Source organism: Rhipicephalus microplus, unplaced genomic scaffold, assembly GCF_043290135.1.
Source record: "Rhipicephalus microplus isolate Deutch F79 unplaced genomic scaffold, USDA_Rmic scaffold_12, whole genome shotgun sequence".
Lineage (NCBI taxonomy): Eukaryota > Metazoa > Arthropoda > Arachnida > Ixodida > Ixodidae > Rhipicephalus > Rhipicephalus microplus.
Genome location: NW_027464585.1, coordinates 48,888,447 through 48,960,535, shown reverse-complemented (window position 1 = coordinate 48,960,535; position 72,089 = coordinate 48,888,447). Strand labels below are relative to the sequence as shown.

At 47.6% G+C, this 72,089-nt stretch overlaps 1 protein-coding gene and 1 long non-coding RNA gene across 4 annotated transcripts; one reads left to right on the top strand and one right to left on the bottom strand.

The window, feature by feature from the left end:
- Positions 1–21,130: 21,130 nt before the first annotated feature.
- On the bottom strand, positions 21,131–21,709 carry LOC119167852 (histone H4). The gene has a single exon (XM_037419350.2). The coding sequence runs from the start codon at positions 21,577–21,579 to the stop codon at positions 21,268–21,270; it is 312 nt and encodes a 103-aa protein (XP_037275247.1). The 5' UTR covers positions 21,580–21,709; the 3' UTR covers positions 21,131–21,267.
- Positions 21,710–25,562: 3,853 nt separating this feature from the next.
- On the top strand, positions 25,563–71,212 carry LOC142783758 (uncharacterized). 3 transcript variants are annotated; one of them, XR_012888446.1, is made up of 3 exons: positions 25,563–25,759; positions 25,881–25,965; positions 71,082–71,212. It is a non-coding gene; the product is annotated as an uncharacterized LOC142783758 (long non-coding RNA). The 3 variants fall into 3 exon arrangements; XR_012888445.1 differs by lacking the exon at positions 71,082–71,212 and adding an exon at positions 40,562–41,431; XR_012888444.1 differs by lacking the exon at positions 71,082–71,212 and adding an exon at positions 27,098–27,298.
- The last annotated feature ends 877 nt before the right edge of the window (positions 71,213–72,089 follow it).

The window sequence follows — 72,089 nt, the reverse complement described above, 5'->3', positions numbered from 1 at the left end:
GGCAACTTTCCAGCGAATGATGGACACTGTCCTCACAGGGCTCAAGTGGCAGACTTGTATTGTCTACCTTGATGATGTGGTGGTCTTCTCTGCCACGTTCGAGCAGCACCTACAGCGCCTGCGCAGCGTGCTGGAGGCTATCCGATTGGCGGACCTCACTCTAAAGCCACAGAAGTGCCACTTCGGCTATGAAGAACTGAAATTTATTGGACATGTAGTTAGTGCTGAAGGAGTTCGGCCCGATCCAGACAAGCTTGCCGCTGTTGCCGAATTACCAGCTCCTGTCGATAAGAAAGCCGTCCAGCGCTTCCTTGGTTTGTGCGCCTACTATCGCCGGTTCATTCATGGCTTTTCACAGATAGCAGAACCTCTGACTCGTCTCACAAGGGACGACACGCCGTTTGTCTGGGAAAACGAGCAACAAGCAGCTTTTGATGAACTGCGACAGCGCATGCAATCAGCACCCGTTCTCGCTCATTTCGATGATGATGCTGACACGGAGGTCCATACTGACGCTAGTAACGTTGGGCTTGGTGCAGTGCTCGTTCAGCGTCAAGACGACATCGAAAGGGTGATAGCCTACGCCAGCCGCTCTCTATCCCGTGCCGAGGCGAATTATTCCACTACGGAGAAAGAGTGCCTCGCAGTCGTGTGGGCAATCACCAAGTTTCGCCCATACCTTTATGGCCGTCCCTTCAAGGTAGTGACGGACCACCATGCCCTCTGCTGGGTGGCAAGCCTGCGCGACCCTTCAGGACGGCTAGCACGGTGGAGCTTGCGGCTGCAGGAATTTGACGTCACCATCGTCCATAAGTCCGGCCGTAAGCATGAAGACGCTGAAACACTGTCACGCGCACCCCTTCATTTCGTCAGTCAGGAAGCAGAGGAAGACGAAGGCTTCCTGGGCGCCATTAGCTCATCAGACTTGAGTAAACTGCAGCGGGATGACGCAGAGATTCGTCCGATCATCGATCATTTAGAGGGCCAGGGCACAATCATACCACGTCATTTATCCCGCTCGTTGCCGTCGTTCTGCCTCCGAGAGGGTGTGCTGTACAAGAAGAACGCTCGTTCGAACAACCGTACCTACCTCCTGGTGGTTCCTCGAGACATGCGAGACGACGTCCTCTTCGCTTGCCATGACGAACCCACATCCAGTCATCTGGGCTACTCACGGACACTTGCCAAAGTGAACGAGAGGTACTATTGGCCAGGACTTTCGGCAAGCGTCAAGAAGTACGTCAAGAGCTGTCGGGAATGTCAGCGTCGAAAGCAACCATCTGTTAAGCCAGCTGGTTTGCTTCAGCCCATTGAAGCACCCTGCACGCCGTTCGACCAAGTCGGCATGGACATTCTCGGGCCATTCCCCCTATCTGCGGACAGCAACAAATGGGTGATCGTCGCGACCGACTATTTGACACGCTACGCTGAGATGCAGGCGATCCCACGAGACACGGCTTATGAGGTAGCACAATTTTTCATGCGCCACATCGTGTTACGACACGGTGCTCCTTCCAGTGTAATAACGGACAGAGGGACGGCATTCACGGCGCAGCTTATGGACGAGGTTTTCAAACTGAGCAACACCAGACACCGAAAGACAACTGCGTACCACCCACAAACCAACGGACTTACCGAGTGACTGAATAAGACCATCGCAGACATAATCTCAATGTACATCGACGTACAGCACAAAACATGGGACCGGATCTTACCTTACGTGACCTTCGCGTATAATACCGCCGTGCAAGAGACCACGCGATTCACGCCATTTCGGCTTCTCTACGGCCGCTAAGTGCAGACCATGCTGGACTCTATGCCACCGTGTCAAGACGAAGACGAGTTGGCAACTGACGCCGATGAATTCGCAGAGCGTGCTGAGGAAGCCCGGCAGCTCGCGCGACTACACATCGGCCAGCAACAGCAGGCAGACGCACGGCGCTATAACATCCACCACAGTGAAGTATTTTACAACCCCGGAGACAAAGTTTGTGTGTGGACGCCCGTCCGCCACCGTGGCCTTAGTGAAAAGTTACTGAGCCGGTACTTTGGCCCTTATAAAGTGTTACGTCGCGTCAGTGACGTGAACTACGAAGTGGTTCCGGACTCAACATCGCAGGCACGGAGTAGGACACGACCGAGGTCGGATGTCGTTCATGTGTTGCGCATAAAACCATTTATTGCGCGTTGTTCATAACTTTTTTCTTGCCGTACAGCGTTCTTTGTGTTATTTATTTATTTTTGTGAACTTGCTTCTTCGTTCACTGATTTTTACTATATTGGCACGCTCGTTCATTTCTATTTTTACTTTATCCGAATTTTCAAATTCTTTTTTTCCACGTGCCTATGTCGTAACATCGTGGTGGTGCTATGTACTTTTTCCCCCTTTTGGGACTTTTTTTTTCTTTTCGAAAGGGGGGATAATGCCACCCGCACGTAGTGGGTCGACTGCAAGAGCGGCTCTACCATCTGGAGAAAAGAAAGAAGATTTGCGTGTCTCTTCTCGGCTCGAGAGCCAGCCACGACTGACGCATCGTCCTAGAGCTAGCTACCCGGTCGTTCAATATATCCCCCAGTACTTGTGACTCATCGTGACAATATGGGCCGATCATCATGAGTGCGCCATTCAGCTGGGTTTCGTCGTGGCGCGAACGTGCGGTTCGGAGTGGCAACCGCAACGACTGGAGCCGAGCTGGAAGTAGAAGGGGCATTTTGATGAGGTGGCGAAATGCCCATATTCGCGATTTCTTGGCGAACCATGGCCTGTATCATTGAAACAGCATCGAGGTTGTGTCCTGGCGCGCTGACGCTAGACATAGCAGGAGCCATAGCCTCGAGTTCCCGACGGACTATTCTGGTGACGTTTTCTGGCGCTGGTGGTTGGTGTAGTGTGGGTAAATCTTCGCAAGAGGACGTAGCCGTCGTGTTGGGAAGGTGGTCAAATCGGTGAACTATGCGCCTACTTTTTGCCTGTTCGAAGCGACGACATGCTTCGATGACTGACTCCACCGTCGAGCAGTCCTTGCACAGGAGAAAATTGAAGGCGTCATCCGCAATTCCTTTCAGGATGTGTCCGACTTTGTCCTCGTCGAGCATGTCCTTGTCGATCTTGTGGCACAAAGCCAACACGTCATAGATGTACGCGATGTACGGCTCTGTGGATGTCTGGGCACGAGTCGCAAGCTCTTTCTTTGCGACCACTTGTCGTCCGATGGGTTTCCCAAATAGATAGCGCAATTTCTGCTTACAGACGTCCCAGCTAGTCAACTCATCTTGATGTGTCTCGTACCAGAGTTTTGCCGTGCCATGCAAGCAGAAGATGATGTTCGCCAACATAATCGTCGGACCCCAATGGTTGCTGCTGCTGACGCGCTCATATTGAACCAGCCAGTCATCGACGTCTATGCCACTTGTGCCGTTGAAAGGACCTGGGTCACGAGGTTGCACCACAACGATCGGCTGCGGGGCTGATGGATCTTGTTGACATTGACTAGCCTGGTCAGTCATCGTGGTAGCTGCGATGCGCCGTCCGCTGCGAAGATCCAGCTCATTGGGCTGTATAGCGAGTGGTACCCCGCACCTTCCACCAATGATGTTACGGGGAATAAAGTATACACTGGTGAGCAAATGCGTACTGGCGAATATACTGGCGAGCTAATACGTACAACGCTGCTGCAGTCCGAGCACGTTCCCGTTCAGCACTTCGTCGTCGTCATCCTCAGGCATCTACTTAGCGCGTGACAATATCAAAAGCCTTTTCTTGATCAAAAGAACAAAGGATTCCACTTAAGTTGCGTGAATTCTACAATTCTATAAGGTCCCTGATAGCAAAACCATGAAGTTGGCACGATCTACCTTGGACACAACACGCCTTGTACGGACCCAAAACAGTACTGAGCACTCGAGTGAGTCGAACGCACAGGCGCTTTGCTATGAGCTTGTGGTCACAGTTTAGAAGGGTGATGGGCCGCCAGGATTTCAGATCGGTGCGTCTCTTCTCATCCTTGCGCAGGAGATTGATCCGCCCCTCCCTTTGAGTTGCTGACAGTGTACCCTCACGGAGAAGCCTGTTTGCCAATGTGGTAAAAGGCCCCCCAAAACCTTCCGAAATTTGACAAAAAAACTCGACTGTCAAACCATCTGAACCTGGGCTACGATTACGGTTCATGGATTTAAGGGCTGCAAACACCTCCTCTTCGACGAGAGAAGTGCCACAACTATCAAAGTCCTCGTAAGCTTTGGTGAAAGGAAATGAGTACGGAGTGGGAGGTGGTTCGGCGTAAAGGTTCTTGTAGAACCGCCTTGCCACCTCTACTATTTCGTCCTGATTTTCCACTAAACTGCCTGTGTTTGGATTGACCAAAGAGGTTATCGCTGAGCTCTTCGTAGCTAAGTGTTTGCGAAGGACATTTCTGCTGCACCAAGCCTCCATATCTCACTGCTCTGCGCGTGCTGTGGCCCGCAAATGGTCCCAGTTATGCTGGAGCAGGACTCTATATTGCCACGTTCCATTTCCCAGGTTTTGTTATCGTTCCGAAACACCACACGATTCTCGGCGCAAACCGCGCCTGCAGGTTTCGAGAAGGTTCCGGACTGTAGTAGATCATTTTGATAAGATCACGCCCATTGTGCGAACGGTACAGATTGTTCTGGAACCTACGCCACCGCCAGCGATAACGCTAGAACAGTAGACGGCAAGGGTATAAATGCCGACGCGCTTCGCCGCTTGTTAGTTTTTGATCGAAGGCCGACGCTGTGTTCGCCGCTATCAGTTCGAGACTGCTATCTGTGCAAGACTGCTGCTGTAATTAGACTTCCCCTTTACAGGGCACAGGTTCGCCCAAATAAACAGTTAAATCCCAACACGAAGTTTCCTGTCTTCGGCCACGTCACGACTCTGTGACATCTGGTGGAAGTGCTGCTTCGTTCATGTACCGGACGCCCCCGTCAAGCCGTGACCCGACGCCACGCCCCAACTGTAATGCGAGACGGCGAACTAGCGAACTCGACGTTCTTATCGATGGCCACAATGTGACTGCTCTCGTCGATACTTGAGCCGACTATTCTGTCATCAGTGGGTCATTCGCCGCAAAGTTAAAGAAAGTTAGGACAGCTTGCAAAGGCCCTGAAATCCGCACAGCCGGAGGTCATCTCGTAACGCCTGCAGGAATCTGAAAAGCGAGATTCACCATTAACGGCCGTATTTATCCTACAGACTTCGTAGTCCTACAGCGTTGCCCGAGAGATGTAATCCTTGACATGGACTTCTTATGCCTCCATGGTGCTGTCATCAACCTAAAAACAAGGTCGATAACGTTATCCACAGAAGAAGGACTTCCGCCGCGCACGCCGTCAGGACACCATGCCTTGAATGTGCTGGAAGAACAAGTCACAATTCCGCCTCGCTCAAGCGTCATTATTTCAGTCGGCGCTCCTAAATCACCTGACTTGGAAGGCGTCGTTGAAGGCAGTCATCATCTGTTCGTCACCCGAAATATTTGCGTCGCAAGAGGAATTGCAGAGCTGTGGGGAGGCAAGCAACAGTTATGCTCACGCATTTCAGCAATGAGTACAAACATGTGAACAAAGTAACAACGGTCGCATACATCGAAGAAATTGTCGAAGGCACCAGTGCTTTCGCCCTCGCCGATTCTGCGGAACCTGCTCAGAGGAACCAAGCCCCTCCCATAGCTTTCGACGTCAATCCCAGACTTCCGAACGATAAGCAAGAACAGCTAAAGGCCCTGCTCCTGCAATACAAAGATTGTTTTTCGTCGTCATCAAAAATTCGGCAGACCCCAATTACGAAACATCGAATCATAACCGAAGAAAATGCCAGACCACTCCGTTAGAGTCCGTACAGGGTTTCGACGCGAGAACGTGAGGCCATGAAGAGACAAGTTGATGAAATGCTGCGAGATGATGCGAGATGACATTATTCAGCCGTCCTAGAGTCCGTGGGCATCCCCCGTGGTGTTAGTGAAGAAAAAGGATGGTACCCTACGTTTCTGCGTCGATTATCGCCGCCTGAACAAAATCACAAGAAAGGACGTGTATCCTCTCCCACGAATAGACGATGCACTTGATCGGCTCCATAACGCCAAGTACTTCTCGTCAATGGACCTTAAGACTGGCTATTGGCAAATCGAAGTCGACGAAAGAGACCGAGAGAAGACGGCGTTTATAACACCGGACAGCCTCTTCGAGTTTAAGGTGATGCCCTCGGTCTTTGCTCAGCGCCTGCAACATTTCAACGCGTTATGGATACAGTACTGGCAGGATTGAAGTGGCAGACTTGCCTTGTGTACATGGACGACGTCGTCGTGTCTTCCTCGAGTTTCGACGAGCATCTTCGGCGCCTTGAAGCTGTACTTCAAGCCATCAAGACGTCTGAACTCACACTGAAGCCAGAAAAGTGCAGATTTGCGTGTGAGGAGCTCTTGTTTCTGGGGCACGTTATCAGCAAATCTGGACTTCATCCCGATCCACGGAAAACAGCCGCCATCGCCGACTTCCCGCCGCCCACTGACAAGAAGGCCGTGCACCGATTTCTGGGCCTGTGCGCCTATTATAGGCGGTTCGTGAAAAACTTCGCCCGCATCGCCGATCCTCTCACTAACCTTACCAAGGCCGACGCGGAGTTCAAGTGGGAAACGCCACAGGAACACGCTTTCCAGGAGCTTAAACATCGCCTCCAGACGCCTCCGTTACTTGCCCATTTCGACGAATTCGCCGAAACAGGAATACATACTGACGCAAGCAGCGTAGGTCTTGGTGCCGTTCTTGTGCAGAGGGCTGACGGACTTGAAAGGGTTATTAGTTACGCCAGCCCGTCGCTATCCAAAGCAGAAGCAAATTATTCCACAACAGAAAAGGAGTGCCTCGCCATCATCTGGGCTTCGTCGAAATTTCGCCCCTATCTCTACGGCAGGCCCTTCAAAGTAGTGAGCGACCACCACGCCTTGTGTTGGCTAGCCACCTTGAAGGACCCTTCAGGTCGCCTCGCACGGTGGAGCCTGAGACTTCAAGAATATGACATTACTGTCATTTACAAGTCCGGCAAAAAACACTCCGACGCTGACTGTCTCTCTCGTGCGCCTGTCGACCAACGGCTACCCGACGACCCGGATGACGACTACTTCTTGGGAACGATAACTACCGACGACTTCGCTGAACGACAGCGGGCCGACCCGGAACTTAAGGCCCTAATAGAATACCTCGAAGGTAGGACCGCCGAAGTCCCGAAGGTATTCAAGCGCGCACTTGCGTCGTTCTTTCTACGAAACGGTCTTCTACAAAAGAAAAACTTTTCACCGCTTCGAGCTAAGTACTTCCTTATGGTGCCTTCAGCTCTGCGACCAGAACTCCTGCAGGCCCTGCACGATGATCCGACGGCAGGGCACCTCGGTGTTTCCCGCACGCTCACGAGGACACAAGAAAGGTACTACTGGCCACGTCTTACCACCGACGTCACTCGTTATGTGAGGACATGCCGGGACTGTCAGCGACGCAAGACACCGCCGACAAGGCCAGCGGGACTTCTGCAGCCAATTGATCCACCTTGCCGACCTTTCCAGCAGATTGGTATGGACCTACTGGGGCCGTTCCCGACATCGGCTTTCGGAAACAAGTGTATCGTGGTAGCTACCGACTACCTCACCCGCTACGCCGAGACAAAAGCCCAGCCAAAAGGCAGTGCATCCGAGGTAGCTAAGTTCTTCGTCGAAAATATCGTCCTACGTTACGGCGCCCCGGAGGTCCTTATCACCGACAGAGGAACGGCATTCACTGCCGACTTAACTCAAGTGATCTTGGCATACAGCCAAACAAACCACCGCCGGATGACAGCGTACCACCCACAGACCAACGGCCTCACCGAGTGGCTTAACAAGACGATCGCCGACATGCTGTCAATGTACGTCGATGTCGAACACAAGACGTGGGACGCCATTCTTCCGTATGTGACCTTCGCATACAACACGGCGGTGCAGGAGACGACGCAGATATCTCCATACAAATTGGTCTACGGAAGGAGCCCGGCAACGACGCTCGATGCCATGTTACCCAACGTCACCGACGAAGAAAACCTCGATGTGAGCGAGTACCTTCAACGCGCCGAAGAAGCCCGACAACTTGCGCGTCTCCGTATCAAGAATCAACAGACGACCGACAGCCACCGTTACAACCTTCAACGACGCTTCGTGGAATACCAGCCCGGTGAACGTGTTTGGGTGTGGACGCCGATACGCCGACGTGGACTAAGTGAAAAGCTTCTGTGACGGTACTTCGGACCGTACAAGGTGGTTCGACGTCTCGGCCCACTTGATTACGAGGTTGTCCCCGACGGCATCACGAACTCTCAACGACGCCGATCGCGACCTGAAGTCGTCCATGTCGCGCGCCTCAAGCCGTTTCATGCACGTTTACAAACTGAAACAGTGTGTTTTGTAATATATTTGTATTGTAATTTATTCATTGTACTTTCTTGCATTATTATTGTACCTTCATCTTTAGTTAAAGCAACGGGACGATGCCTTTTTTTCAGAGGGGGGCAATGCCACGTTTCATTTCCCAAGTTTTGTTATCGTTCCAAAACACCACACGATTCTCGGCGCAAACCGCGCCTGCAGGTTTTGAGAAGGTTCCGGACTGTAGTAGATCATTTTGATAAGATCACGCCCATTGTGTGAACGGTACAGATTGTTCTGGAACCTACGCCACCGCCAGCGGTACCGCTAGAACAGTAGACGGCAAGGGTATAAATGCCGACGCGCTTCGCCGCTTGTCAGTTGTTGATGGAAGGCCGACGCTGCGTTCGCCGCTATCAGTCCGAGACTGCTATCTGTGCAAGACTGCTGCTGTAATTAGACTTCCCCTTTACCGGGCACAGGTTCGCCCAAATAAACAGTTAAATCCCAACACGAAGTTTCCTGTCTTCGGCCACGTCACGACCCTGTGACAATATTCTTTGCACAGTGAAGTAAGAGCCGTGGTTACCCCCGGGCCATCAGGCAATGGCTCTGAGAGCAGGAGAATTGCGTCAGAGACCACTTTGATCTCGGCGCGCCCCTCCCGCGCCCGCCTCTCTCCTTAATCCCGAAAGCGCTTCACGACTCCGGCCTTCAATGTGCCCCATTCGCTACCGCCCAAGTTCTGGTCGCCAAGGAGTTACGATGAGAAAGCTTGTCACATGTTTTGTGGCGTTCTTATCTTTAAGGAGCCGCGGACTTAAACGCCACGGTCACTTGCCCCGTGGCACTTAACTAAAGTCGGCAAATCTCAATGCAAGGAGGCTAAGGTCACTCAATGCGGAAGAACACAGACAGATAGAGTGCATGCTAGGAGCAAGCGAGGGTGAGACATAAAAACGATCGATCCTCGACCAGCTCCCCCTTCCCGTCCAAGTCATTCCTGGCTGGAGGGGGCGGAGGGACCGCCAAGCATCGACAAGTCCCAGCTCTTTAACAAGCTCCCGCAACTCTAGGTCGCCGTTTCGGTCTCTAAACTTTGGAGTTTCTTTGAGGGCAACGCGATCCGCTTGTTCTAAAACACAGTTGAAATCGCCTACTAAAATGACACGGGAAGGGCCAACTAGATAAGAATCTAAGGAGTTAAAGAAATCTTTCTGCTGTCTGTATTGTGCTGGAGCATAAACATTCACAATTCTAACGCCAGAATCAAGACCCACCGACAGAACACGGCCATCCGAATCCCTGGCGTAGCGTAGCACAGAACCGGTGAATCGTGGCATTAAAATGACAGCGACTCCTCGGCAACGTGCGCCGCCATAATTTCAGTAGGATTTGGTGCCAAACGTTCTGTCGAAGTTCCTAATCTGTCGCAATCTAGACACCAATGTTTCCTGCATAACGAGAATGTCTATTTTGCGAGACTGAGCTAAATGAATAACCTCGGCTTGTTTCACTGCTTTTGTGATACCTCGACAATTAAAGGTAGCAATAGTGAGAGAAGAAGCCATGATGAAAAATAGGAGAAAAAACAGACACTAGGATAGACAAGAAGCGAAAAGAAAAGCACAGAAGAGGGTGTAAACAGCAAATACTCGAAGGTATCAGCTGCTAAAAAGCTACCTGAATAAACCTACGAATGAGAGTCCCCCTCGGAGAGGGAGTCCTCGTTCGTGGACGAGTACCTTGTGTCAGTCATTAACGAACACTCGCAATTGCCTGGTCGAAAGTTAGGGCATGAAGAACTGTTGCTCAACTCACCCGCGGTACTGCCCGTGATAGTCTACGAGGTAGATTCCTCGTAGGACTCTGTCGCTTCCGAACAGTTGCATTAGGCAGCGGTGACAGCATCGACTGCACATCTGAAAAACGGTTCCTGCTTCATCTTACAGATCTACAGACGACCAGGGTACGAAAACCGCATCAGCATCGCTGCGTTAACTAGTCTACGATAAAGGTGACGAGCTACAAGACCAGGATCACTGCGCAAGTCTGATCGCTCCCGCTCAGGCGTCGCTGGAATCGGCATCTCGTGACTAACGAAGCAGCCTATAAAGACAGCAATGCTCCCGGGAAACGACATTAGGCAGCGGTGACAGCATTGACTGCACATCCGATAAACGGTTCCTGCTTCATCTTACAGGTTGGCCTACTATTCTTTTACGCTCATAATCTTCTTAGAAGTTTTCGCTGTCACTGCTGCCACGGTGTACCATAGTGTGTTCTGTAGCATATGCTCATTTCTGTTGTAAAATTTTTGCAAGTGTGTCTAGAAACCACTGAAATGGCTTCTGGCAAACCTCACGCTCTGTTAGATATTTCTTAAGCCATGGCTGAAAAGGCACCAGCTAGCTTTAAAAAGATATCAAAGGTACTTATTAAGATGACCTCTAAATTTGTTGAAGCTATCAATGAACTAAAAACGGAGATGAACAAAATGGAAGCGACGAATAACTCAATGAAAGCTGAGCTCACTTCCATCAGGCAATCTGTCGGGTTCATGAACGAAAGCTTTGAAGAATACCAAACTGAAATGAAGAGCCTTCGACTTGAGCTCAGTGAAGTAAAAAACCAGAGCCTTGAATGCAAGAAAGATAATCTAAGACTAAACAAAGAGCTGCAGGAAACAAAAAAAGCAGCTTATTGAACTGAATCAGTACAGTAGGCGTAAAAACCTTGAATTAAGAAGTATACCTAAGACCGAAAATGTGGATGTCCTTAAAACAGTTGAAAAAGTCGCATCTTGCCTGTGCGTCCCACTTTCTGACAGTGACATTTACGTGGTTCACCGCGTCCCGTCAAAGGGCAATACGCCCTCAAACGTAGTCGTGAAGTTCACATCCAGCTCAGTTCGAGACAAAATACTGAAGGAAGCTAAAAAAACGACTCAACACTGTCATGCTAGGTTTCCAGCATAGTGACCCAGTCTATACATAAATGAGCACTTGTGCCTGAAAGAAAGATTCTCCTTGGAAACTCAATCCAACAGAAGCAGGGAAAAAAGATGGAAATTTGCATGGGTCTCTGACGGAAAAATACTTCTATGGAAATCCGAGAATTCGAGAGTAGTGCATCTAACAGGTTAAGAAGATTTATCGCTATAATAGTATGAGTATTTTTTACCATAACCTATACCTCATTCCTTCATAATGGCTTATTCAATAAAAGAGGTTGATAATTACTGTAGAGCAAAGACTACAACAGTTTTTCATTGCAACATCTGGAGTATTAATGAAAAGGGGATTTGCTTTCTGCATTCCTGTCACAGCATGAGCATTCGTTCAATGTCATTGCAACAACTGAGACGTGGTTGCGAAAAGGTGAAACGTTCTGTTTTCCAGGTTACAGAACAAAATCAAATGCGTGGGCTTCACGTTCGCGTGGGGGAGGCGTTGCTTTGTTCGTTAAAGATAACACAGCCTATCGCACAATTGAAACGTCCACATATAGTTGCACTGACATTGAATCCCTTTTTATTCGCCTTGAGTATGACGTCATTATTGGTGTAATTTATCGCCCTCCGAGCAGTAGTATCACAGGCTTTCTTGATAAATTGGAAGCGATTTTCTACGTTTTGTCGGGGCACCAAAATACAGCAGTGGTTATAGTAGGTGACATGAACATAAACACATACAACGTGACAGACAGTGATTATGGCTATATGTTGCAGTCCTACAACTACCATAACTTAATTACGACACCAACGCGTATAACTGAGGTATCGACGTCTTTAATCGACCACGTACTGGCAAATCTGGACACAGGGGTCACCGGAGGAGTTTACTTAGAGCCAATCTCTGATCACCTACCTATATTTGCAGTTTTAGATTCCCTTACGGGCACCATGACAACAAAAAGTAACATCGTAACCAAAGTATATTACAAAATATTACACCAAGAAATTCATAGCATTAAATACAACGAAATACAAAATGAGGACATAGACATCGAAACTGACAACCTAATCAAATGCCTACAAAACGGTATATAAAGGAGTAAACGCAAGGTAAAGAAAAGCCGCCATCAAAAACCTATGTGCCCTTGGATGACTGAAAAGATACTTCAAACACTCAAAGCCAAAAAATACTAGCACGACAAATGGCGCTAAAACAAAAACAATCCCTACTACTTACAGCAATTTAAAGCTCAGCGGAATAAGTCTGGCGCTATGATTCGATCGTGCGAAAGGCAGTATTATACTCCACTGATTAGACAGACTGCTGGCAACACGAAAAAACTGTGGGAAATTACAAACGAAATCATAGGTAAACAACGTAAGCAAACTGTGCTTCCCGAAACCATTCATGAAGACGTTGCAGAAAATTTCAACGCATATTTCGCAGGTATTGGTCCATCACTGGCCAAAAAATTTAATGACTCGGACAACATTTCTATATTGCAGAGCCCTCTGTTCAACACCTTCGTTATGTATAACATTGAGCCTGAAGACGTGATATCAGCAAGTAATAAAATGTCTACCTTTAAAGCTTCTGGACTAGGCGGCATTCCTATTCGTATGATCAAAGAAAATATAGATGTATTAGGAGCAGTATTATGCCACTTATTCAATCACTCCGTCAGCTGCTCCAGATATCCATCTCAGCTGAAGATTGCTAAGGTTGTCCCTATCTACAAAGACGTAGACCACAATGACCCTTCTAATTACAGGCCAATATCCTTGCTCAGTAGCATTATTAAAATAGATATTTGAAAAAATCTGATCAGCCGGTTCCACAAACTCATTGAAATATATCAGGTTATGTGCCCGCAACAATGTGGTTTCCGCCCGAATCACTCTACTTCATCAGCTGTGTTAACACTAACTCAAAAAATATTGTATCTTTGCAAAGTAATATACTTGCGTGTGTCGTATTTTTGGACTTGAAAAAAGCCTTGGATACGGTTGATCATAACATACTTTTACATAAGCTAAAGCATTATGGTTATCGCGGTAGCCCATTAGATCTTCTCACTAGCTACCTTCATGAGCAAGTGCCGGTAGCTCGAATGAACGATATTATGTCATTACCAAAGTATATGTGCATTGGAGTCCCTTCAAGGATTCGTCCTAGGGCCACTTTTATTTTCATTATATATTAATGACCTCCCACAAATTTTAGACACTAGTGAAGTTATTATGTACGCCGATGACACTTGTATAGTTATAACACCGGACAACATTCAAGATCTGCAAACTAAAGCAAACAAAGAGTTAAATAAAACAAGTGAATTGTTCGTGAAGAACTAACTTACTATAAACGTCAAAAAAACTAAATATGTAGTGTTTCGATCACGCAACAATATCATGCCTCCTATATCACTAGATTTGCGAATAAACGAATTTCAACTTGACGAAGCCAGCTCATTTAAATATCTTGGCGTGATACTTGATAAAAATCTGCACTGGCAAGAGCAAATAAACGCAGTTTGTACAAAGCTATCCTCGGGATGCTACGCACTTTCACAAGCACGTCATCATCTTGATACCAATTCTCTGCGTACTTTATATTTTTCACTCATTCACAGCCACATCTCATACTGCAATCAATCATGGGGTACGACATATAAAACGTTTCTGGAACCTATTCGCAGACTTCAAAAACGAGCCCTGAGAATAATCACCTGATCTTCGTACAATGAGCCGATTATGCCTTTGTTTATGAAAATGAATATTTTGCCTTATGATACGGTACACGAATTTAAAATTGCCACGTGTGTTTTCAATGTTGTCAAAAACAACCTGCCTTTTCATGTTTCTTTATTTTTCCCATCCTCTCGTGTAACCAGAAATCAAACATATGAAAATTTCAATCTTCCTGCAACGAAGAATACTTACAAACAACGTTTGCTGCAGTTTTCAGGGCCAAAAGTTTGGAATAAACTACCAGCAGAAATAAAACAGTCGAATAATTTTTCATCAGTTCTCAAGAAATACTTACTTATACAGAACAATGTTTATCAATGAAAACAATTATGATGTCAATTGTGTGTAAGTATGTGCGCATGTGTGTCTGCCAGAAACTTGTGAAATCGTTTAAAAATACCATTGTCACCCAATGATTAGGTTTTTGTTTTCGGTATTAGCCATGCATATTTTAACCTTCATAATAATGTAACAATCTGTTTTGTTTATCTGTATTTTCGTAAGTTAGAACTGTTAAAAACAATCGTGCATTTACCGACACTTTGGCTCTCCCTTTGTTTCACTCGTGGAAATTAACGATGCACGATAACTATCTGTATGCGTGTGATATATCTTTTTTGTACATGGAACCCTTAGTTATTTTTTGGACCCCCAACTAGCCTTCGGCTATGGGTCCAACCAGTCGTGATGTTTCTGTATGTTTCACAGTTTGCAAATAAAGAATTGAATTGAATTGAACCGGGAGGTCGTCTTCAGGGCTGCCAGGGCCGCCGAATGAAGCCGCCGCCAGCCTCTCTTTAGAGTGCCTTGGTGATCGGCGGGCGCGCCGCTTCTTGCCCCGAACAGCGTCGGTTCAGCTCATGGGTTTTTCCTTGTCCTCGGCAGCAGGCGCGTCAGCAGGGCTGGTCCCGGGTGCCCCGGCAGGCGAGGCTGGCGATGGTTCGGCGGCAGCAGGAAGGGTGGGGGCCTCAGCTAATTCCAACCCCGCCTCCTGCTCTTCCCCTCCTAGAGCCCGTTCCCTAATGGGCTCCGGCTGTGGCTGGGTCGAGCCCTCGGCGTCCCCTGGAGCAGCCTCCAAGTTCTCCGCCTTGGGAAGAATAGGCTACAGGCGGGGCGGCTGACGAACTCGTCCCCGCCATGCACTCTGAGGGGCCATGATCACCGCCGCAGTGCTTGCATTTGAGCGCGCACTAGTCGTGACCAAAAACCCCACAGCACAAACACTGTGGTACAGTACGCTTTGCCGCATGGTTTCCGGTTCTGCAGCATCGCCGGCAAACCCGCGCGACACCCTCGTACTCAAACTGGACGATGACGCCCCTCACCTGGTGGAGGTTGGGGACACTTGTGCATCTCCTTTCCGACCACGAGAATGCTGCTCAAGACTCCCGGCAGAAACACCGATTCCTCTCGCGACACATCCAAAACAACGCCATACATTCTTAACGATTGCGCTATGATGCGCACATCCGCGTCCGCCGGGAAGTCAATAACGTGCACTACCTTGACCCGAACACCCCGGTATTGGAACCTGATCCTCGCATCACTAATGGCGAGGACTGGATTGTCGGAAAACCGCCGACTCGCCTCATTGTTCGCAAATGTCACTTCAAACTTCCGCATTCCATAGTCCTGCACACATTTCAGCTCACTGAGCTTAAAACGCTTTACAAGCTCCCTGCAAATGTCGGCACTGCCGACGCCCTTAGGCACGCGCGCGTAGTGCACCCGTGGCCTAATCTGTGAGAGTAGGTTGATAGTCATCGCGGTAAAACTACCACTAGGCTACCAAGTCAGTTAGAAGCTAGCCTAACCTGACGAAAAAAAAGAAAAAGGGGACAAAACACCTGACCAAAAACCTGCGAAAAACCGACTAAAAACCAGTGTGGGAGTCCACCAGGTCACCGCATGCGAACAGCGAGTCTCGTCCGACTCGAACCAGCCAAAACATCCTTCAAACGACGACGAAAGGGCGGCGCTAGTCCCACAAGGAGCGGGCCATGGTGCGTCCGATCACGTCGACTGACGGAGCGAGAATACTGTTGCAGAGTGATTCTTAAGAAAGAGAAAGGAAGAGAAAAGTGAGCCCCGTTATTGTCTGCTTCGATGAGCGACACCGCCACAGTAGTTCACGAGGGATGGGGGTGAGGAGGGATAATAAGGATAGGAGTAAAGGAGTAGAAAAGAGGAAGAAGAAGCAACAACAAACTGAGGGGATAGGAGAGACAGAAAAGATGAAAGCACGGTCACTGGAGTCCGAGGACGGGGTACACTTGCGAGAGATGTTGTCGGCGTCTGTAGATGGCGTAGAGCAGGTCCAGTAAGTCAGAGCTACACTGTCATCGAAGGTCGATGGCGGCAGGAGGTGACGTAGGGCGAGTCCAGTCGGCCAGAGCTACGCTGACGCCGAAGATCGCAAGCGCGCGGAGCGCGCGGGCGCACAACCGGTCGGCACGGAATCCAGCAAGGGACTCCGAGAATGCTGTTGCTCTCCAGCCGGAGCACAGCACCGTGCTTCGCCGCACGACCCATCTCTCTTCCTAACATTGGCCGACGCGTGAGAGCCCGTCCCCGCGCAAGCGCAGCAGCGTTCGCAAGGATGCCAGCTGGCGCTCATTTTCGCGCAACCGCGCAGTTCGCGGCTGCAAAGAGGTACACCGAAACGAAACCAGAGAAGTGATTCTTAAAAGAGAAAGGAAGAGAAAAGTGAGCCCCGTTACTGTCTGCTTCAGTGAGCGACACCTCCACAGTAGCTCACAAGGGATGGGGGTGAGGAGGAATAAAAAGGGGTAGGAGTAAATGTGTAGGAAAGCGGAAGAAGAAGAAGAAGAGAGGAAGAGACGTGAGATGGTAAGCGAGAGCGAGCGACAACAAACTGAGGGGATAGAAGAGATAGGAAAGATGCCAGCACGGTCACTGGAGTCCGAGGACGGGGCACACCTGCGAGAGCTCCTTTCGGCGTCGGTAGATGGCGTAGAGCAAGTCCACTCGGTCAGAGCTACACTGTCGTCGAAGGTTGTCGGCGGCAGGAGGTGACGTAGGGCGAGCCCTGTCGGCCAGAGCTAGGCTGACACCGGAGATCGCAAGCGCGCGGAGCGCGCGAGCGCACAACCGGTCGGCCGGAATCCAGCAAACGAGTCCCCCGAAACGAAACCCCTACCGCTGTACAATACGGTCTGCTGCGCATTTCTTTCGCCTTTCAGGCAACACATCAATCGACGCTGTAGCTCGTCCCTTCCCGAAGCGGCGCAACGGACTGCGAGACACCACCATTCACGCCAACAGCGCGCATCGCACTAGAGCGTCTTGCATCACCTTACTGCGTTAAGGCAAATGCGCAGTGACACGTCAACAAACTTGCTCCTTGCGTTGTCGCTCATTTCCGACCATTACGTAGAGGGGCGAAGACGCAGAGAAACCACCGGCAGTGTTGGTATATGCATACCCGTCCGCGCAATGACAAGGAGTAAAATGAAACAAAACATTCGAACACAAACACCCCTAACATCCAACTGCCATTGAGCGCTCCTACTTGGTAAACAACTAGGGGCGCTCAATGGCAGTTGGATGTACGGGGTGTTTGCGTTCGAATGTTTTGTTTCATTTTACTCCTATCCCATCGATATGTCGTCTCTCTCTGGCTTCCCTCATCTCTCTTTCTCTACACCTTTATTCCTATCCTTTTAATCCCTCCTCACCCCCATCCCTTCTGAGCTACTGCTGAGGCGTCGTACACTGATGCAGACAGTTTCGGGGCTCACTTTTTTCTTCTTTCCCATCTTACACATGAACACCCCCCCCCCGCCTCTGGTTGCTAAATATGTGGCACAAAAAGCAGGAAATAGACTCAATGAAAGGGTGCAAAATAATAATCATCATGGAAACGAAGATCAACACGCGCCTCAAAAAGCCCCATTCACTCCATTTTCACAATTTCACGAGAAAATGAAGGTACACACTTGTAGAACAATTTTCATTATAGGTAGGCAAATAGGTACGCTTGCCTGAGCAGAACCACTGTCGTGCACCTTGGTCAAACATTCGACACGCCTCTTGTGCGGAAGGGGGTTGGGGAGGAGGGTGTACTTGCTAATGCATTGCGCATGGGTTGGTGCCGCCATCTGACGGCTGGGTAACGTGAGCGCGTCTTGCTTTCGAATTTGCCGCGCTGGAACCTTTCTCGTTTACATGGGCTAGTCTCTCCCCTCTCACGTGGTCGGCGAAGCCAGCCTCCCTAGAGGGACCACCTCTGCCAGCGAAATGGAACCACTTGTTGAGTAGCTGTGTGTCCAAGTAAAGCTTTTAAAACTGCAGTGTTCGCAGCACAAGTACAGGACATGAGTGCCACTTCTATCAAGTGCAGCTTCCCTCAGCACGCTGCATGGGCAGCGCTTATAGTGTACCTGCTTCTGACTTGCGCAGCAATTCCGTTTAAACATCCCCTTCCACTTTTTTCAGAACTCGGCAGCGCGAGGTGTGAAAAAAAAAATGATTAGGCGTGACAACGTACACAATGTGTTCTTGAATGGGGCACTTCTGACTGCAGAGCGGGCGCTGTGAACACGACCCACCTGCCACAATCAATTTTCATTTGTAAGTACACAGCCGTTCTTCGTCAGGGTGCTCCACGGTAGAACATAGTGCGTTTTATTTATTTTGACACAACGTGAGGCGATCGTGTAGTGGGCATTTCAAAGAGAAAAGCGAGTTCGTGCTTCCTGAGCATAGTCGTGTCTCCAAGAATGCACTGTTGTTGTTGTTGTTGTTGTTGCCCCTTCGCACTGGCACATACCCACTATGGGGGATTGGCCATGAAATCTAGAAGTATCCTAAATGATATATATTAAAAGGTTTATCCTTAATAAATAAAAAATGATGTAATAGAAAATAATAATTAACTAAAAAGGAATATTAAACTAAACAAATAATTAAAGATTGAATCAAGAAGAGAAAAGGTGAGGTAATACTACAGTGGAAGACAGAAATTTTGAGTAGACCAGACAATCGAGCTTATCTCACCCGGTCACAATCAAATGAATATGCAAATTTCATTCAAAATTAGACAAGTGTCGTCAGAAATATATTTAAGCAGGCATTATTATGACATGCGCTTTGATTCTCGAATGAAATTGCATACAGCATCGAATACGCTCCTGTGGCAATGTCCCAAGCTAAAGGCACCGAAACTTAGAACATTATCTGCAGTTAAATTTAAACCTACTGCTTGAAAAGGAACAATTAAAAGTCTTTTCCTAATTAATGAATAGTTTTTACATGTTATAAAGTAATGCTCTATTGTTTCCGTTTCTTCACAGAATGGACACAGGGGGGATATCGCCAGACCAGCTCTGTGCAAGTAAAAGTTTAATTGAGGGACACGGCATCGAAATTTGGTTAAAATAACTTCTAACTTTTTAGATTGGCTCCACTGAGGTTTCCAGGGGTATGTTAGGTGCTGATAGTCCGTATGTTTAGTAATATTTTCCATAATATCCGTATAAATAGCCCATTTTCTATATCTGATCGACACTATGTGTTCCGATTCTGGTAGTACCGAGATCACAGGGCCATCAAGTGTGGCTCGAGATAGTGAATCGGCTATTTCATTCAACCGTATGCCACAGTGTCCCGGGACCCAGACTAACTTCAGGAACTTCACATGAGGTGGAACTAATGTTTGTAATGTCGCTAGAGCTCTTGATTGTTCTGAAGCTGTGAGAGTAGTACACAGCGAAAGAGAATCAGTAATTATCATTGCACTCTCTTCGTTTGAAGGAAGTTTTCGTAGCGCTAAAATAATAGCCAGGAGCTCAGCTTCGAAAACCGGAGTGAAGTCTGGTAGTCTTACCGAGAATGACCAACCGAGGTAATCTGAGACGATTCCTACTGCTGCCTTTTCTTTATTCACAGAAGCGTCTGTGGCTATTATGTTCTTTATTTCCGCATGAGCTATGTAGTCTTCTAACCTGTCATTTAAGTATCTCGAAGATTGAAACTTAGATAGTGGGGGAAAAATTTCATCACATTCTATCGTAATATTGTGAATGCACTGACCAGGGTAGAACGCTGCGCTCGGCTTCTTCCTTCGCGCGATCAGGTAACTACGCGACATTCGCTTGACGGGCCCGTTTTAGCAGCTTGGCTTGCAGGAAGGAGAGGAAGCTCTCGCAGATGCGGTGATTGATTCGTGCATGCAGACACAGGAGAAAGACGACGACGCGAACGAAATGCGGTGAATGTACCAGATGTTGAATATATCACGGCAATAAGATATCGAAAATCAGCAATCTCCACTGATACGATAGAAAAAGTAACTACATGGACAGACTATAACCACCTCATGTTTCCATGGCAACCCCACTGGAGTCAGTCCAGAAAGCTCGAAGTCTTAATTACTAAATTTCGATGTCGTGTCCCCCCCCCCCTAAACCTATATCTACACAGAGCTGGTCAGACAACATCACCCCTCTGCGCATTCTGCGGAGAAATGGAATCACTAAATCATTATTTTTTGTATCGTCGCCGCTACGATATACTTAGAAAAAGGTTACTAGTTATGCCATTTAGGAAAATAGGCCTTAGATTGACGACAGAAACGGTGCTAAGCTTTGGTGCCTCAGTTTTGGGACCGTGCCACAGGGATGCTTTCAATGCCGTTTGCGATTATATTCAGGCAACCAAGCGTATACCTTTGTGATCTTCAATAAAAAAAATATTATTACTCCCCAGGGCAGAGTGAAGTAAACGCAGCTGAGTAGTAATCATAACACCTCAAATCTCAAAATTGCTCAACTTAATTTTTTTTTCGTTTGCTCTTTTTATGTTGTTTTTATTTTTACATTAGTCTTACTATAATACCAATTCATTACACATAGTTAAAATGATCACATAAAAACTGCACTACACTTTCTTGGCCAATCCCCCTGAGTGGGTATGAGCCAACATCCCAGGGAAACAAAACAAAACAAAGTACCCAGCGCGATCAGGCTACTACACGAGCTGCTGCTCGCCTGAGCGATGACGCAATGATATTGCAAAGAAGGACGGGCGGGTATGGCGAACCGCTGGGATCACACTGCCGAAATATCAAGTGGGTAGCCCTGAAGAGGGCTGTTGTGTTATCGTTGGCTGGCTGCAGGCGACGCTGCTGGCTTCTTAGCCTCCGAATCCGTACAGGGTGCAGCCCAGACGCTTGAGGGCGTACACGACGTCCATGGCTGTCACGGTGTTCCTTTTGGCGTGCTCGGTGTAAGTTACGGCATCGTGAATCACGTTTTCGAGGAACACCTTGAGAACGCCGTGAGGTTTCTCGTAGATGAAGCCAGAAATACGCTTGACATCGCCACGGCGCGCCAGGCGACGGATGGCCGGCTTGGTTATGCCCTGGATGTTGTTACGCAACACCTTGCGATGACGCTTGGTGCCACCCTTCCCGAGCCCCTTCCCTCCTTTGCCGCGGCCAGACATGACGGCTTCAGAAGTTCTGCTTCTGCTTTGAAACGCGCCGAGAAAGCGAATGCTCCATATGATCGGTGGTAGTGGTTGTAAGGAACAGAAAAAGGCACCTAATTTCGAAGAGAACACATGTTCAGCTACACCATGCAATACGTAAACGTCAAGCCGAGCAGTGTTGTTTGCCGGCCGGCCTTGCTATATGTTTCTTTCGTCGTTGCGTAAACGGAGCACTCGGTGCGAAAACAGGAAAATGACCATTCCTCCTGTCGAGCGCCTTTCTTTACTGACTTTCGTACTTCTTTGTACACTATATATATCACCTGCGTGGTACCACTGTTATGCGTAGGCACAGCCTTTTTTTTTTTCAATCGGGCTGTTGATACTTTGCGTTCCAACAATAATTAGCATGCAGTCCGCCGCCACGTTTTCCCGCTTCGACAGCTATTGTCACATGCGTCTATACATTCTCCCCTATCTTTTCTTGCATCAATGCTTCCACACATTTTTCACCGCGTCACGCACTTTATCTACATTCACTCCTCCTACAGTCTCGAAACGGGCCTGCCCTGCGCTCTCAAGAAATAAATGGCCCAATTTCGTAAACAAATGAATGGCGCGGCAGAGAAGGAACTCGGTGGTGTCCAGTGAATGTGGCTGTACACTTTACATCGGGCGACGGCTATCACCACCTAGCCATAATGCTTAGTTAACCAACAACTAGATTTATCTTTTTTTTTCTTTAATTGGTGAAGTATAGGACTGGTACTTTGCATTGAATGGTATAACTTTCACTCGTGCCTTGACTTTACCAACCAATCAGATAACCACCTTCTAGTTAATTCTACCCACTTAAAGTCTATTTTGCCCTCCCTGTCTCTAAGCCCCGGTGCTTTGAAAAACTCTGCACCATCATCCTGAACTATTGGGTGAAGCCCTTTACAGAACATTATCAAGTGTTCGGCAGTTTCTTCCTCTCCGCATACACTGCATACCGTGTCTACCCCTTTGTATTTGGCCCGACATGTCGTTGTTGCTCATCACATCACATCACATCACATCACTTTAATACCTTAAACACCCCCATGTAGGGGGTATTACATAAGGGGTGGGTTACAGGTAAATGTACACAGGTTTTCAAATGGAAATGTGCGGGGTGACCTTCCCTTTAAATGTTGATGGACACGTGATGGCTGGAACGTCACAGAGAAGGACATTCCAGTCCACTGCTACACGGGGGAATAAAGAGGCAGAAAAAGTAGTAGTGCGAGCATGTGGACGGGTAATTTGAAACGCGTGGGCAGTGCGGTGAGATATGCGCATCGGTGGGACGATGTAGGGTGCTTGATTAAGAGGGCTGTCAAAGAACTTGTGTAGCAAACAAAGGCTGGTAATGCGGCGGCGCACTGAAAGATTCGAAAGACCAGTTTCACGTTTAAGGGATGATATGCTTATGTTATATGAATATGAAGAATGTATGAACCTAGTGGCGCGGTTTTGCACAGACTCTAATTCATTTATCAAGTATACCTGGTGCGGGCTCCATATGGGAGCTGCATATTCTAGTTTAGTTCGGATTAAAGATTTATAGGCGAGAAGTTTGATGTCAGGTGGGGCATGACGCAAATGACGCTTCAAAAAATCCAGAGTTCGGTTCGCTGATGATATGACGTTCGTGATATGCGTGCGCCATGAAAGATCACTGGATAAGGTGACGCCTAGGTATTTATAGGATTTAATTTGTTCAAGAGTAGAGTTATCTATTACCGTAAGAAGAATGCAAGGGATTATGCTGGCGTTGAAAAGAAACGAGTTTGCATTTAAAGGGGTTAAGCTCCATCAACCACAGGTCGCACCATTGCTGTACACGATGAAGGTCATTTTGAAGTGCAGTTTGATCAGAGGAGTTAGTAATTTTGTGGTATAGAACACAATCGTCGGCAAACATGCGAATATGAGAAGATACATGCATGGGTAAATCGTTAATATATATCAGAAACAGAAGGGGTCCGAGGACGGAACCTTGGGGGACTCCCGATGTTACCGAGAGGGAGTTAGAATGTTTATTTCTAATATCGACAAACTGGGAACGGTTAGCAAGAAATTCTGAAATCCATGCAAGAATTTTGGGGTGCAGATTCAACTGGGCAAGTTTTAGTAATAGGCGTATGTGTGGTACCTTATCGAAAGCTTTAGCGAAGTCTAGAAAGATTGCATCAGTCTGGAAGTTACGGTCAAGATTAGCGTGCAAATCATGAGTAAATATAGCTAGTTGGGTTTCACAAGATAAAGATTTACGAAATCCATGCTGGGAAAAATGAAAGAAATTGTTAGCGTCCAGAAAGTTCATTATGTGAGTGTATATGACGTGTTCCATGATTTTGCATGAGACGCTGGTTAGTGAAATGGGGCGGTAATTTAGGGGTGATTGTTTGTTACCTGATTTGTGGACCGGAATGACCTTTCCCACTTTCCAGTCTTCTGGCAGCATTCCTGTTTTAAGCGACAATAAAAACAGCATCGACAAATACACTGCAATAATTTGTTTAGGGTTTTTTAACAGTTTAGAGTTAATGTTGTCAACGCCAGCCGATGATGAAAGTTTAAGTCTGTCGATAAGGGACGAAATTCCAGCAACAGAAAATTTCACTGGAGTCATTATCGGTAACGTCGTAGTAGGTGGCGAGGGAAGTGGCGAATCGGCGTCTTTTGTGAGTTTCCTTTTCAAGCAAGCGCTGACGTGAGTTTCCTTTTCTTTCACTCCCCTAGAACTGAACACACTCGAGTTCATGTTACCTTTCAGAAGCGGCCATCTTCCCCCTGTTTTTTTTTAATTACCACGCTCCTGGTTCTGTTTTACCTGCATTACCGTACTTGTGCAACTTTTCTCTGTGCACTCGGTCTTCCCTAATTTACCTGTTCAACCTCCCCGAGCACACACGTCAAGCGCGGCGCACCAACGCTCCTGCTAGCGGTGTTCAACAGAGAGAAGAGGATGTATTTAGAGCCGAATATCTCAGCACAACCCATATGCCGACGCAAACAATTTGGGTGGCTCTGAGAAGAGCCGTTGATTTGTCGTCGCTCATTGTGGCCCACGATGCACGCCTACTTGGAGTTGGTGTACTTGGTGACGGCTTTTGTGCCCTCGGACACCGCGGTCTGGATCTCCCGGCTCCTGATGGTCGAGCGCTTGTTGTAGTGAGCAAGGCGTGACGACTCGGCGGCGATACGCTCGAAGATGTCGTTCACGAAGCTGCTCATGATGGACATGGCCTTGCTAAAGACACCAGTGTCGGGGTGCACCTGCTTCAGCACCTTATACATGTAGATGGAGAAGCCCTCCTTCCTGCGGCACTTCTTCTTCTTCTTGTCCGTGGCGCGCACGTTCTTCTGCGCCTTGCCGTCCTTCTTGACGGCTTTCCCAGACGGTTGCGGAGGCATGATTTCGCGCAACACGAACGCAAGACGAGTGTCGAATGCGCATGTCACCCCAACCAAGTGGCTTTGAAAAGAGGAAAAAGGAAGAAAAAGTGCAGTCCCGTTACTGCCTCTCTTAATCGAGGGCACCGTCACAGTTATTCGCAGGGAAGCGGGGAATGGGAATTAAAGAGACAAAAGAGAAGAGGTGGGAGAAGGGTAGTGACAAACATTCGATCACTCGCATCACGCATGCGTGCGCAAGAAAACAAACGTGGCATACGTAACCGACCGAAAGACCGCCGTGAAGGCGGAGGCGAAGAATGCGCCCGAGTAGCGAGGAAACACACACACGCGCGCGCGCGCACACGCACACACACACACACACACACACACACACACACCACTTGAACATCGAATCTGAGGTCTCCGCAGTGTGTGCGCATGCACGAGGTGCAAGAGAGAAAAAAGAAAAATGGCGAGAAAAATTGTTTTTACAGGATGTGACGTTGCATTGCTTTTTATCTTTTTTTGGAAAGCAACTACTCTCGAGCTCGGTGTGCCCTCCCAGCATTTTTAAAGCGGACGCGGCCACGGAGGACACAACGCTAGAAATGAAAATATGGCCGTCACGAATGAGTGGTTTCCTTCCTCCATGCGAGCGCAGATATCTCGCGTTGTTGTGGCGATGTCGTACGTGTTTCTGTCGGCCAAAATATAAAGCAACCGCGAACGACGACCGCTGGTGTCAGACCTTCAAGTCTCATCGCCCACGGTAAGCCTAGTGCGTCGTTTTCACGCAGCTTGGTAATAGTGGTTATTCATTTCTGCTGCTCTTCACCGAATGTTGCTAGTTAACGTTGTGCCTACCTTGAAGGTTCCTTTTTTGTCGTCAGATGCCTGGACGATCAATTTCTACTGCACTTCCTGAGCGCGGCACGCTGAATTCATGGGCAGGTCGGCGCGAATGGTCTTCGTTACGTAAGCAAGCTATTTCATTGGTTTGTTTTGCTAAATATGCATTGGTAAGACAGCAGCATGTGTGCCGGCCCACGTGCTTCCTCACGTTGTAATTTCTTACCAGTATCGCATCATTCGGTTTCGCTGTCATCGTAGACGAATGCGTAATGTTTCGAAGCTGAACCACTTATGGCAAGCGTAAACTTGCCGATGCCCCGAACATTGTTCTCACTACAGGCAGCACTCTTTGTTCAGCTGCGTAGTTTTGGTGCCACTGAGTTGTAAACGTTTCTAGAAATGCGTCGTTTGATTTAAGTGGGGAAGCATGAGGAGCTGATGCACGTAATTGTATACAGTATAATCAGGAAAACCCGTATTTGGAAACTTTGTAGCATTAAGTCTAGAAATAATGGGAAACGCTTCATTAATTGCGTTTAGGGTTTCAGCCAATAGATAGCTCGACCGCGACATCATGAATGTAGCTTCGGAATGTACTGGCACTCCACGATTGAGCCTGACAGCGAACGAGCGGAGTCACTGCGAAAAAGATCTGGCCGGAACGTCTGCATGTCCAACGAAGGATGTATGAGATGTTTTGATGGTATTGAAAGGGTCGGGAAGCGAAAATGAAGCTGCCCGGCAGTAAATGACCCTGCTTCAATAGAGATGAGACATACAGATCCCAAAGCATTATCTTTAATTAATCATGCCATTTTGAATCTCTCGAGCTCCTAAACGTCCACGGGGCCTTGTCTACCACCATAGGATATGAAAATGAGACGTCAGTCTAACGTCATGGCAAGAAAAGTTATTAACACAGTGGTAGCCTTCGTTTGCTCAAAATGACAGATTTTTTTAGGAAGCTAGGACATAGCCAAAAATTAACAGCAATTCTCATGCTCTCAGCTGTGTATACCATAGAAGTACAGCGAAGGATCTGCCTATTTCTGTTTTCAAGTAAATCTGCGCTCTGTCACCTTTTGCCTTCACTCGCTTGGTGCCGCAGATAAGTTTTTTTTCTTGCTGGTTTCATTGGATTGCATTCTGCAGCGTGTTTTGGGTGGCTTCGTCCTCACTGTGCATACCGCATGCGTCATCATACGGTGCCGCACAACTTATCAAAGTGGAAACAACGTTTGTGACTACTTTTCAGTGCTGCCATCGAGACGATGTGATGCCACGAAGCTCGGTCAGTAAACGTAACTGGGTCACCATGTTTTGTCGACGATAGGATTGGCCGCCCTAAAGCAACGTCGGCTCTGCACTGGAGGAGAACGCGAGCTGGGAATCGAATGTAACGACTAAATGAACTTAGCGAGGTATAGTTGTGAATAAACCGACATGAATCTGAATACACATGTAGTTAAGGCTTTTCAAAAAACGTTTTATAATCCCTTTTATATGAAATGGCAGATGATGTGTCTTCACATACTTGTGTCTCAACACGGCGGTTTCAGTGACATCAAAGCATGTTATCTATAAGGGGAGCCTGTGAACTGCTCAATAATTGACTTTGCCGATGCCATGGGCAAACTAATACATCGGGCCTGGCTTACGGCTGCGCTGACAGTAGTTTGAATTCTGCGTTTATTAAGACGAAAGCCTTAAGCCCCTTGTGACGCGTGAGGTTCACCTTGAAAAATGCTGTGCGCAGTACGGAAATTTCCATCACCTTGGTGAGGTTAATAAAAGGAATAATAATAAATTAAAAAGGTGGAGATCAATCCAAAATCGAACCCGGGCACTCGAGCATTCTGCAACAGAGCCACGCCGGTGCTTAAAAAGCGCTGCTAGATCCTGTAGAGTATTAACTGAGCTTAGCTACAAGATGGGGCCAGTGAGTGCCCACATTTGGCCAAAATAGCCGTTGGTCAGTGATCTGACATATGCCACTTTGATGTCTTGTTAAATGATGAGGAAACAAAAATCCACAACAATATACTCAGACCAAGCACCTTGGTCGTGGTAATAAGATGACGACTGCACGTGACCACAATTACGGCGGCTGTGGCACTAGTGCTCCTTGTGGATGACTTCATGTGAATACCTTCTGTACAGTTGTCACACACAAGTAGTTTTGTTAACAAATGTAATCTCACGTGGCACAATTGCACGTGGCATCAGGCTACATGAATTTAGTTGGATCTTGACAACACGTAGCCGGGATTCTATCCTGCGACCCAGCCGCCGAATGCCTTAGCCACTATACCACTGTCATGGGTCCAACACGATACTGTGCCGTGGACTTGTTTACACTCTGATCGTGTTCGTATTGTCGCAAGGGGCTCCACACCTGCAGCCATGCGGCACGCACTTTAAAAGTGATTTTGAACATATTCTAGGCTATATTTGTCTTTGGTATTGCGTAGATGTGTGTGTCTCGAGATAAATAGATCTCGCTCATTATCTCGCCTTCAAAATTTTCTGGCGGCGCTCCTCTAAGTGCATTGTAGTAATAGTTATATATATATATATATATATATATATATATATATATATATATATATATATATATATATATATATATATATATATATATATATATTATGGAGTCTTGGTTTGGAAGACCTTTATTAGGCCCGAAGAACCGGCAGCCGACAGCTGAGATGATCGGACCAAGATGATGATGCTTCGCGACAACGATGAGGATGCATGAGCCACACATGATAATGATGATAATGTACCGGTGAAGAGGATGCGTATACTAAATGCCCACATCAATTCCCCCCACGTGAAAGCGGCCAGCCTGGCCGCGGCAAGTCAAGGGGACAAAGAACGTCGCATGAAGGGCTTCATACGGGAGACATGGACGACCTCTGTAGTTCGATAACGGCGATCTGCTGGGGCTACAAGTGGCGTCACGCGATAATTCACTGGTGAAGTCTCCAAGAACTGTGTACGGTCCAATAAACCGAGGCTGAAATTTGTCGCACAAACCAGGTGTGCGAACAGGCGTCAAAAGGAGCACTTCGTCTCCAGGTTGGAAGAATACATCACGATGCGATTCATCATAAACTAGCTTTCTGTCTTCCTGGCGGGCTTCAGTGTTTATACGAGCTCGTTGGCGGCACTGTGCGAGTCGTGAAACGTATTCCTCTGAAGAGGATGGAGATGAATTCACTTGGCAGGTAAAGAAGGAGACGTCCAGGAAAGTAGTAGGGGAGCGTCCATAAACTAGGTAAAATGGCGAGTAGCCGGTTGTTCGCTGAATGGCCGTATTGTAGGCGAAAGTGACGAATGGGAGAACAACGTCCCAGTTTTTGTGGTCTGGTTGAATATAGGCGGCGATCATGTCTGCAAGAGTGCGGTGGAATCGCTCAGTGAGGCCGTTAGTCTGGGGATGATAACTAGAGGCAGTCTTGTGAGTTGTGCCGGAGGCCTGAAGAAGTTCGTTCACTAGTTGTGAAAGGAAGGCCCTTCCACGGTCACTGAGCAACACACGTGGAGCACCATGACGCAGTATAATGGCTTGGAGGATGAAATCGGCAATCTCAGAAGCTGAACCTGTAGTAACGGATGCCGTCTCGGCGTAGCGCGTCAAATGGTCAATGGCTGTTACTATCCACCGGTTTCCAGCAGCACTGACTGGGATGGGGCCATAAAGATCGACGCCTACATCTTCGAATGGTGTGGCTGGGCACGGAAGAGGCTGTAGTTTACCGGCGGGAGCAGATGTTGGTAGTTTTCTACATTGGCAGGTAGTGCAGGACCCGACGTACCGAGCTACGCTAGTGGTAATGCCTGGCCAATAAAACCGACTTCGAAGGCGATCGTAGGTTTTATGGTAACCAAGGTGACCAGCAGTCGGATGGTCATGAAGTGCCCTGAGGACTTCGGACCGAAGCGATCGGGGTAGAACGGGAACCCAGCGCTGACCGTCAGGATGGTAAATTTTGCGGTACAGCACCTAGTTGTCCAGCTTAAATTGTGAGAGCTGGCGACGGAGCCTTGCATTAGGTGGACGGGAACTGCCAGAGAGGTAGTCTATAATACGTCGACAGTATGGGTCAGCCAACTGTCGAGAAGGAAAATCGTGCGGGTCGTCCGAAGGCAGCTGGTCCATAGAGGCGAGAGAGGAAACCGCCGTAGACGTGGACTCCGAGGGCGTGTTGTGCAAATTGACGGCTGAAACCCCGAGTGGAGTCGCTGGTAGTGGGCAGCGAGAAAGAGCATCGGCGTCACTATGCTTCCTGCCACACTTGTACACGATCTCAAAATCATATTCTTGGAGGCGTAGAATCCAGCGTCCGAGGCGTCCCGACAAGTTCTTGAGTGTCGAAAGCCAACATAAAGCATGGTGGTCGGTCACAATGGTGAAATGGCGGCCATGCAGGTATGGACGAAATTTCTGTACTGACCAAACGATGGCGAGGCACTCCTGCTCGGTGATCGTGTAGTTCCTCTCGGCTGCGGAGAGGACGCGGCTGGCGTATGCAACGACTCGCTCTCGCGAAGAGTTGTCGCGTTGCAGGAGCACGGCTCCTAAACCGCGGCCGCTAGCGTCTGTGTGCAGGAAGGTCGGTGCATCATCGTGAAAAAGAGCAAGTACAGGGTCGGTCGTGAGGGCACTCTTCAACCTGTCGAAAGCTGATTCACATTCCTGAGACCACTGAAAGGGCAAAGCGGAAGCAAGTAGCTTATGAAGTGGTGCGGCTATGGAGGCAAAGTTTTGTATGAATCGCCGAAAGTAAGAGGCGAGACCAAGGAAACTTCGCAAATCTTTTGGTTTGTCAGGGCGAGGGAAGCGAAGCACTGCAGCAGTTTTATCAGGGTCTGGGCGAATTCCGTCCTTGCTCACAATATGACCGAGTACCTTGATAGATCTGCTGGCGAAATGGCATTTTTTGGTGTTAATTTGAAGACCAGCGCCCGCAAGACAAGTCAGGACCTCGTTCAAGCGTTGCAGATGTTGAGAAAACGTCGATGAAAAGACAACAATGTCATCGAGGTAACATAGGCAAGTCTTCCATTTCAGGCCACGCAGCACGGTGTCAATCATGCGCTCAAAAGTTGCGGGCGCATTGCATAGACCGAACGGCATAACATTGAATTCGTATAGGCCGTCCGGCGTTGCAAACGCAGTTTTTTCTTTATCATCTTCGTGCATGGGGATTTTCCAATAGCCTGAACGCAAGTCGAGGCTCGAAAAGTATTCAGCATCCTGTAAGGAATCTAGGGCGTCGTCGATGCGTGGCATGGGGTATACGTCCTTTCTAGTGATCTTATTGAGTGCTCGGTAATCGACGCAAAATCGTACGGAACCGTCTTTTTTACGCACCAAAACCACTGGAGACGACCAAGGACTGGTTGAGGGTCGGATTATCTCCCGTTGCAGCATATCGTCTACGTTTTCCTCAATGATTTTTCGTTCGGCTAGGGAGACGCGGTACGGACGACGATGCACAATGGATGTTCCGTCGGTCTGAATACGATGTGCTGTAGCAGTTGTCTGACCCAGGCTGGATGAATGAACGTCAAAAGAGTTTGCATGCTTTTGCAACAAATCAAGCAGCTGCTGCTTCTGCAAGTCTGTCAAGTCCTTGTTGATGGCTGCTGTAAAGGCCGAGGAAGCAGCATGATCTCCAGGATGGCCTTTAGAGGAGGCAGGGGTAAGAGGCACGACGCACACAGGCTCCAGATCGGCAACGCAGGCGACAGTAGTGCCCCGCGGCAGTAAAATTTTATCTGGTGTGGTGTTCGTAGCAGCGAGGACAGCTGATCCATCGTTGAAGCGAGCCACACCTGATGCCAGAGCTATGCCTTTATTAAGGCAATACGGTGACGGAGTGACCAAAATGTCACCAGAGTCGACGTCGTTGGACAAAACTGTCACTAATTGATGTTCGTTTGGTCGTAACTCGATGTCTACTGCAGCGATGAGTCGAAGTGGCCTGTAGGTTTCGTCGTTGAGCAAGTGGTCCGTGTCAGTAAGATGGACGACACGTTGTGCACAGCAAATAGCCGCAGAAGCAGAGGAAAGAAAGTCCCAGCCTAAAATGAATTCATGGGAGCACGGGGATAGCACAGCAAATTCTATATGATGAAGAATTTCGTCGATTAGTACACGGGCAGTACAGAGAGCGGAAGGGCGAATCATTGTTCCCTGGGCTGTAACCAGTGTCGGTCCATCATAAGGCGTCGTGACTTTTCGAAGACGGGCACACAAATCAGCACGAATAACAGAAAACGCAGCCCCAGTGTCCACCAAAGCATCAACGTCCACTCCCTCAACTGTGACCACAATCATATTGCCACGTTCCATTTCCCAAGTTTTTGTTATCGTCCGAAAACACCGCACGATTCTCAGCGCAAACCGCGCCTGCAGTTTTTTAGAAGGTTCCGGACTGTAGTAGATCATTTCGATAAGATCACGCCCACTGTGCGAACGGTACAGATTGTTCTGGAAGCTACGCCACCGCCAGCGATAACGCTAGAACATTCGACGGCAAGAGTATAAATGCCGACGCGCTTCGCCGCTTGTCAGTTCTTGATCGAAGGCCGACGCTCCGTTCGCCGCTATCAGTCTGAGACTGCTATCTCTGCGAGACTGCTGCTGTAATTAGACTTTCTGGTTACCGGGCACAGGTTCGCCCAAATAAACAGTTAAATCCCAACAAGAAGTCTCCTGTCTTCGGCCACGTCACGACCCCGTGACATTTGGTGGAGGTGCTGCTTCGTTCATGTACCGGACGCCCCCGTCAAGCCGTGAACCCAGCCCACGTCGCGAAGAAGACGCCGACGCCAACCAGGAGCAGCGAACAAGCCGCCGACAGCAAGGGCTACCACCGGAGTACGGGCTTCTACACGACAAGCCGCGGAAGACTAAGGCCATGACCGCGACTGCAGCCACAATGACAACCGCAGCGTCCCAGCCCACGATGGTCATGCATCAACCTAGGGAACCACCAATTTTCCATGGGTCATCGTTCGAAGACCCGGAGTCCTGGCTAGAGACATACGACCGTGTGGCCGCCCTCAACCACTGGGACCATGACGAAAAGCTGCGTCGTGTGTTCTTCTATTTAGAAGACACCGCAAGGACCTGGCTCGAAAATCGGGAGTCCACGCTCCGAACGTGGGATGTTTTCTGCGGCGCATTCCTGCAAACGTTCGCGAGCGTCGCTCGAAAAGAGAGGGCCGCTGCTTTATTAGAGACCCGGGTTCAGCTACCAAATGAAAATGTCACCATTTTCACAGAAGAAATGACCCGACTATTCCGTCACGCTGACCCAGACATGCCTGAGGAGAAAAAAGTTCGTTTCCTCATGCGAGGGGTCAAACAGGAGCTCTTCGCGGGGCTGATAAGAAACCCACCAAAAACCGTCCAAGAATTTGTAGCCGAAGCGACCACTATTGAAAAGACCCTGGACATGCGCACCAGACAGTATAATCGTCACCTGACTGCAGACTGCGCTGCTGCTCAAGCCAGTAACTCCGGAGACCTGCGTGAAACGATCCGAGCGATCGTGCGTGAAGAGCTGCGCAAGCTGTTGCCTTCGGCGCAGCCTCAAGTGGATTCGATCGCCGACATTGTGCGAGAAGAAGTTCGGCAATCGCTTCAAATTCCCCACGCACCGCGGCCCGAACCGGAAGCTATGAGCTACGCCGCTGCACTGCGCCACAACGCTCCTCCAGGTCCACGCCAAAACGCCGCCCCATCGCACTTCCGTCGACAGACGCCACCGCCGCCACCACCCCCACCGACGTCATACCGTTCGCCAGCGGCCCAGCGCAGTGCACCGAGGAAGACTGACGTCTGGCGCACCCCTGACCATCGCCCGCTCTGCTACCACTGCGGCGAGGCCGGACACACATACCGCCGTTGCCAGTACCGACAGATGGGATTGCGTGGCTTCGCCGTCAATGCACCGCGCCCACAGCCAGGAGAACGACCACGTGACATCGCCGACTACCTGACAGGAACTCGGTGGACACCACGAAGCCCTTCGCGTTCGCCGTCGCCCAGCCGCCGCACGTCACCGCACCACCGACAGTACTCTGGCCCTACGCGGGGCCGGTCTCCTAGCCCGTATCCGGGAAACTAAGGGCAGCAACCGATGGAGGTGCGGTTGCTGTGCGACGAACTACCGAAGATCCTCCGACGACGACGACGCCGCGACGGAGCTTTCCGAACAGAACACCAACCAGGCAAAGCCCTGACGGCGAAAGCTCACTTACCGAAGGTGGCCTGAGGACGCAACATGGAAGCAGTGAAACAAGCCGACGCAGCCGTGACCCGACGCCACGCCCTAACTGTAATGCGAGACGGCGAACTAGCGACCTCGACATTCTTATCGACGGCCACAGTGTGACCGCTCTCGTCGATACTGGTGCCGACTATTCTGTCATCAGTGGGTCGTTCGCCGCGAAGTTAAAGAAAGTTAGGACAGCTTGGAAAGGCCCTGAAATCCGCACAGCCGGAGGTCATCTCGTAACGCCTGCAGGAGTCTGAAAAGCGAGAGTCACCATTAACGGCCGTATTTATCCTACAGACTTCGTAGTCCTACAGCGTTGCTCGAGAGATGTCATCCTTGGCATGGACTTCTTATGCCTCCATGGTGCTGTCATCAACCTAAAAACAAAGTCGATAACGTTATCCACAGAAGAAGCACTACCGCCGCGCACGCCGTCTGGACACCATGCCTTGAATGTGCTGGAAGAACAAGTCACCATTCCGCCTCGCTCAAGCGTCATTATTTCAGTCGGCGCTCCTGAATCACCTGACTTCGAAGGCGTCGTTGAAGGCAGTCAGCATCTGTTGGTCACCCGAAATATTTGCGTCGCAAGAGGAATTGCAGAGTTGCGGGGAGGCAAAGCAACGGTTATGCTCACAAATTTCAGCAATGAGTACAAACATGTGAACAAAGGAACAACGGTCGCATACATCGAAGAAATTGTCGAAGCCACCAGTGCTTTCGCCCTCGCCGATTCTGCGGAACCTGCTCAGAGGCACCAAGCCCCTCCCATATCTTTTGACGTCAATCCCAGACTTCCGAACGATAAGCAAGAACAGCTCAAGGCCCTGCTCCTGCAATACGAAGATTGCTTTTCGTCGTCATCGAAAATTCGGCAGACCCCAATCACGAAACATCGCATCATAACCGAAGAAAATGCCAGACCACTCCGTCAGAGTCCGTACAGGGTTTCGACGCGAGAACGTGAGGCCATGAAGAGACAAGTTGGTGAAATGCTGCGGGATGACATTATCCAGCCGTCCAAAAGTCCATGGGCATCCCCCGTGGTGTTAGTGAAGAAAAAGGATGGGACCCTACGTTTCTGCGTCGATTATCGCCGCCTGAACAAAATCACGAAAAAGGACGTGTATCCCCTCCCACGAATAGACGACGCACTTGATCGGCTCCATAACGCCAAGTACTTTTCGTCAATGGACCTTAAGACTGGCTATTGGCAAATCGAAGTCGACGAAAGAGACCGAGAGAAGACGGCGTTCATAACACCGGACGGCCTCTTCGAGTTTAAGGTGATGCCCTTCGGCCTTTGCTCAGCGCCTGCAACGTTTCAACGCGTTATGGATACAGTCCTGGCAGGTTTGAAGTGGCAGACTTGCCTTGTGTACTTGGACGACGTCGTCGTGTTTTCCTCGAGTTTCGACGAGCATCTTCGGCGCCTTGAAGCTGTACTTCAAGCCATCAAGACTTCCGGACTCACACTGAGGCCAGAAAAGTGCAGATTTGCGTATGAAGAGCTCTTGTTTCTGGGGCACGTTATCAGCAAGTCTGGAGTTTGTCCCGATCCACGGAAAACAGCCGCCATCGCCGACTTCCCGCCGCCCACTGACAAGAAAGCCGTGCGCCGATTTCTGGGCCTGTGTGCCTATTATAGGCGGTTCGTGAAAAACTTCGCCCGCATCGCCGACCCTCTCACTGACCTTACCAAGGCCGACGTGGAGTTTAAGTGGGGAACGCCGCAGGAACACGCTTTCCAGGAGCTTAAACATCGCCTCCAGACGCCTCCGTTACTTGCCCATTTCGACGAATTTGCCGAGACAGAAATACATACTGACGCAAGCAGCGTAGGTCTTGGCGCCGTTCTTGTGCAGAGGGCTGACGGACTTGAAAGGGTTATTAGTTACGCCAGCCGATCGCTATCCAAAGCAGAAGCAAATTATTCCACAACAGAAAAGGAGTGCCTCGCCATCATCTGGGCTACGTCGAAATTTCGCCCCTACCTCTACGGCAGGCCCTTCAAAGTTGTGAGCGACCACCACGCATTGTGTTGGCTAGCCACCTTGAAGGACCCCTCAGGTCGCCTCGCACGATGGAGCCTGAGACTTCAAGAATATGACATTACTGTCATTTACAAGTCCGGCAAAAAACACTCCGACGCCGACTGTCTCTCTCGTGCGCCTGTCGACCAACCGCTACCCGACGACCCGGATGACGACTACTTCTTAGGAACGATAACTACCGACGACTTCGCTGAACGACAGAGGGCCGACCCGGAACTTAAGGCCCTAATAGAATACCTCGAAGGTAGGACCGCCGAAGTCCCGAAGATATTCAAGCGCGCACTTGCGTCGTTCTTTCTACGAAACGGTCTTCTACAAAAGAAAAACTTTTCACCGCTTCGAGCTAAGTACCTTCTTGTGGTGCCTTCAGCTCTGCGACCAGAACTCCTGCAGGCCCTTCACGACGATCCGACGGCAGGGCACCTCGGTGTTTCTCGCACGCTCGCGAGGATACAAGAAAGGTACTACTGGCCACGTCTTACCACCGACGTCACTCGTTATGTGAGAACATGTCGGGACTGTCAGCGACGCAAGACACCGCCGACAAGGCCAGCGGGACTTCTGCAGCCAATTGATCCACCTTGCCGACCTTTCCAGCAGATTGGTATGGACCTACTGGGGCCGTTCCCGACGTCGGCTTTCGGAAACAAGTGGATCGTGGTAGCTACCGACTACCTCACCCGCTACGCCGAGACAAAAGCCCTGCCAAAAGGCAGTGCATCCGAAGTAGCTAAATTCTTCGTCGAAAATATCGTCCTACGTCACGGCGCCCCAGAGGTCCTTATCACCGACAGAGGAACGGCATTCACTGCCGACTTAACTCAAGTGATCTTGGCATACAGCCAAACAAACCACCGCCGGACGACAGCGTACCACCCACAGACCAACGGCCTCACCGAGCGGCTTAACAAGACGATCGCCGACATGCTGTCAATGTACGTCGATGTCGAACACAAGACGTGGGACGCCATTCTTCCGTATGTGACCTTCGCATACAACACGGCAGTGCAGGAGACGACGCAGATATCGCCATACAAATTGGTCTACGGAAGGAGCCCGGCAACGACGCTCGATGCCATGTTACCCAACGTCACCGACGAAGAAAACCTCGATGTGAGCGAGTACCTTCAACGCGCCGAAGAAGCCCGACAACTTGCGCGTCTCCGTATCAAGAATCAACAGACGACCGACAGCCACCGTTACAACCTTCGACGACGCTTCGTGGAATACCAGCCCGGTGAACGTGTTTGGGTGTGGACGCCGATACGCCGACGTGGACTAAGTGAAAAGCTTCTGCGACGGTACTTCGGACCGTACAGGGTGGTTCGACGGCTCGGCCCACTTGATTACGAGGTTGTCCCCGACGGCATCACGAACTCTCAACGACGCCGATCGCGACCTGAAGTCGTCCATGTCGCGCGCCTCAAGCCGTTTCATGCGCGTTAACAAACTTAACTAGTGTTTTTTGTATTATTGTTGTATCGTAATTTATTAATTGTACTTTCTTGCATTATTATTGTACTTTCATCTTTAGTTAAAGCATCGGGACGATGCCTTTTTTCAGAGGGGGGCAATGCCACGTTCCATTTCCCAAGTTTTTATTATCGTCCGAAAACACCGCACGATTCTCAGCGCAAACCGCGCCTGCAGTTTTCTAGAAGGTTCCGGACTGTAGTAGATCATTTCGATAAGATCACGCCCACTGTGCGAACGGTACAGATTGTTCTGGAAGCTACGCCACCGCTAGCGATAACGCTAGAACATTCGACGGCAAGAGTATAAATGCCGACGCGCTTCGCCGCTTGTCAGTTCTTGATCGAAGGCCGACGCTCCGTTCGCCGCTATCAGTCTGAGACTGCTATCTCTGCGAGACTGCTGCTGTAATTAGACTTTCTGGTTACCGGGCACAGGTTCGCCCAAATAAACAGTTAAATCCCAACAAGAAGTCTCCTGTCTTCGGCCACGTCACGACCCCGTGACAATATTGTAGGGGCGCGCTGGAGGAATTGGAGTCTTGTGTTGGAATGCAGTTTGTCCTCCAAAAACTGCATCGCTTAGTTTTCCGGACGCCGATCAGAAGTAAGGGAAGCGGGCTGAAGAGGAGAAGAAGAGCGACGGTAAGGCGACGGTGAACGGCGTCGGGTTGATCGGTGACTACTGCGCAGTTCACCCGATGCTGGCGGAGATGGAGACCGACGCGGCGGTGACGAATAACGGCGACCCTGGTACAAGGCTCCTGCGGTATAGTCCCGTTCGCGTATGTCATACCCTCGGCGCTCGTCTTGCTGGCGCTTGCGGCAAAAGCGTGCAATGTGACCACGATAGCCGCAATAATAGCACGTAGGCCGAGTCGATCGATGAGGAGGGTAGTAGCTTGCGCTAACTGCACCAGGAGAGAGAGAAGTCAGAGGGACAGGTGACGGCTCACGCGGTGGTGATGAAAAGCTCGTGGGAAAGCTTGTGGGAGGTGCGGCAGCAACCGACGCGTACGTTCGTGGCGGGGACGTCGAGCTGACGGTGCCTGGTGGTGCGGCGGCGGTGTGCGGGAACGATGGTAGAGTACGAGAGACAATGGGCTGCAGGTTGGCCATGTGGGTCATGGACGTGAGCTCTTCCCTGATGACATCCCGCAATGACGTTGAAGAAGGCTGAATGGTAGATACTGATGGTAGTGTGAATCCCATTGATTCTAATTCTTCGCGTATTATCACCCTTATCGTTTCTCGTAGGTTTGGATCAGTCGTAATACGGGCCGCGTCACTGTCCAGTTGTAGGCGCATCGACTCAAGTTCTTCGAGGCGCTGACAGGTTGTCGCAACGTCAGCAACGGTAGCCGGATTCTGGATTGCAAGGGCATTGAATGCGACGGGTCCAATGCCCTTAAGAAGCTGGCGTACCTTGTCTGACTCTGTCATTGGGGTGTCAACCCGGCGGCAAAGTGAAAGGACATCCTCGATGTAGGATGTATACGACTCCCCGATGTGCTGTTTCCGAGTCGCAAGAGCTTTCCTTGCGAGAGCTGAACGGACAGCCGGTGTTCCAAAGACATGGCGAAGCTGATCTTTGAAGGCTGACCAGTCGGGGATGTCCATGAAGTGGTTGAGGAACCACGTCTTCGCGACACCCGTGAGGTAGAATGACACGTAAGCGAGTTTGTAGGTGTTATCCCACCGGTTAGCAGCGCCGACCCGTTCGAAATCGTCCAGCCATTCCTCCACATCTTCCCCGCGCATACCAGCGAAGGGATGGGGCTCACGCTGGAGGCTGTTAATGACGTGAAAAGGCGCGGCACGCGGTGGCGGAGTGGGAACGGCTGCAGCACCGACCTCTTCTTGGTGCGACATATTTCCGGACACCTTGCCCAAGCGGCGACCTGAACGTAGCTCCAGGGGGTAGAGTGGTCGAGAGGATGGCGGGGGATCCAACAGCACGCTCCACCACGTATGGAGTCTTGGTTTGGAAGACCTTTATTAGGCCCGAAGAACCGGCAGCCGACAGCTGAGATGATCGGACCAAGATGATGATGCTTCGCGACAACGATGGGGATGCATGAGCCACACATGATAATGATGATAATGTACCGGTGAAGAGGATGCGTATACTAAATGCCCACAATATATATATATATATATATATATATATATATATATATATATATATATATATATATATATATATATATATATCAGTGGTTAGAGCATCGAACGCGTTATTCGAAGGTCGTAGGTTCGATTCCTGCTCACGGCTGGTTATTTTTTCGTCCACTTTTCTTTCTTCTTATTTACATTCCATTGGTTCTAATAACTTCCCCTGTACATTCCTTGGCATTACTGTCTGTTAGATCTCATTAATATTGTGTTAAAACACGGAAAAACGAGCCCTTAGGTATGCACTTCTTTCTCTTATATATATATATATATATATATTTATGTGTGTGTGTGTGTGTGTGTGTGTGTGACGAATGTAAAAGGCACTTAAAGTAACACAACTTGCATCCGGCAGAAACTGGACCTACAACTTTGACTGAACCTGCCATATTTCAATACGAAGGTTGGAGGTTAAGCCTCTGTATGATGCAAGTTGTGTTTTTTTAATCACTTTAAATTAGTCACACCTATAACTTGAACTTTTGGATGCGAAGGTTGCAGTTTATGGGAAAATATTGAGAAACATGTGTCCATTTCGTTCGGAAATCACAGCCGAGTGAATCTAACTCAAAAACTACATCATTCCCCAAAACGAACTTATTATATCACTGTGATAAATGACTACTGCTTGCTAAATTTCATTAACGTGTTTATATTGGTGACAAAAATAGAGAACCAGGTACCAAGATGCTGCGTTTAATTATCTAATGGTGTGTTTCAGCTGGGAAACTGTTCCAGGTGAGGTGGTGGTCTTCTGCACTAGGGCACCATATAGGCAAGATGTTCAACTGATCTTGATCCAGCTCACTCTTTTGAGGCAGCTGTTGATGACAGCCTCTCCTCTGCTCCTGCTGCCAACTGTCTCAGGGACCTGGCTGTAATGCATGGACGAACTTTGTGTGCCGCAAATGTGTGTGCGTGGAAACTTTGGTAAAATTTTATTGTTAGTGCGGGCGTACGAAGAAAAGAAGGCTGAGAACAAGAAGCCGAGCCAGCGGCAGGTGGCACAAGAGGAAAAAGAAGAGAGGCGCGTGGGGAACGCGCAAAGAGTCGATCAAGACCTAGCGGAAGGACGTGCTGTACTAGGGCGCTGTCCTTGGAGGTTTTTCTGGCGTGCTAACAGAGGGCCTGGTGCTCGCCTGGTGGTACTGACGGTGGCTCCAGCTGGGACACGCTGGACCAGGACGCTGTCTTAGGAGCTCCTCCTGCCTGTTCCCTGGGGATCGAGGTTGGGGAGCAGCTGTAGCTGTCTGGGGTTACCGATACCAGGTGCGGCTCCTGCTACGTCGGCGTGCGCGACAGGGACGACGGGTTTCTGATTGCCGTCACCACCTAAGACGGCTGAAAGCCATTTACGAACATGAGGCCTGACGGAGGCCTTGTCTCCTGGTGCTCGTTACGGGCAACGGTCATCGCCGTGCGTGGACTGTCGCCTCCTTGAGATACTGGTTAAACAAACTTTGAGCTATTGTGTAGCCACGTAGGTTAGACAGTAACCACGCAGACCTTAGGTAGTTTAGGTGTACTTTTGTGCTTGTTGTTGTGAAAGTCGATTGAGTCCCTTGTTCTTATAAATGTTGTTCAAAATCTACTCTGGCGTCATCTCATATCGTTCATTTCGTTGACCATGCACGGTCAAATGTGATGAACCACCCCTGTCTTTACACTGGCAATGTGGCTGTTGTGCATGTTGCAGTTGTGGTGAACTCTAAGTGCGACACACTGGCAGCGGCACAGTTTGCCATGGTGCACTTTGAGTGACTGTTGCTGTTCTTGTTGCGATCGATGGGCAGCTGAAACTTGAGTGCAATTTCCGAAGCTTCATTGGTGGCGTTGTTGCCACTGCTGCGACTCAAGCTGCGCTATCCCATGGGTAGGCCTATGGTCATGCCACGATCCAGGCAATGCTTTCACGCAACATCCCTCTCAACGTGTCGGTAGACTCCCATAACAAAGGAAAGCCTGACAAGAGACGTTTAAATTTTCAGAGACCCTCATATAGCCAGAGAGACTACACAGTCCATATAAAAAGCTTTGAAAACTTGTAAGCATATTTACTTCAGTGAGTGCACTCCATTGTCTGTTGCATTCCTTCGTAAACAGCCTACAGCTTCAAATATTTCATATTAGTGTGAAAGCATGTTTGTTCCGTTGTGCTGCTGTATTATGCAACGGCGTAAGTCATTGCCGTGCACATTTACTCTCATGCAGTTTCCATAAAATAAGGTATTGGCTTATGCTTGAGAATCGGGGCATGTATTCTTTCCCTCATCCTCCTGTATACTATCCCGGCTGCGGCGGCTGCATTTCCGATGGGGGCGGAAATGTTGTAGGCCCGTGTGCTAAGATTTGGGTGCACGTTAAAGAACCCCAGGTGGTCGAAATTTCAGGAGCCCTCCACTACGGCGTCTCTCATAATCATATAGTGGTTTTGGGACGTTAAACCCTACATATCAATCAATCCTCCTGTATACGCCACATCATACACATATCTAGTGTAGCGCTATGTGTGTTTGATAATTCCCATTACTTGGTATGCATTAATATTATTTCTGATATTGCACATCTTGAATTAGGTTAGTACAATGTACATATCAATCTACCATGTGACCTCGTTTATACATTACCCCAGTTATGCCGACACCTATTTATGACGAACTTGCTTGGTCACAGGAAAACATGTCAAAATAAGTAATTTACTAAGGACCTAAAATATGTACTAATTTACTGAAAACTATTATGTGAGAAAAGTTCACGCCAATCCTACCATGTACAACACCTTTGTTATCAAATGGGAATCTAATAAAATACTGCATTTACTAGAATGTAGCATAAACTTGGTTGTCATGGGTTTAACAAACAATTTAACTGAATGTATTATTCCAACTTTTTAATATAAAACAGATGTGTGAGAGAGAGTGTGTGAGACACAAGTTTTCTGTGCCATTCATGAAATGGGTTATTTATCTCTTTGCAGTTTTTTTTTTCTTCAGCGATGTAAATTTGTAGCTTTAAAATCGCTTGGGGTAGTCCTTGAAAACAGGGATGTTCTAGGATCTCTACAATGCCTTTCTTCATTGGATTGCTTGAGATTGTCGACAAGCTAGTATTTGAGTTCCAGATATTTCCTGTTTTTATCCACTAAAATATTCCTGATTGATATGTAATTGCAGATCTCACCCTTGTGCTACTCGGAAAAAGGCATACAGCATGCAAAAACAACGCGATGCAGCTAACTTCTTTCTGCATGCAAGATAACCTCCTGTTTATATATTTTTTTAAATTGAAATGAATCTTTAATTTTATGTTTCATGCTAGATGAACGATAGCGGGAGTAAAAGCTGCACTGGTACAGCTTGACTAGCTCCCACTACCAAAATTGAAAGGGTCAGAAGCATTGACATACAAATAAGATAACAAAAACATACTATCCAGAAATATGATAATCTTAATCAATTACGTAATCTAAATGTAAGCAGGATACAACAGTTCTCATAACGAGAAAAACAAAACATCGGAAACTTAAAAGACTATGTATTTATACATGTGTTACAATATGCGTAACAGGGGAAACATGCAAAAGGGTAAACGACGTCATGATACAATTTATAAGGATAATGATGCAACATGTTTTCTGGTTATAAGAAACTGATGCAGCTTACAGGTTCCAGCCATGCACGGAATCGGGATGAGCCTCAAGAGAACCTATGTGAACGCGGAAAAGTGGGCTCTGTCATTTTGGAGACGCGATACTACTGTTAGAATACCACTGCATTCCTGTGCTGCCCTGCAGTGCACAAGTGTTACGTGAAAAAGGAGGCCTTGATGCATTTGTTTTCTGGGTTGTGCTTGTTTCTTAGATGATACAACCACCTCGGTAGCACTATTGCTTTTTGTTGTGTTGCTGTCGAGGGTTGTCCTTCTGGTTCTTCTCATTATATGGCCACTGTGGGACCATTAGGCATAGCAAGTATGTGGTATTAGGTACCACGCATACTATTAGGTATGTGAAAAAGTGGTTGCGCTAGTCATTACACAGGCTCATTTGGCATTTTCAATGAAACATTATTTTTTCTTGTACAAGGCACTTTGCAAATGGCTGAAAAGTTGCTCTCCTCTCTTATTTCAGGCTTTTTGAGTGAAAATACTAATATCCTGATGGTGGTTGTGAAGCTTGGTATATATCCTACTGTGCCTGAACACTTTCCTGTCCAAACCCATGTCCTTTGATAGCCAGCATTAAATTGATTCCACCTTCAAATTCTGCTGTACAAGAAGTGCATACCAATGGCTAATGTGATCTATTGTGTAAAACAATTTTTTTAGTTTCGCTTTTTCATTTACCATTCTCGCAGCAGGTGTCTTCTGAATGTCTTTAAAGGCAGACTCCAGCGATTTTTCAACCGTGTCAAAGTAATGGTGTTTCTAGGTTCCTGAGACACTCTTGTCACGAGCCCAGTAGCTTAAATGCTTAGAAAAATTGAAAATATTCCTTAATAAGCAAAACGTTGCAAAACTGAAATCCGACCGGGCGTCCTGTCTGCATATGACGTACTATTTGGTAAGGACCAAAGGCCGTATACTGGTTACGCCAGCGTGTGGTACGAAAACTCTGAAAAGCAGACCAGTGAAGCGACGGCCAAACACCACCGCCATCGCCTTGTGGCCAGCACAATAATTTCTGTAGCAGCCAAAGTAGCGATGCCATCGGCTGCGTCACTCTCGTTGATATGCTAAACATGAAGTCACACATACAGTGTTGTGAATAACTCTGGCAAGCGAAATGAGCTATTCGAGTCAATCTTTGAACTTCTGAGGGAAACAGCACCAGCCTCAGTATCATATACCAACTAGCCCTTGAAGAAACCCTTTAAAATTTATTTGCAAATAATCTGCACTTCTCTGAAGCCTGCAATTTGGCATAAATGACAGAAATGTGCAAAGGAGCGTATCCAGCGAATTTCATTGAGATCCAATGAACTCGAAAAATTGCCGGAGTTAGCTTTTAGAGAGCTCTGAATGTGCATAGCTTCAAAGATGGTGCCGACCCCATGCACATCTGTCTCTCAGAAACTCCAAATTTCGGCGGATACCGACCAGTCTTAGTCATAGTTTTCTTATAGTGACAACAGCAGAAGCTCAAAAGATAATTTTCTCTCGTCATACACCGTCACAGATAGGGTGTGTTGAAAAGCCACGAAACCTCAACAGGTATCAGCTGACAAGTCTCGTTATCTCCAAACCAAGCCGTCACAACTGCGCTCCATTCTAAAGATATTTGGCATGTTCTAAAGGTCACAGCTTTTATCTGCTGGGTGTCAACATTGTTTGGTTGGCACTTCATTCCTACAACTGCTGAATAAGTGGAGTTTCTTGCGGCGAGGCGAAATGCAGTCAACTTTGGCTTAACACTCTGTAGTGCACTGCGGCGTTTCATATGCCCATTCTTCACCTGAAAAACTAACGCAGAATTGTGTAACACGGCTAGGAATTATGCATTGATGCATGCGCTTAGGTCAGAAATAGCACAGAAAATGAATGTTTTTGTAGACATGCTTTGAAAACCCATGCTTCAACACATGATCTAACTGCATGGTGTGGTGGCACAACAGCCACTTGGGCTAACGTGTTTATCTGATAACTCCTATTAATAAGATGCTTATATATTCAGGATCATTGCATATGATATTTTCACTTAAAAGGCATATTTTTTGTGTTTACTCTGTGCAAAGCAGTAATAATGTAATTACAATGTTGACGTATTTTTTGAAAATTTTTCTGATAAAACTTGTATTTTTCACATCTTTCGTAAATTTAAATTTAATACCATTAGATTCATTGCGTTTTCCACAAACTTGTCAACGTGTTATGGTTTCAATAGTTGTATGAGACATTATAGAACTTGTTTACAAGATTACAGGGAAAATTGTTTATTTTCCAATGAACAGGAAAGTCGTATAGTTAGTTTTGTGACTAATGTTTTAACACACTCACTTTATTCCTCTGCCCGACATGGTAGTCTAGTGGCAGGCACTTGGCTGCTGACCCGCAGGTCGCGGGATCGAATTCCGGCCACCGTGGTTACGTATTGGAAGAGTTTTTTCATCTGTGCTATAGTTTTCGTTTTGTTTTTATGTACAGTAAAACCTCGTTAATGCGAAGTCACTGGGACCATGGCAAATCTTCGAATTAAGCAGGTTTTCAAACTAACAGAATATACAAAAGGTGGGATGCAAGGAACTTGAAATTATTCCAATTAATAAGGGCTGGTCATTTGCTGTGCCGGCTAGATTGTGGCTCCAAGGATTATGTTTTCGAGCAATACCTGATCACAATGTTGCCACATAAAAGATGGAATTCAGGGCTCACTGCTGTCACCGAAAAAAAAAAAGTGGTGAACTAAAATGCGTGCTTGCGAAAAACAAGACTTCTTCATTGCAACACAGTCGTGACTGGCGGGAAGCATGTCGCCTGTTCCTCGCTGCGTCATCACATAATGATGGAATCATTCGCCCATTCTTTTTGGTAAAATAAGGAATTTATTAACGGATGGTGTGACGAAATTCGGGATGTGTTTTGACTGAAAAATATCACCATTGAAGCTTTCGACCCAAGTTTTCGAAGTAGACGTTGCAGACAAGAACTCCTCCAGCAGTGCAAGTGTGCAAGCTGCTGGAGCAACCGGAAATCAGAGATTTGCATACATTGCGGATTTCTGAAGACTATCCTTTATTAATTTCTTCAAATTTTAGAAACAAAGAATAAATCGTGACGTGCTGACGTTGCGAGAAGCATGCAACACGCTGCCCGCATGTCTTTAGTGTACCGCAGTGAAGCACATCTTGTTTCCCCAAGTGTGTTTTGTTTTCACTAGAACGTTGTTTTTTTTTAATTTTATTTTTCAGGCTCGACGTAGCAAGGCAAGGGTGCTTCAGCCACCACTAATTAGTATCGCTAAAGTACACTGCCTTGTGGCTCTTAAGCGTGGTCATTTCCGCGGATTTGCGGCGAAATCAGAATCAAGAATAGCACACTGCACCCAAAGTTTTCAAATTAACCAGACTTTTGCTGACCACCACTTTAAACTACCCACTCAAACTTACATAGCAAAATACGGGACTGTGGAAATACTTCTAATTAAGTGGGATTTCGAATTAACGAGGTTTTACTGTATTATGTCGTTATGCATGTTATTTCTGATGTGCTCCGTAAAGTCCCTGCATGATTTCGCACCCCCTTCGCGGAGTTTCAAAATAGCAAAAACAAGTGCGCAAATTATGTGCGTAAGTACCGTAGTTATCACGAAAAGTATTTCACTAGTAACCATGTAGTTATGATTGTAAAATTTTAACACTTGTGTTACAGCGAAGCAAGCCTCTGACATGAGAATTTGGGGTAGGACTGGTGTAAAAAATTATTTCTTTGTTGACCATGCAGTAAGTTACCACCACTTAGGCAAACTATGTCGCCTTGCCAACCTAGACAGACTACATTCATGTGCGAATGGGCCATAGAAGAATCGCCAACCAAGGACTCGAGGAAGTACTGAAATAGGGGATTTTTTTTTCAAACCAGCACTTGAACTTCATAGCAAACCTGCACAATACAATATTGTAAAGCTACGGACTGTGTTGTTCATTCTTCTAAAGTTCTGTGACTGTCCCTCTTTGGCTATTCTTGTAGACGAGTCTGACCTCGGCTACTTTGGCATTGTACATCACCGTTTGCTGAAAGCCCATATGACTTCATGACTGTGCACAGCATTTGAGCCCTCTATGCTCGTACTGCTATTTGAAAACCCCTAAAAAGGATGTATTGAGAGAACTTCGTTTTGTTTAAAGAAATCGTGGGTTTGATGATGTAGATTTTCTTGCATTCAATTTATTCAGGTGTCTTTCGTAGTTCTACTGTGCAGTTGCACAGAGAAAAAACCAAGCCACTTGTGCATTTTAATGTACATGCTTGTGCACACCATATTGTTAAAAACTTATTACTCTACTTTTTGAGGGAAGTGCCCATGCACAGTGTTGAAGGGCACTGACACAAACTTTCATAGCTAGCCTGTGGGATGTGTAATTGCGTATGCACACATGCATATATTCTACAAAATCTGAACAGCAAATACTGCTTGGAAGGTAATTTACATGCATTTTGAAGATTGTGTGCCCTATCTTGTGCTATACACTGCACATGACGACACTGACACCATACGAAGTGAGGTGAAGGCGACTGACTGCCAAGTCCTGTGATGGATACCATTGCAACCGAGCTCCGAGATGCTCAGCTAAATCGTGATGTCGTAGTCAGCATTGTGCTTTCGCTGCACTGGAGCCAGTGGGCTCCTTTCCCCCATATTCAGTTTTTAATGTGTATAATGCAAACACATACAAACACACCCACAACCATACGTAAGCTTTGGTTGAAACCCTCCCCTGAAAAAAGGTTTCTAGTAAGGGTGTGTGAATATTTGAAATTTCGAATATTTAAAATTTTTAATGTGCTTGCTATTTGATTCAACTTGCACTGGAAATTTTCTATTCGAAACTATTTAAACATCGCAAAGACAAAGTATACGTCCGATTTGCAGTGGCCCTATTTTTAATATGCTTCACCTCGGACCATCTCGTATTGCGGCAAAGCTGTCTTTCAAGCTCTGCCACAATCACATATATATTGAATAATTGAATAAAAACTGCTGGTTCCAACATTGAAATTATTGATGTGGCAAAATTGAGAGCTTAAATAATGCTGTTTTTGAACTAAAATTTTGCCAGAAAGTAATAAAAAAATCTGATGCTAAAGACATTTATCATCCAGAATTTCAGATGTCCTTATATATTGATGCCAACAAAGCATATTAAGAATGAAGGAATCGAAGAGAGCTAATCCTTGTCCTCCGCAGTTGGGCTTCCACAGAAGTTTTAACAGAAGGAGAGGCTGAGGAAATGGCATCTTGGCCTTTCAAGTGTAAAGTGCTGTAGAGAACACGTAGGCAGCACCAAGTCTTGTACATAAATACAGCTCTGCTTCTGTTTTGCTTCATTCTTGATGAGGCAGTACCACATCAACCTAGCCTAAGAAACCTGCCATTTTTTATGCCCCTAGTGCTATACTTTTGCTATGAGAACGTCCTGAAGTTTATCTCGTTGCGGGAAAGAGTCTCGGCTGAGGTGGCTGTGTTTCGGTATATGCAGAATGCTTGAGGCCTCTAACTACGTTCACAAACGCTCATTTTCCATGCTGTCTGAAGAGAAATGGGCTCTGAGACGATGTGTTAAAAACACACCGGCATTTATGATAAACGCAGAATAGAAACCTACAACATAGAAGCCGCAAAAGCATTAAATCAATTGAGTAACAAGACTGTCTGACTGAATGAGGAAATCAACAAATGCGAGTTTAATACAGAAATTTTCAAAACCTCACGCCGAGATAAAAGCCCAGACAAACGCTGAGGTGCTGGGCAGAAGGCGGTGGCGGGCGATGTGGAGCGGGGTGTGTCTCGATGTGCGACGCTGTGGCGACGATGACGCTTGACGGCTTGGGTCCGACTACACAGCAGTCAGCCTGCATCGGAGACGCGATGCTCCACACAAAGAATGACTAGCCTTTCCAGAGAACAGCTTGCGTCGAGACACGATGCTTGGCGCAACAGTGACCATTGGTCAGGTCACGTCCATCACTGTGGGGAACGACTGACCATAGAAACGCCTTGCCGAGATCCACGATGCTCTCGGCAAGGAACAGAGCAGCAGGCCTGGCCACACCCTTGGATGCAGTACTCGTGCTGGCAACACCGCCCCAGCTTGGTGGTCGGATGGCAGTGGCGTGGACAGCCAGTTTCCCTGGCCGGAACCTGGATCGGCAGCGTCTGACGCATCGGCCCGCTGGCTTCAGTCTGCAGCTGCTTTGGCTAGTCCCCAGCCACAAAGCTTCTCGCCACATAATCCTCACAGGTGGCCCAATCGTGGTACGCCACCTCTATGGACCACCACAAGCCATCAGCAGATTGGCGCACAGTTGGCTTGCAATCACATGCGCCTTGCCTCGCAATTTCGTAGTCGTCGTCCTTCTTGCTCACTGATCACAATAACCCACCACACAAGAAAGTTGCTTCCCTAAAACAACTTTTCTCACGCCAGCACAGTGATGGGGAACAACACATAGAACTACTAATTCGCAACCTGATTTTTTGTTAAGATGACATTTCGGACAAACCAATACTGAGAACCGTACATGTGTACTCACAAAAAACCTAAGAACAAAGCCACTAGAAGTTATTCGTTTTCGATCTAGCTGTATGATAGGCTCATTTACAATATATAACAACAATTCTGAAGCAGCACTTAAAATCGACCCTGTTTTCTAAATGATCCATAGGTAGATTCAAACTAATTTCTTTTAATATCAACTAGACACAGGGATGCTGTAACCACACTATACGTAAAAAATTAGCTATTGTCAACTGCCCGTTGAACACGTCAAAATGCTTTAATACTTTATCGGCACAAGAAGAAACAGTGAACGAGCAAACAGATTCCGAGATACACCACATTACAAAGAACTAAACAAGGCGCACCTTCCCGAAATTGTTCCCTCGTGCAAGCTACTTTCAACACCAAGATTTCACTCTAGCTGTTGTCCTGATAAATCTAGAACAATCTCAGAAAATGCCATCTGCAGAGTATGCGGTATGCCCGGATATTTATTAGACTCCTTCATATTCTATTTTATAAACAGCAGCAACTCATTCAGTCTCCTCGGCTGTCTTCACAGAAACATAATCGATAATATCGAGTCTAGTTGTCTTGATTACTTTTTTTCACGTTAGCGTCACATGAAGCTAGAAGCGTAACTTTCCAGCCTTCATAGCTTATGGCGTTCCAACACTCGAAAACACCTACCACTGACGCCAACGTACTATCAGCGTCAAATGAAACCGGAACACCAGCAAGCCTTTGCGATGGTGTAGTGCGTGCCGTCCAGTTATCACCATTGACAGGTGCAGGCATCCTCCATCCTGTTCATCAGCTTTGCGCATATGTGCGTGACTGTTCGTAGTGGTAAGTGGACGGCGTGCACTATACCGTCGCGAAGGCTTGCCACTGTTTAGGCTTCATTTGACGCTGATAGTACATTGTCAAGTCATGTAAGACTTATGTCACTGACTGCCGTAGCCGTCACCCATCAAGCCACTTTTTCTCCCAAGCCAACGCTTCCATTTTTGCAACGTACAACTATAAGTGAAAGCTCATCTATGCAGAAAAAATGTTTGTTTAGATGACTTCTTTCATTCTGAGAGCTTTAGTGAAACCCTTGTGCAAAATGCAATGGCTAGCAGCCAGGTGACCATTTCCAGAGGGCTCTAGATATTGAGCACTTTTTGTTTTTTAAAGGCGATATTCTTTCTTGACATACTTCAACGCAAAAAGTTTCGTCTGTCTGTTGCTCGAGTACAACCAAATCTACAGCGCCCACCAATAATGCTCAGGTTTCTGCATTCATACTAGTGCGATTGTCGATTGAAAAATAAATACTGTGCATATTTGCGGCACAATATTGTTACGTAAAAATGACACGAGGCGTGTCTATTTAAAATCTATATTCAAACTGATGCATATGGCGTCGACTAAAATGCAGGACAGCATGCACAACCGACAGACCACTTCCTCGTTGTCGTCGTCTGACCCCTGATATTTCAGCTACGTAGCATTACCCCCCCCCCCCGGCGGTAAAAGCGCCGTCTCGAAGCACATTAACTACGGTCTTCAGTAGGCAGGTGGTAAGGTTTTAGCCTGCTGACGTGCACATCACTGGGTGTGGTTGCAGGCAGCCGTGTGGTCTCAGATGCAGGAATGATCTCATAGGTGACGTCGGTTACCTGGCGGATAATACGGTAAGGACCCGTTGTTGAATAAAACAGGTCACTAACCAATGTCAAACAAAACAATGACGTTTCGGGACCCGTACGGATCCCTTATTCCCAATGAAAGACGGCTGAGCAACAGGTTCTTATGTAACGTTGAGCGCGTGACGCAAAGTCCGGGAGTATACGTGGTTTAGTGTGCCAGATAATCTATTGATTGTGTTACTTGTCGTCTGAATGATTAGTGATTCGAGGTTCAGTCTGGTTGTAAAATTCTTCTTCGTGGCCATGATGCGTGCGTTGTCCCAGCTTATCTCGTGGCCCGTCTTCTCGGCATGCTCTGCGAGTGCATTTGTCACTGTGTGGCCCTTGCCGACGTCATTCTTGTGTTGCATCGGACGTCTGCAGTAATTTCCACTCGTGCCAATGTACACTGATTCGCAATCGGCGCATGGTATCTTGTAGACCACACCAGGGAAGTGTTGCCGAGGGAGAGTATCCTTTACATTTAGCAACTCAGCCTTAAGCTTGCTTGCTGGAACATGCGCGATCTGTACACCACGTTTTCTGAATAGACGGGCTAGGGCTTCGCTTACATTTCGAATATAAGGAATCGATGCACGCTTTTGCGTAGACGATGTGTTATACATGGCTTGACTAGTTGACTGCAGTTTATGCATGACGGATTTAGTTGTTTTCCTTATAAAAATCTTGGAGTATTCATTCCTGATCAGGTCATCTTCAATGGTCCGGAGCTCCTCCTGCAGGCTTCCTTCATCGGAACAAGTGCGAATCGCTCGTTGAACTAAAGACCAAATCACTGAGCGTTTGTGGGCTACCAGGTGGACTGACTCATAGTCGAGGTATCTACCGGGGTGTGTGGGCTTTCGGTACACACCGAAGGCGAGGCTTGTGGGAGTACGTTTTACAACTGCATCCAAGACAGGGAGGCAACCGTCTTTTTCTTCTTCCACAGTAAACTTGATGGAAGTCTCGACGCCATTTAGGCAGTCAAGGAAAGCTTGGACGTCTTTCTTCTTTATCACGTAGAAGCAGTCGTCGACGTATCTCAGAAAAACCTTGGGTCTCGGCTGAAATGTTCCCAATGCTTTCTGCTCAATTGCTTCCAGTGTGATATTCGTAGTTGTGACCGAAATCGACGCTCTCATTGCGGTACCGAAAATTTGCCTGTAGAATTCACCCTTGTACGAGAAGTAAGTGTTGGATAGGCAAAACCGTAACAAGTTGCACAGCTCGGTGACGTCGAACGGTGCGCGAGGTCACCGAAGAAGAAGAAAAAGACGGTTGCCTCCTTTCTTGGATGCAGTTGTAAAACGTACTCCCACAAGCCTCGCCTTCGCTGTGTACCGAAAGCCAACACACTCCGGTAGATACCTCGACTATGAGTCAGTCCACCCGGTAGCCCACAAACGCTCAGTGATTCGGTCTTTATTTCAACGAGCGATTCGCACTTGTTCCGATGAAGGAAGCCTGCAGGAGGAGCTCCGGACCATTGAAGATGACCTGTTCAGGAATGGATACCCCAAGATTTTTATTAGGAAAACAGCTAAATCCGTCATGCATAAACTGCAGTCAACTAGTCAAGCCATGCATAACACATCGTTTACGCAAAAGCGTACATCGATTCCTTATATTCGAAATGTAAGCGAAGCCCTAGCCCGTCTATTCAGAAAACGTGGTGTACAGATCGCGCATGTTCCAGCAAGCAAGCTAAAGGCTTAGTTGCTAAATGTGAAGGATCCTCTCCCTCGGCAACACTTTCCTGGTATGGTCTACAAGATACCATGCGCCGATTGCGAATCAGTGTACATTGGCACGAGTGGAAATTACTGCAGACGTCTGATGCAACACAAGAATGACGTCGCCAAGGGCCACACAGTGACAAATACACTCGCAGAGCATGCCGAGAAGACGGGCCACGAGATAAGCTGGGACAACGCACACATCATGGCCACGGAGAAGAATTTTACAACAAGACTGAACCTCGAATCACTAATCATTCAGACGACAAGTAACACAATCAATAGATCATCTGGCACAATAAACCACGTGTACTCCCGGACTTTGCGTCATGCGCTCAACGTTACATAAGAACCTGTTGCTCAGCCGTCATTCCATTGTGAACAAGGGATCCGTACGGGTCCCGAAACGTCATTGTTTTGTTTGACATTGGTCAGTGACCTCTTTTATTCAACAATGCCTTTACCTGACCAGACGGCATTCCGTCGAACTCTCGACTACGTGAGCATCCGCCACAAGTATGGACAATCGGCTATCACCAGGATTCGTCAGTTCTTGAGTGCATCTACACGACTGGCAGCCTTCAAGACGCACCTGCGTTTCAACGTAACCTGTAAGTCCAAGCAACTCATCCCAAAATCTTTGCAGTTAAAGCACCCCGTGAAATCGGCATTCGGTCATCAAGTCATTTCGAAACCTGCACGGCAGCTTCTTCAAGCACGGATAGAAGACTGCAAGCAGACTGTGAAGCGCCTTGAGACTGACATTTTCTTCACAACACGCCAGCTGGAATTCATCATGCCTGAATTACTCCCTGAAATACATCTCGTTGCGAACCAAGTATCGCGACGACGAACAAAAAAGCAGGAAACGTCACAAGAACTCAAACTGAGTCCTTTGCTAAAAAAAGGCAGGAAAACCAGAGGACCCATGTTCGAGGTCAAGAACTTGTCGTCATACGAGCTAACTCCTGCGGAATGCCAAGTTTTGAGCCGTGGTCTTAACTTCAACCAAGCAAAGCTGCCGGACACACGCAAGGTCGTGTGTGCTGTCGTAAACGCTATTGGTCTACTTGGAGAAAGTGAACGAGACGAAGTCCGTACGAGCGCAGTAGGTATACTATCGAAGATTTGCAAGTCTGGCTGCCAGCAAGTCCTCTCGGAAGACGAGGAAAAAGCGATTAAGGCATTGCACAAAAACAAGAAGATTGGCGTACTTCCTTCGGACAAAGGCAACGTGACGGTTGTGCTTGACCGGTCGACGTATGAGTCGAAGATGACGGAGATAGTGGAGGACTGTACAACGTACGCCAAGATTAACAAGGATCCTACCTCCAAAGTCCAAACTGGCCTGCAAAAGACGCCCTCTAGTATTTTTCAGACGCTTCCTGCATCAGCAAAAAGGTTATACTTCCAGCTGCTGTGCACAAATGGTTCTGCTCCAGCGATATAAGGTTTACCGAAGATTCACAAAAGCGGAACGCCTCTAAGACACATAGTGGATTTCACTAGGTCACCCCTGTACAGCCTCTCAAAGTATCTTCACGGCATCCTGGCTCCCCTGCAGGCAAGACTGAAACTAACCTCCGGAACACCAATGACTTCATAAGCAAAAAGAAGAGTATCACTGTGGATGTCGACGAAATACTGGTTTCATTTGATGTCTGCTCCCTCTTCACAAGTGTTCCCATCGACCTTTGCTGTAGACACTCCCACACATTTGCTTCACAAGGACACGACATTGGCCGATCGCACACCGTTCGACGTCACCGAGCTGCGCACCTTGTTATGGTTTTGCCTATCCAACACTTACTTCTCGTACAAGGGTGAATTCTGCCCCGCCGCGGTGGTCTAGTGGCTAAGGTACTCGGCTGCTGACCCGCAGGGTGCGGGTTCGAATCCCGGCTGCGGCGGCTGCATTTCCGATGGAGGCGGAAATGTTGTAGGCCCGTGTGCTCAGATTTGGGTGCACGTTAAAGAACCCCAGGTGGTCTAAATTTCCGGAGCCCTCCACTATGGCGTCTCTCATAATCATATAGTGGTTTTGGGACGTTAAACCCCACATATCAATCAAGGGTGAATTCTACAGGCAAGTTTTCGGTACCGCAATTGGAGCGTCAATTTCGGTCACAACTGCGAATATCACAATGGAAGCAATTGAGCAGAAAGCATTGGGAACATTTCAGCCGAGACCCAAGGTTTTTCTGAGATACGTCGACGACTGCTTCTGCGTGACAAAGAAGAAAGACGTCCAAGCTTTCCATGACTGCCTAAATGGCGTCGAGACTTCCATCAAGTTTACTGTGGTAGAAGAAAAATACGGTTGCCTCCCTTTCTTGGATGCAGTTGTAAAACGTACTCCCACAGGCATCGCCTTCGCTGTGTACCGAAAGCCAACACACTCCGGTAGATACCTGTCACACAGGTCCCGTTAATTCGGGAGGCAATCGCCGGGCTAATTCCAAGGGCCGAAGTATCGGCCCCCCGAACCGCACCACGAAAGCGTGGACAATTTAGAAGTGGGCCTTTTTGGCACGCCAGCGGAGGCCGGCTGTGGCCGAAAGAACAAGTCAGAGCCGAGAGTTGTTAAACAAACAAATTATATTCTCAATATTGGCAGATCGAAAACAATTCACAAAAATGCACACTCCACAATAGTTGCATACAATATGTCACCAATCAAATAACGTACTACACAGTACAATCAGCCACACTTGAAACAACGGACACAGACAACAATACGCACTACAATGCAGTCGCATGCATTGAACAACCAAGACACTTAAAGACTAAAGAGATGGAAAACATATTCAGTCCAAAGTTCTTGGAACCAAAGTCTAGATGATACTCTTCCGAGAATCACTCACTCAAAGTCCACCATTGTTGTCGTTGCGCAGCCCCCGAAGTTTCTCTTCCAGGAAACCTCACGTCTTCAATAGGCCACTCTCCAAGCTTCAAACTTCTTCGCCCGAACACGTCGGCTTCACCCACGCAGCGGTTGCCACGCGTCTTCGCTCGATATCGGTAGACACACACTCTTGCCTGTAGCTCGAGTCGTCACCCCTCAGGTGGAAATCATCTTCTTCTACGGCTACGTACAAAACCTTCGCCGACTACACGGCGGAATCCATACGCGTTCTGGCGCTAACTTCCGTCTTCTCCTCCGAAGTTTCTCTTCCAGAACACCTCACGTCTTCTCCTGCTTTGTCCCTACGGTCAAAACCTTCGCCGACTACACGGTGGAATCCCTAAGCGCTCTGGCGCTAACTTCCGTCTTCTCCTGCTCTCTCGTCTCGGCTGCTCGATTAAATACTTTCCGCGCGAGATTCCAGAATGTTCTCGTCATTTTGACGGCGCGATACGCAGCGAAGGCTGGGGAGAGGGCGAGACAGTTGGAATGCCCTCCACGATGGATGACTCAACACGGCGTGACCACGCCTCTTTTGTTCTAGAAATTTCGCGGGCTTGCTCGGCCGCCGATGTGGGGTGAGGAGATTCGTCGGCGAAGCCATGCTTCCGAGGCGAGAGCGCGCGCTCGGGGAGTCTTGGATGTTTGTTTTCTTTGTTTTTTTTCTTTTGACCTCCTGGCGTCTCTCCCGCGCGTTATCGCAAGAATTTGGCGGCGCGCCCATTTTTAGCGCTCGTTCTGTGACAATACCTCGACTATGAGTCAGTCCACCCGGTAGCCCACAAACGCTGAGTGATTCGGTCTTTAGTTCAACGAGCGATTCGCACTTGTTCCGATGAAGGAAGCCTGCAGGAGGAGCTCCGGACCATTGAAGATGACTTGATCAGGAATGGATACCCCAAGATTTTTATTAAGAAGACGACTAAATCCGTCATGCATAAACTGCAGTCAACTAGTCAAGCCATGCATAACACATCGTCTACGCAAAAGCGTACATCGATTCCTTATATTCGAAATGTAAGCGAAGCCCTAGCCCGTCTATTCAGAAAACGTGGTGTACAGATCGCGCATGTTCCAGCAAGCAAGCTTAAGGCTGAGTTGCTAAAAGTGAAGGATCCTCTCCCTCGGCAACACTTTCCTGGTGTGGTCTACAAGATACCATGCGCCGATTGAGAATCAGTGTACATTAGCACGAGTGGAAATTACTGCAGACGTCTGATGCAACACAAGAATGACGTCGCCAAGGGCCACACAGTGACAAATGCACTCGCAGAGCATGCCGAGAAGGCGGGCCCCGAGATAATCTGGGACAACGCACGCATCATGGCCACGGAGAAGAATTTTACAACCAGACTGAACCTCGAATCACTAATCATTCAGACGACAAATAACACAATCAATAGATCATCTGGCACACTAAACCACGTGTACTCCCGGACTTTGCGTCACGCGCTCAACGTTACATAAGAACCTGTTGCTCAGCCGTCAGTCCATTGTGAACAAGGAATCCGTACGGATCCCGAAACGTCATTGTTTTGTTTGACATTGGTCAGTGACCTGTTTTCTTCAACAATGCCTTTACCTGACCAGAAGGCATTCGGTCGAACTCTCGACTACGGTAAGGACCCATGTAGCGAGACAACAACTTCTCTGATAAGCCAACTCGACGAACTGAGCACCACAGGAGAACAAGAGAACCGATTGAGAAGTGAACGTCAGAATGCCGGCTGTCGTAGATGGCTTTCTGGGTGGCTTGCGAAGCCGAAAGTCTAGAGCGGGCGATCTGACGTACATGGTCGACACGAGCAATAGCGTCGCGTGCATATTCGGTTGACGGCGTTGTAGTGGTTGGAAGTAGGGTGTCAAGTGGTAACGGCGGATCACGGCCATAAAGCAAATAAAACGGTGTATAACCAGTGGTGTCGTGGCGTGAAGAATTGTACGCGAAGGCCACGTGAGGTAGCGCCAGGTCCCAGTCATGGTGGTCGGAGGACACACATCGCGAGCATGTCCGTGAGGGTCCGATTTAGCCGTTCGGTAAGGCCATTGGTTTGGGGATGGTAGGAAGTGGTCAGCTTGTGGTGCGTCAAAGACGAGCGCAGAAGATCGTCGATTACACGAAACAAAAAAGCGTGGCCGCAATCCGTGAGTAATTGGCGAGGAGCGCCATGGTGTAGGATGACATAGTGGAGCAAAAGTCCGCAACGTCAGTAGCGGTGCTGGTGGGGAGCGCTCGAGTGGTGGCATAACCTAGCCGCGTAGTCTATAGCAACGGCGACCCATTGTTGCCCGATTTCGGCTCGGGAAAAGGACCGAGGAGATCTATACCAACACAGAAGAAAGGTTCGGTTGGGATGGAGATCGGTTGAAGAAGTCCAGCCGGGGGTGCAGTAGGTCGCTTCTTACGGTGGCATTTATTACAGGAGGACACGTAACGGCGAACGGATCGGGCGAAACCGCGCCAAAAGAAGCGGCGACGCACGCGGTCGTACGTCCGAGATACACCCAGATGACCAGCAGTTGGTTCATTGTGAAGCTCGTGCAGCACGGTTGAACGCAAATTTTTTGGCACGACAAGAAGGAGCTCAAGGCCATCTGGCTGGAGGCTACGACGGTACAGCGTGCCATTCAGGAGGACGTACATGCGAAGTGACGTGTCGTTCGTAGCAGATTCGAGACGGTCAATAAGTTGTCGCAGAGAAGCATCACGACGTTGTTCATCACCAATCTGAAGAGACTGGGACATTGACATGACGCTGAGGCTAGGATCGATGTCTGGTTCGTCGGGCTGATCAACAGGGTAGCGGAATAAGCAATCGGCGTCCAGATGGAGACGTTCAGGCTTATAAGCAACCGAGTAGGAATACTCTTGTAGGCGTAATGCCCAACGACCAAGGCGTCCAGTGGGGTCCTTCAGAGAAGACAGCCAACACAGCGCGTGATGATCTGTGATTTATTTATTTTTATTTATTTATACAATACTGCAGGCCTAGGGCGGCCCAAGCAGGAGTGGTTTGTTTGAATATCAATGATGAAAACCAGATTTAAACAAAAAAGAAATACAAATTGAGAGCAAGAAGAAATAAGCAATGAACAATCGAAGAAAACACCAGAGAACAGGAGAGGACTAATCAGTGCATATTTCAGACATATGGCAATAACGAAGCAAGGCAGCAATGATCATAACAGTAGCGTAGCACAGATTTTACACAACTAGATATGGAAAACCAATCACAGGATAAAAGCACCGTTACAAATTTATTCTGTGAGCTGGTTAAACAACTGAAGAACATTATTTGATAAGAAGGTTTCAGATGGTAAGGCATTCCAATCACTTATGGTGCGCGGGAAAAAGGAATTTTTGAGTATGTTTGTGCGTGCAAAAATCGAGTTAAATTTAAAAGGGTGAAAGTTCCTGGTGGGTCTATGGGGCAAAAAGTTTAGATAAGGAGCGGGGTCGAGTGCAAGTTTACGGTTCCAAAGCTGATAAAGAAATTTTAGTCTTGTTATTTTATGGCGGCTCTGTAAGGTCATGATGTTGTTTGTTTGCATTGAAGAAGTAGGCGAGTCATGTCGGCGGTAACGATTATATATGAATCGTACAGCCAGCCTCTGAATTTGTTCAAGTTTGTTAATGTCTTTTTTAGTGAACGGGTCCCAAACGATACACGCGTATTCAAGACGAGGCCTGATTAGCGTGTTATATGCAAGAAGTTTCACATGGGAGGGGGATTTTTTTAGTTTGTGACGTAAGAGGCCGAGCTTACGCCGAGTTGATGCACAGATTTTGTCGATATGCATTGACCAGGTTAGATTATTTGTAAATGTTAAGCCGAGATATTTGAAGCTATTGGTTTGAGAAATTTCGACTCCCTTTACAGAGTAATTGAACATAAGAGGACATTTTTTACTAGTTATGCGCATGTACACCGTTTTAGTTTGGTTAAGCTTCATTCCCCAAGTGTCGCACCAATTAGATATTAAATTCAGGCTGTCGTTGAGGGTAATTTGGTCATTAGTTGATTCAACAGCTCTGTACAGAAGACAGTCGTCCGCAAATAAACGAATAGCAACGCTTTCGTGCACACAAGAGGTTATGTCGTTTATATATACCAGAAATAATAAAGGCCCCAGGACACTTCCCTGAGGCACTCCGGAGTTAACTGATCCAAGATCTGAAACGTGACCACCGACATCAACAAATTGTTTTCTATGTTCAAGGTATGAGGCAATCCACTTTATTAGAAGATGCGGGACATTAAGTGTATTAAGTTTATAGAGAAGACCTGAATGCGAAGCCCTGTCGAATGCTTTGCTTAGATCTAGGAATACTGCGTCAACTTGGCCGGACTTGTCGAGAACTGAAGAAAAGGTATGCACAATAGAAACGAGTTGAGTGGTAGTAGATAGGCCCTTACGGAAACCATGCTGGAAGGGTGTTAAAATATTGCGGGAATTTAAAAAGGCGACCAGGTAGTTGGAAATAATATGCTTCATGAGTTTGCTGCAGGAATTGAGAAGCGAAATAGGGCGATAGTTAGTAACGATGGCTTGATCGCCAGTTTTAAAAACAGGAACTGTACGTGCAATACGCCACTTGGCGGGGACAACACCTTCAGAAAAGGAAAGACGGAATATAAGAACTAGAAATTTAGCTATGGATTCAGCATACCGATAGAGAAACATGTTTGGAATCTTATCAGGGCCTACAGAGGATTTCAATTTAAGATTAAGTAACATTGCAACTATTCCTTCATAACTGATAAAGTCAGACTTCAGTCCGGTTACATTACGTATCTCTCCAATATCATTACAAGGCACTGAATCAGAATAAACGGATTGAAAGAAACATTTATATTCATTCGCAATGAGCTGTTTATCGGTTATAGTTTGATTTCCTATTATTATGCTAATAATGTCGTCACGCCCTCTCGCATTTAGGTGACGCCCGAATTTTGAAGGATTAGTTTTAATAAAATTAGGCAAGGTGGTAGAATAGAAAAATTGCTTACTCGCACGAATTTTATCCACTAGTGTTTGGCGCAGGGTACTGGATAACGAATTGTTTACCTTGCGTTTTTTCAACCTTTTGATCTTGCGTACTAAATGAATGATATCGCGATTGATCCACGGGTTTGCGCGGCACACCTTCTTCGTTTTCACGGGAATAAAGTTATCGATGCAGAAATGGCATATTGTTTGGAACTTGTCCCATAGTAAGTTAACATCGTTATCGGCGAAGTTGTCGAGTTCAAAGTCTAAATAATCAAGAACACTGTCGTCGTTAGACCTACTGAAGTCTTTTACAGTTTTTTTGTCGGAATCATGCCCTAATCGTCTACCCAGTTGACACGTAAAGATTACAATTTTATGATCAGACAAACCGTCTACCACTGCAACATCTGTTTCAGACAAGGTGGCACTGTAAAACACAAAATCAAGAATTGAAGAAGAATTTTCTTGTACTCGCGTAGGAATGTTTACGGCTTGGTTAAGATTGCATGCAAGCATAATGTCGAAAACCAAGTGTTCATCGGAAGAGGGGGAAGATAAAGAGGGCCAGATAATATTTGGAAGGTTGAAATCTCCGGCAATAATAATGTTACTTTTAGAGAATCTGATTATATGATCATATAGTTTAGTCAAGAAGGAGTAATCAGCACAAGGCGCCCTGTAAACCGCAATTAAAATAAATGACTTGCCATTACAGCTTATACGCAGGCATAAACTTTCATGGCCGTCAATCTGATCTAACGGATCAGCACTTACGTTACACCTAAGAACAACAGCAACGCCTCTGCCGTGCGAAGGCCTGTCCCGCCTATGAATGTTGTGGGAAGGGGGAACAATATCAGAATCGGGTATCCCATCATGAAGCCAAGTCTCCGATATTACGGTCACGTCAAGATCATGGGTTAGCAGGACAGATTCGAGTTCACTAGCTTTATCTACAATGCTTCTTGCACTGATGTTCAAAAGACAAAAAGTATACGGGGGGATGGCAGTAGATTGTCATGTACCGACTTCGGGGCGAACAGTGGAACAAATTTTGACACGCGCGTTTTTCACATCATCCCAAATGTACACGTCATTGTCAATGTGAAGCTTATCGTTGAGAAGGTACACGTTTTTGCCGCTGTCTTTATCTGGTTTGGCACTTTCCCGCAGCAACTTCCTTTTTCGGAGCGTTTGCCGAGAGTAGTCGTTTTCTATGAATATCTTGGTGCCTTTCAATTTCTTTGCGTTTTTGAGGATATTCATTTTTTCGTTAAAGTCTTGCAAGTACAAAATTACGGGACGACTTACACCCTCTGGACGATTTACACCTTTTTTCCCAAGTCTGTGAATTCTGCCAGTTGAGGTAAATTTCACACCCAACTTTTTATCAAATACTTCGCTGATTACTCGAGTATGAAGATCAGCGTCGGATTCATTCTCTACTTCAGATATGCCAAACACCACAAGGTTTGAACGCCGACTGCGATCTTCAAGATCAACAAGCTTTTCAGAGTGTTGGGTAACAGATGAACTTAGAAGCGTTAGCGTGTCATCCAAGGCAACAATGTTTGAGGGTATAGACTTCATGCTCTGAAGAGACTTGGCTATTTCGGTGACTTGAGAGTTAAGTACGGCTATAGCTTCGTTTGATGCAAGCAACTGTGCATTCATTTCAGATATCGAGTTAAAGATTTTTTCCTGTCCTTCTAGAATGAGCTTTAAAGTATCAGCATGCGGGCCAGGGTTAGTCTCAATATCTCCGCAGAGCAAGAGTTTACAAACCAGAAGGCAGTCATACACCATAGTCATACATGTTCGTGGGCACGGCAGGATAACAAGGAACCTGTTGTTAGATCGTACCGAGCAGTAGGAACTACCAACCTGGGCAATAAACAGGACGGGCTTGGTGAGCATAGTTGATTTCACATCGTCATGCCCACTGAATTAGAAGCGTTGGAGAACATGCTTTATAGCTGCTGTCGTTGGTGACGTAGTTGACCGAAGCGTCACGTAGTTTTCACATGGTTGATAGGCCAGGTGATCAAAAGTTGGTTCGATTCGGGGGGAGGATGAAGCAGGCATACGCGAAGCGAGTAGCCAGAAGAAGGCTGAGCCAAGGAACGGAGGCGATGGAGGCTGTCCAGCGGAGCCAGACAACAGGCCACCAATCAGCAGCACCTGGGACGGGCTTGGTGAGCATAGTTGATTTCACATCGCCATGCCCACTGAAGTAGAAGCGTTGGAGACCATGCTTTATAGCTGCTGTCGTTGGTGACGTAGTCGACCGAAGCGTCACGTAGTTTTCACACGGTTGATAGGCCAGGTGATCAAAAGTTGGTTCGATTCGGGGGGAGGATGAAGCAGGCATGCGCGAAGCGGGTAGCCAGAAGAAGGCTGAGCCAAGGAACGGAGGCGATGGAGGCTGTCCAGCGGAGCCAGACAACACGCCACCGATCAGCAGCACCTGGGCAATAAACAGGACGGGCTTGGTGAGCATAGTTGATTTCACATCGCCATGCCCACTGACACGGACACGGAAAGGGCGGCCATACAAGTAAGGACGGAATTTCGAAAGCGCCCAAACAAGAGCGAGAAATTCCCGTTCTGTTATAGAATAATTGCGTTCAGACTTAGAAAGCAGACGGCTTGCGTACGCGATTACATGGTCGTTGCCCTGCTGATTTTGCGCCAAAACTGCACTAATTCCGTGACCACTCGCGTGTGTTCGCACGTCTGTAGGAGCATCGGGGTCGAAGTGTGCAAGAATAGGAGGTGTCGTTAGAGCGGTGATTAGCTGAGAGAAGGCGTCAGCTTAAGGAGGGCCCCAACAAAATGGGACGTCTTGTTTGAAAAGGTCGGTGAGTGGCCGTGTGAGCACCGCAAAGTTTTTCACCAACCATTGAAAGTAGGAGCAGAGGCCCACAAAACTGCGAACATCATGGACAGAGCATGGGACTGGGAAGTTTGTTACAGTGCGTACTTTCGCCGGGTCTGGCCATACGCCGGCAGCGTCAACAAGATGACCCAATACAGTAGTCTGACGATGACCGAAGTGGCACTTGGAGGAATTGAGCTGCAGGCCGGCCCGTCGAAATATGGATAGAATGGTCGAAAGGCGTTCAAAGTGGGTTGCAAAGGTAGGTGAAAAAATGATCATGTCGTCCAGGTAACACAAATATGTCGACCATTTAAATCCTTGTGGGAGCGTGTCCATCATTCTCTAGAAGTTCGCTGGAGCGTTGCAGAGACCGAATGGCATGACCTTGAATTGGTAAAGACCGTCAGGAGTAACGAAGGCGGTCTTTTCTCGGTCCATGTCATCTACAGCAATTTGCCAGTAGCCAGATCGGAGGTCGAGAGATGAAAAGAAGGTGGCGTCATAGAGGCAATCGAGGGCATCGTCAATGCGTGGCAGAGGGTACACGTCTTTTTTTGTAATTTTGTTGAGGTGGCGATAATCAACGCAGCAACGCCATGAGCCGTCTTTCTTTTTTACTAATACCACGGGAGATGCCGAAGGGCTCGTTTATGGTTCGATTACGTTTTTCGTGAGCATTTTGGCCACTTCTTTCTGAATCACTTCTCGCTCGAACGCTGACACGCGGTACCACCGACGGTGAATATGCGCAGAGTCACCAGTTTTGATTCGGTGAGTGACAATTTTAGTATGGCCCAAGGGACGATCGTCGGTGTCGAAAATGTCACTGTATGAGGCCAAAACTTGGCAGAGAACGTCGGCTTGGTGAGACGACAGCTCCAATCCAATCATGTTTCGAAAAATACCATCGTCTGAGCTGGGTGACCGTGAGACGGCGCTTCGATCAAAAGCAGATACAGCGACAACACTGACATCGTCCTCTGTTATGGCAGTTAGCTGGGCTAGAGACATCTTGCAGGGCAACACTTGAGGGGTGAAAGCAAAGTTAAGGAGCGGAAGTAACACACAGTTATCCGCTATGGTCGCGATGGTATAGGGCACAGTAATACTGCGCGTCAGCCGAACGTCAGTAATTGGCGTAACGATATAATCACCGTCAGGAACGGGAGGGGTCGATGACAAAGACACATACGTGACGGCTCGAGGTGGCAGGCGAACGAAAGTGCTTGGGCTCAAGCGGCTGGTGTAGCTTGGCAGAGTAGTCGGCAAAGATTGGAAGATCAAGGCTGAGGTTACCAGACGAACAATCAAGGCCGAGTGTGCCGAAAGGAAATCAAGGCCAAGTATGAGGTCATGAGGGCAGCAGGCTAGCACGGCAAAAAGGACCACGGCGTGACGACCGGCAATGCTGACACGAGCAGTGCACATTCCGATTACTGGTACAGTACCGCCATCGGCAACACGTATTGCCTGCGTCGTAGACGGCGTCATAATCTTCTGTAAGTGGCAGCGTAGAGAAGCGCTCATAATAGACAGGTGCGCACCTGTGTCAATGAGGGAGGTCACAGGAACATGGTCGACTTGTACTTCAAGCAGGCTATGGTGCGTGGGAAGCGTCAGTAGAGGATTTTCGGCCGTCAATGATATTGCAGCTTCACCTCTATAAGCTGCAATATCTAGTTTTCCTGCTGCGATCGTCCAGAGAAGCTCGGCGCGGAAAAGCGCCGAGGTGGCGGAGAGCAGGATTGGCGACGTAGCGGCGACGGGGAGTGAGAGCTGCGGCGACCGGACGAAGGGCCATCAGGGTAGCGGCGACCGGGCAAAGGGGCGTCAGTGGAAGGCCCGTAAGATGACGACGAATAGAAATTGAAGGGTGCGGCGACTGAACGTCGAGGAGTTGCCGGTTGCATGAGCGTCGAGGTAGAGAAAGTCTGACGTGGCTGGTTTTACCAACGGCGGCGGCAATAGCGAGAAACGTGCCCAGGCTGGTGGCAGAAAAACAAATAGGCCGGTCGTCAGGTGTTCGCCATTCCGAAGGGTTACGGAAGGGCATTGTTGGGGCGAACGGCGAGCGTGTCCTCGGGAGTAAGACGGGACTTCAGGGCGTCAAGGCACATGCTGATGGAAGGCCGAGGTTCGCAAACTCTTGCCTCACCACAGCTTGTATTAACGCCACTGACGGCTGTTGTTGGTCAGAGGCGAGCGTTGCGAAAACAGATGGCTGAAGAGGAGCCGGACAGGCGGCTTCGATTTCCCGATGAACAATGCGTATGACGTTGTCATACGTGGGAGACTGGCGGGCGGCTTCACACGATGAGGTTGCGGCCGTGTTGGGCAGCCGGGTGAATCGCTGAGTAATACGGCGGCTCTTGGCTTCTTCGAACCGCCGGCACTCTTTAATGATGGCGTCGACGGTGGCAACGTTGTTGTAAACTAGAAGATTAAATGCGGCATCTGCTATGCCTTTCAGCACATGGGCCGCTTTCTCAGACTCACTCATGTGCTCGTCAATCTGGCGACATAGGGCGATGACGTCGTGACTGTACGCGACGTACGACTCCGTCGACGTCTGTGCACGAGCCGCCAGTTGATTCCGCGCTGCCATCTGCCGCCCAACGGTGTCGCCAAAAAGGTCGCGGATCTTCTCTTTAAATGAGTCACAGTTTGTAATCTCCGCTTCGTGCGTCTCGAACCACACTCGCGGTGGGCCATCGAGATAAAAAAGCACATTGGCAAGCATAAGAGTCGGGTCCCACCTATAGCTTGCGCTGACCCGCTCGTACCGGTTGATCCATTTGTCGACGTCAACGCCATCCTGACCGGAAAATACACCGGGATCATGAGCAGGAGGTAGAACTACGTATGTAGAAGTCACGGACGGGGCAGGTTGTGAAGACGATGGTTGTTCAACCTGTGACATGGTTGGACCTATGATGATGCGGCCGTTGCGGAGCTTCGTGATGAAGACGGGGAAGTACCCAGCACCTCCACCACAAAGATGTTACGTAAGATGACACGAGGCGTGTCTATTTAGAATCTATATTCAAACTGATGCGTATGGCGTCGACTAAAATGGAGGACAGCACGCACAACCGACAGACCACTTCCTCGTTGTCGTCTTCTGACCACTGATATGTCAGCTACGTAGCAATATCAACACGTCAATATTCTGCGGTGTGTTTGTTTATACTAGAAAAGTTATACATAAGTAATTCTAAGAACTTTAGCGTTTATTGCGCTGCACTGATAATGGGACGCCATGCACGAAAAGGCGAGTTTTCTACTTTTCGCTAAGACGATACAGTGCAGCCTACCTTGAAATCTACAAAATATGGCCTCCAAGATTGTGCGTGCTCACTATAACGGAGGCCATCCTTTCGTTTTCTGTGATTACTGCCAGATTGCGATCATGTCTCACTCAGCACCTTTTGAATCCCATTCACCGATGTTCTTGCAAAACATCGTAGTAATTTTTTATTCTATTCACTCTGTCCAGACAGAAGACTGTCGTCTTTTGATGACATTTGCTGTCGAACATGCAGGTGCAAGGCAAATTCTTTAGTAGCCACCTCGTGCTCTTTAAAAGTGGTCTTAACCTACCTAATTGGCAATATTCAGTTTTTGTTGCAAAGTATGGAGAACCCAAACTTGTGAAAGCAAGTAGCAATGAAAAACACATACTTTATGGGGAAAAACTGTTTTATGACTCGCAGCTTCCTGACTCACACATATACGAATGCAGCCGAACCCAACAACGCAAGCGATTGCACGCATAAACATGCACACAGAAGCGCACTCGCACAAAACATTCACAACAGGATACAGAATGGGCGCAACTATCATCAAAATTATTTGAGGCTTTGCCCATAAACGTCTTCAGGAAAACACATGCACACACACTCAAATGCATTGTCAGACAGTTTCTGTATATATTTATGGGCAAAACATTAAACAAATTTAGATGAAAGTAGCTCCCGCCTTGTCTCTTGTTATTGTGAATATCTGGTTTTGTTTTTTTTTGCGCTCTAAATTCCCAATAGATACACGTGCATACACAACACACATGCACACACGACTATGTGTAAGTTCGAGAGTGAAATCTAGCTGTTTATATTCTGTGCCTAAACTCATCGAAAGGTTCTACACAAATGGGAAGGTTCCCCAACATTCGGGCACAGTTAGTGCTAGGCAGTAATGAATTCGTTACACAAAAATTGAAAATGAAGTACTTGTGGCCATATTTTAGCTCTAGCTATGCTATTTTCCTTACGTTAGTGTTCTAGCTAATTAAACTACTGCCTTGATTTCACATTAATCAGTGTGTGGGTGTGTTTGCTACAACGAACTGTTCTTGTGTGCCATGAACATATCTCTACTTTTTTATGCATTGATTGCAGTAACAAGCACCAATATTTGTGGTACCTGTTCTTTTTTCTTCAATGCAATGAAAAGCCTTGCATTCATTATGTCTTTATATGGTATGGTAGCACGTTTATCAATATTTTGTGTGTGCAGAGCCGATGAAGTCTTTCATAGATCACATACAGCTGACAGTGCTAGGCAAGCATAACAGATAATTCTACACCAGCAAACAAGGGAGGCCTTGTCAATATGAAGTTTATGTGCTTATGAAGTCTGTATTGTGGCAGCTTACCTTGTGTGCTGAGGTATGCTGCATAGGTGGGAGCAGCGGCTCGATAGCTTTTAAATTCCAGTAATTGCTGTGAATGAGCACCAGTGCTTAGATTTAAGTCCATTTACAACGTTAGAAGCGCAGAGTAAAGTAGGGGCGTGTAGTAATACTATACTTGCTGTAATTTTATGCACAGATTATGGTGCACCTACACAAATGTTTCAGACTAGAGAGGGTTTCAGCTTGCCCATTATTTTGATATATGCAAAATGCAAAGGATTGAACAGGATACTGGGTACCTGATTCATCTTGCCCCGATAGATCTTTCCAGTATCTAGGCTTCTCACATATAAGACTACGACATCTGGTATAACGCTAACACAAAGGAGTTTGCGGACAGACTGAAACTCTTATATACAGCAATTCTAACAACCCCTTTGCACATTGCAGAGGCTTGTCCTCCAGGCAGTGCAATTTACTGGTTTTTGCGGCTTCCGAACAGAATTTAAATATGAAGATCCTACTGAAATTGCGAAAACAATGTTAAGCTTTGTCATTATAGTTCATGTTCTTTATTTTTGTCATTTTGATAAGATATAATTTATGTTGCTGTCACTAGTTACTATTTTTCAAGCAATACTCTCAACGTAGTTGATCATCTTGCAGCTTCAAAGGTTTGTTTGGTCACGTGACCAAGACACCTACACTGCTACGTGCCCAACTCAGTGCCCCTAAATCGAAAGTTCTCCTGATAAATAAGGCAATATGAAAATGTTTAGCGGGAATAAATGAATCTTGCGTGTATTGTGCGTCTTTGCCCTTATTGAGACTTCACTCAGAAAACTGCCTGTAGCATGCCTTCTAATGGCATTCCCTAGCCATACCAGTTCACCGGATATAATAAGTTTTTTAGCCATACGCTACAAATGTTAAACAAACCTTGATGCTGTGTGAACATTTTCGTGTGTGCGTGTTTGTATGCTGTGTCACCATTTGCACAGTTTAATGACGGGAGCAATAAATGACAGCGATTCTGTGACTTATTTATTACATTTTATAACTGCCTTAACAGGATCAGCTGAAAAAAAACTATAAAGATTTGCTGGACTCTTCACACAAGCATATAATTACCGTTAATAACATCCCTGACACTTTTCTTGGCATGATTGCTACATCTAATGTCTTACAAAGAAAATTAGCCCTTAAATGTACGCTTATATTTCCTTCATTCATAGCAAAGGGCTCCTTCTGAGAGATTCTGTGCCTTCAGATAGTATATAAGCGATTACTGCCCTGTTGCCAGCTCATAAGATCACATACGTGATGCCACATAGGCAGAAAAAAAAGTGTTTCACACTCGCCGTCATGACTACTGGCAGTGCTGACTGATGCTCCCACATAAAAGACGCATATTTAAATAGCCCAAGAAGTGGAAGGGGACATAGCTCAGTTGGTCGCTACAGTTAGCTTATTGGACGCGTTATTCGAAGGTCGCAGGTTTGGTCCCTGGCCACGGCACGTCATCTTTATGGCCACTTTTCTTCTGGGGCGGCGCCGTGCGGGGAGCTAGCTGGAGCTTCCCAAAACTTGTTCTTGCCCCCCGACCCCGGTAAAATAATCCTGGCACCGCCCCTGTTACCCTTTCTTAACATAAGAATTGCTTCTGATACCATATCCTACACTTGGCATGACTAGTTATTTATTTTAACATACTGCAGCTCCGAAGGGCTATCGCAGGAGAATGTTACATCTGTTAATACTGCTATGTCGGCTAGATCTCATTCATAGTGCACTACATACATTACTTCTGTGTGCGTGAGAGCGTAGGCGTGCGCGCAAGGAAAAGTGCGGTGCCTCTTTGGCGCCGCGCTAAATGGTGCTCCGATTCGGCTTCGCACCTGTTCCCATTAAGACGTTTCACGTAACCTTTAATGCAGTGTTATGTCCATGCATTTTATTACGTCAATTGCGTTCAAATGGCCCGCCGGATTAGAGCAGCGCGTGCGCATAAAAACGTTTGGCAGGCGCCATGTTTGTTTTCATTCTGGAAGTTAAGATGGCGGTTACACGTTGTCGGAGTCCTGCGCCGGCGTTTTCAATTTACACTTTTCGTGTGGAGCTAATTTCTACGTTTTGTGCGAGAGTTTTGTGCGTACAGCAGACCTTTGCATTCAAGTTGTGATTTCTTCCATACGCAGGAGCGGCGCGTTGATATTCGCCAAGTCGAGGCTGTCCTGAACAACGATCTCGGGTAAGACTCCTTTCTCTGGCCTGAACATTCTTCAGCTGTGTTGAGTTCTGAAGGTACAGGGACTCTAATAATTGAGTGTCAAAGCTGTATGGGTGCACCTTTACTCGCATGTGTACGGAATGTGCCATTTCATATCTCTGAAGTTGCTTACGTTCCGTTGAGTCACCGACCGCAGCTGGTACCATAAATATGTATACAGACGAAGTCGCACTTGCCTAGAGCACCCGCTTCAGCTGCCATTTTCTGACGAAATGTGCCAATAGCGACCCCGTCATGATCGTATTAGGTTCTTATGGTGTAATTCTAGCATGAGTGAAAGCTTGTAGCTAGCGTGAAGCAGCAGCTGCGAACACCAACTGCATCCACAGCCACGCGCTCCGCTGCTTTAGACAAGTGTTATCAGTGCTCATGGATTCAAACATGAGACGTTACTCGAGTATTTGAGTTAGGGCGAGTATTCAATATCGCTGGAAACATCGGGCATCGAAGTGGAGTTCAACCTTGCTGTGTGCTCGCGCACCTGCGAAATTGAATCATGTTTTGGCTCACATCAGAACAAACTGCCCCGGCATCTTTTTTTAACATTTGCTAGAGATAGCAGAGCACGTCGTATAGCTGCATTTTTTACAGTTTTTTTTTTCTTTGAAAGAGTTGAATGACGAGAAAACAGGTCAAACGTTTGCTCTCAAAATGTTTTTTTTTAATTTGTAAGTGACTTAATGAGCTAAGAATTCCTTGAAACATAGACACAAGTTTGCAGGTGAAAAATTAACGGTGTTTAGAAGGACACAAAGTAGTAGTGCATGAACGTTGTCGCGGACAACCTTCTTGAGACATTTTGAGCCATTAAAAGCGCGCATGTCTCAACGGCTTCTATTTTCCCCTTCGAAGTGGGCCATAATCAGTGTCATTGCTTTCTGTGTGCTTCAAGAAAGAGAGCCCAGCGGAATCTTGA

Coding starts and splice junctions, on each gene's coding strand:
- LOC119167852 (XM_037419350.2), bottom strand. CDS start 21,579: ATGTCTGGCCGCGGCAAAGGAGGGAAGGGGCTCGGGAAGGGTGGCACC.